Source organism: Papaver somniferum, unplaced genomic scaffold (assembly GCF_003573695.1).
Source record: "Papaver somniferum cultivar HN1 unplaced genomic scaffold, ASM357369v1 unplaced-scaffold_35, whole genome shotgun sequence".
In the NCBI taxonomy this organism is placed as follows: Eukaryota; Viridiplantae; Streptophyta; class Magnoliopsida; order Ranunculales; family Papaveraceae; genus Papaver; species Papaver somniferum.
Genome location: NW_020645971.1, coordinates 5,085,942 through 5,158,030, shown reverse-complemented (window position 1 = coordinate 5,158,030; position 72,089 = coordinate 5,085,942). Strand labels below are relative to the sequence as shown.

Sequence of the window (72,089 nt, the reverse complement as noted above, 5' to 3'; positions counted from 1 at the left end):
TTGCGGATCCAAGCGCAGGCTTCTTGTCAGCAGATTACATGGTAATTCCCGTGGATCCTGCATTACTAATAGCATCTGGTTATTCTTTCTCTGGCGATGTTCCGACGACTCTCTCTAGTGACTCCATACCAGATTTTTCTCTGGGATCACCATGATTCCATTGATTTTTCTTCTGGTTTTTGATTTTCCCTTATTTGCTTTTCCATGATTTCCACTTTTTCTGGTTTTCCCTTCTAGTTTTTTTTGCCACTTTGGTCATTCTTTAGGGTTCGTGCTTTTCTTTTTTAGGGTTTTTATTTTTCAGTCGCAATGCCCAGAATCACCAGGGAGACTTCCTGCACTGCAACCCCTTCATTACAAGAGCTCTTGGGTTCTTCTTCTCACACAAATGCACCAGCTCCATCTGATAATCTCTGCCACTGTCCTTTCAAGCATTTCCATGGTTGTCAGGATGGTATTAACGGTAGAGGTTTCGCCAAGGGTTCCTTCTTGAAGCATTTGTATGACATGCATCTTTCTCTGACGATAATAAAGCAATCTGCAGGGAATCGACTGCTAACAACTTGAACATATATTTGGCTTGGGAGAGGGTTTTGGGTTGTTTACGAATGTGGCTATGTTGCGGATGCATGTACATGGTTGGAAGAAGTCTTGTAAGGGCCGAGAAGGTGTTGTGCATGGAGATGTTGTTGCAGGTCCTTTCAACAGTGCATGGGTTTAATTTCTCCTTTATGGTTTAGATAAACCAGTTGAGGTTCATGGTGAATGCTCGGGTTTTCTTGTTGCTGCAGTTGGTGTCGATGTTTCAGTGCATGGTGCTGATATTGCTTCCGAAGATGATGCAGGTGTTGCTCTTTCTACTGACCTTCTCAACGTTGTGTTGCAAAGACAGTTCACGACTGTCACTTGCATACCCCACAAATGCAGGTTAGCCTTTTCGAGGACGCTGAAAAATTATCTTGATAGGGTTATTGTTAACCCCGGGAACCTATCAGCTTGGTTGCAGCTCGTTCTTCTTCCAATCTGCACTCTTACCTTGTTCCAACCGAGAAATTCAGCTGAGAAAAAGTCTGGTAACATGAATCGCTTGCAAGTGATAGCCATTAACCAAGCCCTGGAAGTTTGGAAGGAACCTAACGGCTGTTTCACCCTGGTGAATAAACTGCTACAACAACCTCTTCGCAATGGGTCTAAGAAGGAAGATAAGAAGCTAGGTGCTGCTATGCTGTTGGCTTGTCTAAAGAAGCTGAACTCCGTGTAACGAGGGTACGTTTCATGAGTTACAAGACAAGCACCCATCGGCGCCTCCCCCTAATGTTCTGTGGCAGATCAGAAAATCTGGACTTCAATCAAACCGGGTTTCGGCCCGCTTAGCAAACTCCGACTCTCCGATACGCCACTCAAGTAACCGGACATTCAAATTCTTCTGAGCAACTCGAATTTGAATTACCTAAACTGCATTAAAAGCAAGCACACTTAGCATTTATTCTCCAATTATGAGAGATGGCCAGTTTCCAAAAAGGAAGGTGGATAGTTGCCAATTCAAATAATTCATATGCCAGTTGCCATTTCAAATAATTCATGTGGCCAGTTGTCATTTCAAATAATTTATGTGGCCACTTGCCAGATGGCCAGTTGCCATTTCAAATAATTCATGTGGCCAATTTCCATTTCAAATAATTCATGTGGCCAGTTTCCATTTCAATTAATTCAGGTGGCCAGTTGCCATCGTTCTACGGTGTCGCCATGGCCAGTTGCCAATGGTGAAGGGTGGCCAGTTGCCATCGTTTTATGAAACGCCATTGGCCGGTTGCCAACGGTGAAGGATTGCAATCATATCTGAATAGATGGTATAAAACTGTAAAGCAGTAACCAAGATTTTTAGATGATATGAACAACCTTCTGGAGTTTTGCTGAACCGCATAGCGGCTGCCTACGTACCCTCTCCGTTACTCGAAGGGATCAAGCACGACCGTAGTTCTTCATTTTCGATTTAGATAGTGTGAATTGCCTACCACAACAACAAATATCTCTTTTTAGATGACACAAACTACTAATTTTAAGTAGCAATCAGCCCTTGCAACAGACAGTATGAACTGCTTACTGCAGCAGTAACCATCTCTAACATTAGATGTACAATGCGGATAATATGAACTGTATGGCAGTAACTATCCCTGACTTATATTGTCGAACACACGACCAAGAATGCGTGGCCGTACCTCCACTTCAAGGCTTACCCAAGCCTCCTGTCACTGAAATATTCACAATATCTTATATTCTATAAGTTATGCATTTACAGAATTAGCAATTCATTCCACTACCCATGTAGACAGTTCAATAGATATACTACTTTTCCCGCTTAATTCAAAACGAGGCATAACATTCAAGTACTAATATTTTAAATAGCTACTTAAGATCACGAATAATTTAACTTTAACTTGTTATACCAAATTCAACTACAATTTATCAAAGCTGAATATGGACTCTCCAACCAACTCTTTAATTGGATTTAATTCATTTCTGCTACCGCCACAAGGAAGCTAAAAAGAAAGATAGTTGATTAAGTATGTAGAACTATAACTTTCATAACAACTTGATTGGAAATTCGTAAAACAAATATCCTGGCTACGATTCTACACTGTTGCGACTTCCATTTCGCTACTATTATTCAATCTTCATAAGAGACTAGCTTATGTGTTATAAACTTAGCTAAGGCACACATATGGATATACATATAAACAACCTACCCTTTTAATTCTTAACACTCAATTTCTATGAGTACAGGGATCTCTCTGCAAATGGGATAACTTGTCTCTGTAAATTTAGAAGAAACAACACAAGTATTCCGACCAACAAATCACTTAAGTATTCCTAAGTACGTATGCACACAAATTACTGTAAGCAACATGTTCATTTTTGGAAAAGGGAAAAATAACTTGTCTTTGCTAATAGAACATCATTACACCAAATTCCCGGAATCGCAACAGCAATTCGTAACGGTTTATGGGCCGTTACGAATTCCCCATTACAAACGCCCGTTACAAAACTTTCGTAACAGGCGAGAGCCGTTACTAATTTTTTTTAAAATCCGTAACAGTGTTAAGCCGTTACAAAATATTTTTAGGCGTGCCAGTCACACGCTTGGTCACTCCAGGGTGGTAACACCTTCAAAATGTGCGTGTGCCATTCACATGCGTGGCATTATGTTTCCACCCACGATGAGTTATACCAGAGGATATTTCCTCCCATCCGTGTGCGATTCACATGCCTGCTATGTCTTTTCCTCCCATGCCTTCGTAATATTTTTCATTTTCTTCCAAAATTTCTATCACTCGACCTCCATCTTTTTCATTCTTCATTGTTCTTCAGTTCATGGAAAAAAAACCACCTCTCTGCAAGTTCGTCGCCTTTGTACTACCACCACCATCAGCAACACCATCAGAAACAACCAAATCCAAATCACTCCGCCGTTGTTATCTCCAAATCACTACACCGATGTGATTTTTTCAGAAGAAATAGAAGAAGAAAAAACCCTAATTTCTCATTAGATCTATATTAGTATCATCTTTACCATTAATTTTACATCAAAACCCCTAATATGTTTTCTTCATTTCATGTTTTAAAACTAGGGTTTTGATATTTTCGTGGAAAAATGTTTAAATTAGGATTTTATTCCTATTTTGGTTTCGATTTGTAGTTGTTGTTGAATGATGTTTTTGGTTTTTTCGTTAGAAAAGAAAGGTAAATCCTCCTTCAATCCATCTTCCTGTTTCATTTATTCTGATTTTTTGATGATTTTTTGAGGCTGAAATCAATCGTTTCGATTCTGATTTACAGTTTGTTGCTGAGGAGTATTCTTTGATAGAGAGCTTTCTGAAAATGGTTACTCTGGTGTTGAAGTTAGGGTTACTCCTATGAGAACTGAAATCATCATCAGAGCTACTAGAAATCAAAATGTTCTTGGTATGAAGTCAATACTCTGGCAACTCTTATCAACTTTTGTTTGTATATTTTGGTATAAATCTGAAATTAAGGATTTGGTTTGTTGGTTGGTTGGATTTTGGATCTGTGCAGGTGAGAAAGATTAGAGAATTAACATCTGGTACCTTTTCCTAGTTGCTTGTTAATAGGATTTCATTTCATGTCAATGTTCTGTATTCTGAATGTCAAATTCCTGTATTTGTAGGTGCTTTCTACTGGACTTGGTCGGATAGTGCCAAATTTGATATCAAGGAAGCACACGAATAGTGCAGCTACAGGTATTTACCTTTAACTGTTTGAGGATGGTTGGTTGTTGGTCATTTATGTTTGGATGCTTTCCTAGTTTAGTGTTTGTCCAATAAATGCACTGTTTTTATTCTTCTCTGCAAAATGGAAGTCATAACTCTTGGTCTAATGGTTGTTTATGCTGTTATATATCCAGTATTTATGCTTTTTTCGGGTTACGTCTGCTTTACATTGCTTGGAGATCAGAAAAGGAAAATCAGAAAAAGGAAATAAAAGAAGTATGTTTCTGATTCTTAAACTTCTGATTGCATTCTTGTATTTGTGGAAGTTGTACAAATTGCTTAAGTTTGCTTACAAAGAAACTCTGCAACTTTTGTTTAGATGCGTATTAATTAGGCAAAGTCTGTTAATGCTTAATTTATACTTACTCCACACATATACTGTCACTTCCACTTTTGATCCTCATATGTATGAGTTTCCTTTTATCATTATACAGGTAGAAGAGAAGTTGGACGGGGGGAAAGGAAAATCAACGTTTGCCGATTCTTATCAAGATTTCTAACTCCAATCTTCTTAGAGGTATTCACAAATGCTAATATGGTTTCACAGTTACTTTTATCCATGGATTTGTCTGACCTCTCATTCAACATCTGCTTGATAGCAAAAGAAGTTAATCAACATTATCTTACCAGTGTAATCACTTCTGATTGGTTGTCTGAGGAGGATTTACTTGCTGCGTATTTTGAGTTGTTTTTTATTGCTTGTTTGCATTTACTTGCTGCGTATTTTGAGTATTATTTCTTCCAGTTTACTTGTCGTAATAATGTTGCCTGTTGTATTTTGCAGGATTGCCTACATCGAGTTTTCTGATGCCCAAGCTTTCAATAAAGCAAGCCTGCAAAGGATATAATGAACTAGTTGCGGTTATGAATGATGCTCTATTTCATCAGAAAGGGTGGAGAACAAAGGAGCTTCAAGATTTGTAAGTTCCATGTATTCAAGTTTTGTAGGAAGTTAGTAAGTTTGTATGTGTTCCCTTAGAAATTTGGAACCTTCCATGTATTCCTTTAGAAATTCGGTACTTAACAAAAAAAAAAAAGTTTGGTACTTAGAGAAATTTCAGTTCTTTTGTTATATAAACCTGAGATGAATTGAATGAATGTTCTTTTGCTTAGATTGAAGAAATTGTTGTTGAGTGTGGTTATGAATGTATTGAAAGGTGTATGCAGGGTATTGCCGCTGTTAAACCGTTGTTAACAGTGTTTTGTGTCTGCAGGTGAAGTACTGCGTAGCTGCTTCTTTCTTGGTAGAGAAATCCTATAAGAGCAATGGCCATTGGATTGAAGATACATAGCTGTTTTCGCGTTGGATTCCATCATCTTTGTCTATCCTGCTTCAGATGCAGCAGTCTGCGGCATGAGAAGGATTTTATGTGAGTCGTGTTTGTGTTTCTGTTAGCCTGTGACATGGTAAAACTTAGATATAAGTTAGGAACTTAGAAAGTTTTTAAAGTTTCTATGAACTGAACTTTGAAACTTAGTAAATTTCTGTCTATGTATTCCCTCAGAATTTGATACTTAACAAAAAATTGATACTTAGAAAAATTTGTGTTTTTTTTATATGAATGTGTAGATATGAATTGATTAGGTATAGTATGAATTGATTGAAAAATATTGTTGATTGTGAAGGATAAACGAAAGGTGTATGCAGGTGGTTATTTTGAATTCCGGCGTATTCCGGCCGAGAATGAGCTACCGGTCAACCTTGACCTGGTCAAAATTGGTCATTGCTGACTGATTTTGACCAGGTCAAGGTTGACCGGCAGTAATTTCTTTAGTGTTGCAAAAAATTCGTAACGGCCTTAGCTTGTTACAACGTTCTGTTACTAATAAATTCGTAACGGCTCACGCATGTTACGACAGTGCCACGTAGTAACGGCTGTTCGCTGTTACAAGAGCCGTTACAAAAAAAAATCGTAACGGCTGCTGGGCCGTTACAAAAAAATTGTAGCACCCCTTTTCGTAACGCTGTTACAACACCGATTCGTAACGCTTAACAACCGTTTCGAATCGGAAAAAATGGTGTAGTGCATGTCCACCGAGCACTAAGATATTTTAAACCTCCAAGCAAATCCAACCAACAATTTAGTTAAATGAAAACTCTATTAATTAAGTCATCTTCTAGTAGTACAGATGCCAATATTATACGTTCACCTTAATGAATTAATTAATGTATTGTACACCATCAAGCAGTTGAATTTAAAAATAAAAGAAAGCAAGTAAGTTGTATCACATTCAAATCAACGTGCTACGAACAGGTGATTCAGTGCGATGAAGTTTAAGCGTCGTAACTACGTGCGTAACCACTTACATTCGGAAATTCATATAAACTTCGCCCGAGATCAGAAAATGAAAATAATATCAATATAGAAACTGGAGACATTCTTCTTTGATAATAAAAATGTCACTAAAAGTTTTGGATAGGAATGACCGCTCAAAATATTGCACATATTTCATTTCAGAACTAGAATTCTGCAGAATTTAATTTCAGACCAGCAATGTTCAAAAATTCCTTCAAGAGTCATCACTCGATGAAAATAAACGGACGATATCTCATTAGAAACTACAGAGGTCCACCTACAAATCTATAGAAGACTCACATGACTAATTCAGAGTATAAGTGCTCCTAAATCGACCGACAAAACCCTGTCAGGTGATGCCTTATGGGAATTTCTAGTTCCGACCGCGTGTACCTTCTATGTTATAACTTCCAGACCACAAGTCTAAACATATTGAAATTTAAAATGAGCATAATGGACACTTGGACAAACAATTTCTATGAATGAATTGCTGGCTAAAGTCTTCAGCCATACATTTAACATGGAGCACATTCCCATCGGCCTTTACGTCAGTTTTTCAAATGAAGATATAAAGACACTAATTATATACTAGAGCATACACAAGCCTCGAATATTTAGTTTACCACCAACTATAAGTACAGATATAAACCAACAAAAGAATATCCATGACTAAAAATATAATCATGTAGGACAGTATGAACAATAAATTCGATTATACTTATAAATGTTTCTAAAAAAAACAGTACTTACAGTGCCTATGATACACTTTGAATCTCTTCATTTGCCAACGATGCTTCCTCATTTTGTTTTACTTAAAATCCATCATTTTGAATAGATACATTAATCAAATCTGATTAGTGAATGAATAACTGTTCAAACATGTGGTAGCAAGATAAAGACAATCTTATCACATTAAGCTTAGGAAATCAATTTACCAATCAACTAAAAAGTAGTAGAACCCAAAATGTGGATTTAGCTTATTGGGTCACTTTATCAAACATGTAGATACTAGTATCAAAAAGATCAATATAAGACTTCATTTAAGCTAGAAAAATGAACTTGGATGACTGCAAAATTTAGTCTTCATAAAATTGTTTATCATACACGATTCAGTACTTTAGAAGATACCAAAATGTAACTATAAGATTCTAACCCAAGTTTATTATTATTTTACAGGGTCACCAATTACAAGGATAGCTTGAACAAAGTTCTTGCATAAAAATTTATTAAATTCATGGTCAAGTAAAAAAATCCCACATAATCAAATAGTAATTACCCATTATACCATTCAAGCATCAGTTTCATAAATGTAAAAGGGATTTACCTTAATAATTCAAGATGCCATGAAACTTGAATCCCATTGAATGTTTCACAATCATCCACTCTCCACCATCAACTTCCTCCTCAGCAGCTTCACTATTCTTCTCTTATGATTGACACCGGCAACCACCGAAATGCAATCTAATATTGATTTCCAAATTTGATTACAAAAACCACTAATTTAGCCGCTTATGCTTTTAATTTTATACATGCAAGAAAAGTTGATTAAAAAACCCTAAATTAAAATTCCAAAACTCGTGTAAAGAAGAGAAAGTTATAGAGATTTCATCCCCTTTTCTACTGTTATAACTGGTATATCCGTTCTTCGACGAGTGGTACAGATTTACAGAATTCATTTTCTATTTGCTAATGGGATTTTGAAGATACATCTCTCTTGATGATTCTCTAACTGATTTCTAATCCAAGTCAAAACCAAATTCATATCAAACTCTAACTCAAGCTTCGTCATCACTGATTTTTCTCTAAGATTTTTCCATAAGAAAGAAAAGATTTTCATTTCCAAATTTCCAAGATAAGAAAAGATCAGAACCTTCAAATTAAATTGGAGAAAAGAACGAGGTTTTTCCCCTTTTAATTTGTTAAGTGTCATTTCTCTAAACTACCCCTCTTTCACATGTTTGACATGTGTTCCATTTCATGGTTATTATCATAGCACCAGGGATCTAGATTAAAGCAGACTTTTCTATTTAAGCACTAACTATTATTATGAGGAAGCATAAAAGTGTTGAAGACACCAGTGCATTAGAGTTTTAAGCCCTTTGGGTACGTAATTTGATTAATGGGCTCAGTTAAATCCGAGAAAATGGTTTGAAGTGTGAGACCCGGTGTAAAATTAATTTCTAACCCTAGTGGGTTCAATTAAATCAGAGAAAAAGGTTTTACTATGACACCATTAACCCCTTAAAAAAAACTTTGTCCCCAAAGTTCAAAATAAAGCTTAGAATTAAAGAAGAATACTTGTAATCGTATCACAACAAAAACGCTGACGAGTCCAAAACTCACAGTCCCGAATGATCCGGAACTGCTCTGATACTAACAGTGGCAGATCAGAAAATCTGGCCTTCAATCGAACAGGGTTTCGACACGCTTAGCAAACTTTGAATCTCCGATACACCACTCAAGTAACCGGACCTTCAAATTCTTCTGAGCAACTCGAATTCGAATTACCTAAACTGCATTAAAAGCAAGCACACTTAGCATTTATTCTCCAATTATGAGAGATGACCAGTTGCCAAGTATGGCCAGTTGCCAAAATGGAAGATGGACAGTTGCCAATTCAAATAATTCATGTGGCCAGTTGCCAGATGGCCAATTGTCATTTCCAATAATTCATGTGGCCAGTTGCCAGATGGCCAGTTGCCATTTCAAATAATTCATGTGGACAATTTCCATGTCAAATAATTCATGTGGCCAGTTGCCATATGACCAGTTTCCATTTCAATTAATTCAGATGGCCAGTTGCCATCGTTTTACGGTAACGCCATTGGCCAGTTGCCAATAGTGAAGGGTGGCCAGTTGCCATCGTTTTACTGAAACGCCATTGGCTGGTTGCTAACGGTGAAGGATTGCAATCATTTCTGAATAGATGGTATAAAACTGTAAAGCAGTAACCAAGACTTCCAAATGATATGAACAACCTTATAGAGTTGTCTGAACCGCATAGCTGCTGTCTACGTACCCTCTCCGTTGCTCGAAAGGATCAAACACGACCGTGGTTCGTCATTTTCGGTTTAGATAGTATGAATTGCCTACCAAAACAACAACTATCTCTTTTCATATGATATGAACTACTAATTTTAAGTAGTAATCATCCCCTGCAACAGACAATATGAACTGCTTACTGCAGCAGTAACCATCTCTAACATTAGATGTACAATGCGGATAATATGAACTGTATGGCAGTAACTATCCCTGACTTATATTGTCGAACACACGACCAAGAATGCGTGGTCGTACCTCCACTTCAGGGCTTACCCAAGACTACAGATTATGCATTTACAGGCTTTGCAATTCATTCCACTACCCATGCAGACAGTTCAATAAATACACTACTTTTCCCGCTTAATTCAAAATAAAGCATAACATTCAAGTACTAATATTTTAAATAGCTACTTAAGATCACGAATAATTGAACTTTAACTTGTTATACCAAATTCAACTACAATTTATCGCAGCTGAATATGGACTCTCCAACCAACTCTTTAATTGGATTTAATTCATTTCTGCTACCGCCACAAGGAAGCTAACAAGAAAGATAGTTAATTAAGTCTGTAGAACTATAACTTTCATAACAACTTGATTAGAAATTCGTAAAACAAACACAGTGGCTATGATTCTACACTGTTGCGACTTCCATTTCGTTACTATTATTCAATCTTCATAAGAGACTAGCTTATGTGTTATAAACTTAGCTAAGGCACACATATGGATATACATATAAACATCTTACCCTTTTAATTATTAACGCTCAATTTCTATGAGTACAGGGATCTGTCTGCAAATGGGATAACTTGTCTCTGTAAATTCAGAACAAACAACACAAGTATTCCCACCAACAAATCACTTAAGTATTCCCAAGTACGTATGCACACAAATTACTGTAAGCAACATGTTCATTTTTGGAAAAGGGAAATAACTTATCTTTGCTAATAGAAAATATCCACCGAGCACTAGGATATTTTAAACCCCCAAGCAAATCCAACCAACAATTTAGCTAAATGAAAACTCTATTAATTAAGTCATCTTCTAGTAGTACAAATGCCAATATCATACATTCACCTTAATGGATTAATTAATGTATTGTACACCATCAAGCAATTGAATTTAAAAATAAAAGAAAGCAAGTAAGTTGTATCACATTCAAATCAACGTGTTACGAACAGGTGATTCAGTGCGAAGAAGTTTAAGTGTCGTAACTGCGTTCGTAACCACTTGCATTCGAAAATTCATGTAGACTTCGCCCCGAGATTAGAAAATGAAAATAATATCAATATAGAAACTGGAGACATTCTTCTTTGATAATAAAAATGTCACTAAAAGTTTTGGATAGGAATGACGGCTCAAAATATTGCACGTACAGTCAAACCTCGATAAACGAATGTTCGATAAATAAATAACCTCGTCAAATGAATAATTTTTTCTGGTCCCGACTTGGGCCAAGGTGATAAATGAATAACCTCGCTTAGAGCATTAATGAATAAAAGATATTGAATCCTTAACGACCCTATAAAATATAAATGAATAATCACTAAATTTCCATATAAAAAATATATATATATGAATAAAACAAAATACATAACCAGTAAATTTTAAATAAAAATATATATAGAAATAAACTAAAAAAAAATTCATATATGGTTAAATGACTTTTTTCACCCTTTTTTTCTTTTGGTAAGTCTAAAATGTATTAATGAATAGCAAAATTACAAAGCAAAATAAGTAGCAAGAAAAGAGGTCGGAAAAACCGCAAAAACTTAATTTTATGCAAACCAAACCAAAATGCATTGCATCCTTAATTTTATGCAATGCTTGCACAATTTCTGGAATATTTTCAAAAGTGACCAACCGCAAAAACTTAATTTTATGCAAACCAAACCAAAATGCATTGCATCCTTAATTTTATGCAATGCTTGCACAATTTCTGGAATATTTTCAAAAGTGACCAACGCTTGAAAGGCATCTTGAGATGAAACATTTGGTACGACGCTACTATCACTTGGTTCAGTATCATTTTCGTCATTTATTACTGACTCAATAATTTCTCCGTCTGTTGGATATTCCATAACTGCATCATTCTCGTTGGGATAGTTGAAAACATGTTCGAAGTCCATCAAATTTCTATAACGTAAATAAAAAATGACACCAGTTAATCCTTGGATATCTGCTTCTAATTGACCATTTTTTAGTTCCGGAACATCTGTATCATCTGTATCTTCGAACCAAATCTTACAATAACGGAAACAGTTTGCAATTGTCTTTTCCCTCTAGCTACATTCGTAGCTCTTCTCTTATACAATTTAATTTCTTAATTAAGAAAATAATGTCTAAATGAATAAATATTCATTTATCGATAAATAAATAACCCCGCTAAACGATATATTTTTTCTTGGTCCCGAGGTCATTCATTATCGAGTTTGACTGTATTTCATTTCGGAACTAGAATTTCGCAGAATTTCATTTCAGACCAGCAATGTTTAAAAATTCCTACAGGAGTCATCACTCGATGAAAATAAGCGGACGATATCTCATTGGAAACTACAGAGGTCCACCTACAACTCTATAGAAGACTCACGTGACTAATTTAGAGTCTAAGTGCTCCTAAATCGACCGACAAAACCCTGTCAGGTGATGCCTTATGGGAATTTCTAGTTCCGACCGCTTGTACCTTCTATGTTAACTTCCATACCACAAGTCTAAACATATTGCAATTTAAGATGAGCATAATGGACACTTGGACAAACAATTTCTATGAATGAACTGCTGGCTAAAGTCTTCACCCATACATTTAACATGGAGCACATTCCCATTGGCCTTTACATCAGTTTTTCAAATGAAGATATAAAGACACTAATTATATACTAGAGCATACACAAGCCTTGAATATTTAGTTTACCACCAACTATAAGTACAGACACAAAGCAACAAAAGGATATCCATGACTAAAAATATAATCATCATGTAGGACAGTATGAACAATAAATTCGATTACACTTATAAATGTTTCTAAAAAAACAGTACTTACAGTGCCTATGATACACTTTGAATCTCTTCATTTGCCAACGATGCTTCCTCATTTTGTTTTACTTAAAATCCATCACTTTAAATAGATATATTAATCAAATCTGATTAGTGAATGATTAACTGTTCAAACATGTGGTAGCAAGATAAAGACAATTTTATCACATTAAGCTTAGGAAATCAATTTACCAATCAACTAAAAAGCGGCAGAACCCAAAATGTGGATTTAGCTTATTGGGTCACTTTATCAAACATGTAGATACTAGTATCAAAAAAATCAATATAAGACTTCATTTAAGTTAGAAAAATGAACTTGGATGACTGCAAAATTTAGTCTTCATAAAATTGTTTATCATACACGATTCAGTACTTTAGGAGATACCCAAATGTAATTATAAGATTCTAACCCATGTTTATTATTATTTTACAGGGTCAACAATTACAAGGATAGCTTGAACAAAGTTCTTGCATAAAAATTTATTAAATTCATGGTCAAGTAAAAACATCCCACATAATCAAATAGTAGTTACCCTTTATACCATTCAAGCATCAGTTTCATAAATGTAAAAGGAATTTACCTTAAATAATTCAAGATGCCATGAAACTTGAATCCCATTGAATGTTTCACAATCATTCACTCTCCACCATCAACTTCCTTCTCAGCAGCTTCACTATTCTTCTCTTATGATTGACACCGGCAACCACCGAAATGCAATCTAATATCGATTTCCAAATTTGATTACAGAAACCACTAATTTAGCCACTTATGCTTTCAATTTATACATGCAACAAAAGTTGATTACAAAACCCCGAATTAAAATTCCAAAACTCGTGTAAAGAAGAGAAAGTTATAGAGATTTCATCCCCTTTTCTACTGTTATAACTGGTATATCCGTTCTTCGACGAGTGGTACATATTTACAGAATTCATTTTCTATTTGCTAATGGGATTTTGAAGATACACCTCTCTTGATAATTCTCTAACTGATTTCTAATCCAAGTCAAAACCAAATTCATATCAAACTCTAACTCAAGCTTCGTCATCACTGATTTTTCTCTAAGATTTTTCCATAAGAAAGAAAAGATTTTCATTTCCAAATTTCCAAGATAAGAAAAGATCAGAACCTTCAAATCAAATTGGAGAAAAGAATGAGGTTTTTCTCTTTTAATTTGATAAGTGTCATTTCTCTAAAGTATCCCTCTTTCACATGTTTGACATGTGTTCCATTGCATAGTTACTATTATAGCACCAGGGATCTAGATTAAAACAGACTTTTCTATTTAAGGACTAACTATTATTCTTGAGGCATCATACAAGTGTTGAAGACACTGGTGCATTAGAGTTTTAATCCCTTTGGGTGCATAATTTGACTAATGGGCTCAGTTAAATCCGAGAAAACGGTTTAAAGTGTGACACCCAGTATAGAATTAATTTCTAACCCTAATGGGTTCAGTTAAATCAGAGAAAAGGGTTTGTACTGTGACATGTTCTCTGTGAGGCTGTCACGGTTGATCCAATCACAGTAGACTCACGGGATGTTTTAGGATCTATTAAGAGCTTCCCTGAAGGCACATCTTGCAGCCGTGACGGTTTACGCGCGCAACGTTGGTCGATGTAATGAGTGGGGACGCAGCAACTATTGCAAATGAGTTACTCTCATCGATTACAGGGGTTGTGAATCTTTGGTTGGCTGGTAAATTCCATGTGGTTTTAGGCGAGTTTACTGTTAGTGCGCCCTTAACTCCGTTACTTAAACTTGGAGGTGGTATTAGGCTTATTTCTGTTGGCACGGTTTGGCATAGGTTGGTTTCGAAAGTGGTTGCTTTCTCTGTTGGAAATGACATGTCATCTTATTTAGGCGATTACCAATTCAGAGTTGGTGTTCCTGCTGGAGGGGAAAGTATTTTACATGTTGTAAATCGCCTACTTGAGATGCAAGGTCACTCGGACAAAATGTCAATGCTTCTCATTGACTTTTTTAAAATGGTGAGTGTATCTCAACTCATCAAGGAAGTTCGTCTTCATTGTCCAGGTATTTCTCGCTGGGTAGAATTTTGTTACTTGAGGCCTGCTAAACTCTATTATGACCATTATATTATGTCATCTGCTCTTGGAGTTCAACAAGGTGACCCTCTCGGTCCCTTGTTATTCGCTCTAACACTTCACCCCCTGGTGAAGATTATTGCTTCTCAATGCAAACTTGATTTGCATGCCTGGTACCTCGATGATGGCACAATTATTGGTGATACTTTGGAGGTAGCCAAAGCCTTAAGCATTATTGAAACAAAAGGACCTTGCAGGGTTTGCATCTCAATATAAAGAAAGCATAAGTCTTTTGGCCTTCTATTGATCCTAGAAGCACATCTGATGGTGTTTTCCCTGCTGATATTGGTAGACCTTCTAATGGTGTCAAACTTTTGGGTGGACCGGTAAGTCTGGATCTGAACTTTGTCAGTGATATGATGTTGATCAAGGTGAATAAAACTGTTCAATTAATGACTGCAATCAAGAAACTCAAAGACCCCCAAACTGAGATGCTATTACTTCACAATTTCACTGGTGTGTCTAGACTTTATTTTGCAATGCGCATTACCAATCTTGCAGCCTTGCAACCATACACTGACCTTTTTGATGATCATTTACTTAAGTACTTGAGACTACTAATCACTGGTGATGGTGCGGGGTTTGGTCCTTTACAGCAGCATTTGGATACCTTGCCTATCAAAGATGGTGGACTTGGCATTTACATCATGGCTGACACCAGCTCTTACTGCTACCTTGCTTATCAGAGTCAGACTACTTCGGTGCAGAAGGTGATTCTTGGTAACTCATTCTCAACAGATAAAGGTTCTGCTTATTAGTTTGCACTTTAGAGATTTATCCATGTATGTGGATTACCATCTACTTACTGTGTCAATGATACTGCCCCCCATTCCATGTACTCCATGGCAGTCACTTATTTTGATGTGGTTAAGATGCAAATCCCAAACCAATTTTTTATGTCTACAAGAGATTCCATCTTGTGGCATTGCAATCGTGTTAAGCATGTTGAAGACTATTATTGGTTGTACCCATCAGTGGGGTCAATCAGTGCCTTGGACCGAGACAATTCAGAGATGTGCTTTGTTATCGTTTTGGCATCCCACTTTTTGTTGAGAATGGTTTATGCCAAGTTGTAGTAAATCCATGGACATTTTTGGGGATCATGCGCTCCATTGTGCTAAGGATATATGCCCTAAGTTTCGGCATGATATTGTTCGTGATATAATCGCTGACATTTGTTACAAAGCTGGTGTGCCTGCGTGTAAGGATGATGACAAAGATTTGAAACCTGCTGATATTCTTGTGCTCAACTGGGAAAATGGACAAGATGTTTGTATGAATGTCACAAGTGTATCGCCTTTCACTGGGGAAGGAATTCGCTCATTCTTCCCGGGAAAAGCTATATCTAATGCGGTGTCACGTAAACACACTAAATACTTGCACAAGTGTGTTTCACATGGCCATGGTTTGGGAGTCTTAGCTTTCTCTACCTTAGGGGAACTTGGTGAGGATACTTTGTGTTTTTTCAAGCGTCTGAAAAATTGTTTAGCTAGTAACGACGCTAGTAGTGGTTTTGGTAGCTTTATTTTTCATAGATTAGGCATTGTTATCTCAAAAGGGTGTTGGTGCCCAGCTTGTTGCTAGGTTTCCAACAAAAAGCTTTGTTTGAAATTTTAGATAGTTATCCAAGTGTTTTTTTTTCAAGAATTATTCCGTTTGGTCTGATTGGTCTGGTCTATTTATTTTATTTTTAGTAACTCAATCACTCTACTTCATCCCAGCGGTGGTAACAATTCGATGCGTGTGCCCCACCAAATCACTTAGAGAAACATATAAGTTTTCAAGAAAATAAAAATAAAAACAGAAAGTGATATGCTGACAACTCCGAGATACGGTGAAACTACCATGTTATTTTTAACACTTGAGCTTTGTGTTTTTATGAATATACTCTATTATTGGGGTTCCTCAACTCCTACAACCAAGATGCTTCCATCCACTTAGATTGGTTAGTGTTGTACTTAATTGGCACAAATCTCTAAGCTTTGGAGTTTATTTAATGCAACTAAAAAGTTTCTCCCATACCCCCAAACTTAAATCTAACATTGTCCTCAATGTTCTAAAGATGAAATTAAAAGCATGAACAAGGAGAAACTGTTACCTCTTGAAGCAAAAGAGTTAAGGAAAGATATTACCGTGTTGCATGAGCATGGGTTACCTCCCAAGAAGTGCTAAGTTTGAAGTCCTCAACCAGACATAAGAAAGAATTAATCACCTCGAATCATATAGTAATAGACGAAACAACTATGGGTCGTCTGCATCAAAAAGTGCTATCACAAACAAAAGGAACCTGCAACAAACCAAGAAAATGAATAAACATAGCATACCCTTGTCTAATTTCCTGTTTAGGACAACTACATCTAGTTATGGTTCAGGTTCAGGTTATATAAAGGGGTCTAAATAAAATATTTTCATGTGGGTTGCACTTCATCATAAGTAAGATCCGAAAGATCGGGTTCTAAGATATGGAAAAATTTAAAAGCACATAATAATAACCTGAATAATTGAGGATCCCCTAAGTCGATCATATTTGACTCACACAGTTGACCACAATGAAAGTGGTGGTCATTCTTAAGCAAATGTGTCGTCTCTATTCTCCTAAAGTACTTAGGCTTAGGCTTAAAACTCAATAACTGACACATTTGAAACTCATACGTTCCCATATTTGGTTGAAAGGTTTTTGGCGGGAAAATAAAGTCAATCTGGGTATCATAGCCTGAGTAAACCACATCAACAGAGGATGGGTTTCTAACAACTGAACTTCTTTATGGACATCATTAGGTTCGGGAGAGCTATCATGAAGGTAATCTTGTAAAATGGTAGAGGCACATATATCAATTCCCAAGTGAGGGATCTTTGTAAGAACTAAAGGTAAGGGACGGGGAGAATGATAATCACCCCAAAACTTAGAATTTTGGGTGTCTCTAGATAGACTAGCTACAATTTCCCTAATTTCTAGATCATTAGAATCCTGAAAATAGTTAATTGTTTCTTCTAGGTTATAATTAGGTGATTCATCCTCACACATATTTAAGAGCTCTACGAGTTCATCTTCTTCGTCTAAGACTATTGTTTATAAATCCTTGGACTCTAAAACAGTATTCTCAGAATAAACTCGTTCCTCTAAACCATCATCGTCTTCGTAAAAAAGAAATACTACATCGTTTGAAGAAATGTTATCTCTAGTCAATCCTCGTCCTTTTGAATAGGTGAATAATCATTAAAATTATTTGGATTTGAACTAGAAATAACATTATCATTATAAATCTTAATTGGAGTAACAACTTCCTGATCACTATGCCTACATATTTCAAATTCCTCATCAGCACTATCCTCATCATAATCATCATTGTACTAACATGAAAATGGTTGAACCTCATCTAAAGTAGTGTTATGATAAGTGCTTAAAATACATCTTTCGAATATCGATTTCTATACTGTTCTTTATTATTTTCTCTTGTATTTTTGTATATTACGCTTCTTTTGTATTTTATAGGTACTTTGGAGTCATGTGATGAGGAAAAAAAGAAAATGGAGATCAATTTGCTATTTGGGAACCTTAGATATCGTTAGGGGAAGACTGCCAGGGCCGCGCTTACCCAAGTCATGGGTGCCTAAATCCATATCAGCTTATAAACTGACCTAGGTGAGGCTATGATTTCTTCTCGTCTGGTGCACAAGGGTTACAAAAGCAGCTCAGTTCACGACGTTTGTTACTCCTTGCTGCGACCAAGCTCTAGCTTCCGGTTGCCATGATTCGACACAAAAGGCTTAAGGTCATCAGTTGAGAAAGAACAAGGAAGAAATGGGTCGAAGCATATTTGAGAAGCTGAGAACTACACGGAACTTTGTGACTGGAGAATACAGGCCAGAAAGATGTTATCCGCCACTGATTTGGTGGTAAATGATGAAGGATAATATATGTTTTAGAATCTCAGACAGATAAGGAATGATGGGTCTGTTCTAGAATTGAAATTCTTGCAGGGAAGGAGGATTATACGAGTCTGGTTTGGTTTCGAACTCATTTGCTGCCAAGAAAAGACAGGGAAGAGAAGACAAGCTACTGCCATCGATTGTAAGTGATGAATGATAGAAAATTGAGTTGGCTTTGCGTGCTTGAATGAATGTGGGTTGTGTTTGAGTGCAAATTTGCAGGGAAGGAGATTGAAAGGTCCTAGAAATGAAGATAGAGTTTATCTATGAATCAACAACAAACTGCACACAAGGTGCTTGTGTAAAGGCCTGAACGAGAATTTTCTTCACAACTGAAATTCCAGCTGCAACCAGCTTACTTTCTCCAAGTGTTTCATGGGTTCTGGTGGGTATTTGATAAGAAATAAGAGAAGTTTTTCAAGTTGAAGCACAGAAGGAACTTGAGTGTATCGCGAATTCAAGAGAGCCGACGAAATGGAGATGAAATTGAGAAGTTGTTGCTGTTGCTTGTTGTTGATTGTAATGGCTAATGGCGATGATTTATGAAGTTCAGAACGACATATTAACAAGGAAAAGTTGGGTTCTCTTTGAATTTGAGTGGACAGCGAATACATGGAGTTTGTGCTCGAGATTACTAGGGTAATGGGTGCAGTCTGGCAGCAAGTAAGCAGTGAACACACCAACTGCTCTTCCTTGGTCTTGTGCTGCTGTAGCCTTGGTTCGATAGCTGGGCATGAGGACTATTTCGCAAAGGCTAGGAGATGTTTTTGACACAGACAAGAAAAGGGGATTTGCGTACAATTTTGTAAAGAGTTTCAAACCGAGAATACAGAGCAAGGAAGAGTACTCTCTGCCGTTTGACGTTGTGACTGAATGGTGGCAGATTATGATGTTTAGAGTCCTGATTGTATGGGGAATTATGGGCCGGTATCAGATTTGAATTTGCAGGATTGTCTAGCAAGTAATTGAGAGCTATAAAAAGAAAACTTAAGGCTACATAACGATCATCTCATACCCGCTGCTCGCGACTGTTTCTGTTGGGGTTTTGTTCCGCACACAAAACTATATGGCTGAAATTGGACTTTAGGTAACAGTTTTGCAGCAGAAAACAGTGATCTAATGCTGTTAAAACCGTGGCTAAAGGGCAGTTTCGGGTTTGGAATGTCTACAAGGTTTGTTTGGATTAGGAAATTTGTATGACGGTTTGGAGGAGTGTTTTCCAAGTTTAGGGTTTCCTAATTAAGGTGGAAGACTATTCTTATAAGTTCTCTAAGACTTGGGGAGCAAAGATTTGTCTACTATATAAGAGGGTTTATATTGTGAGTAGAAATCATTCTCTTGGTTAATTCTCTTGTAGAATCCTCTCTCAATAACGAGAGTGATTGAGTCACAACCGTTGTGTCCTACGATGGTTGGTGATGGGGCAAAATTTATGTGAGAAGACAGACTTGTAGAAAGAGCGGGTATGGGGAAAATCTATGGTTTCTAGGGTTCATATGGGAGAAGCTAGAATTCATGATGTTCTTCATGTCCTTGTCTAAAGTCTAAGCAACCATGGCGGTGGAGGTTTATGGAAGAAGAAGAACAAAGGAAGAGGTAAACTCTTCGTAATATGTCTTGTTGTTTCTAATGTTTAGCGCTAGTGGGTCACATAACTAGTTGACTATATGAAGTGTGTAGATGTAATAACTTGTTATGATAATGAAGATTCTCGGGGTGGTTTTGGCCGTGGATGTAGCCTACAAAGGTGAACCACGTAATCTTTATGTCGTGTGTGATTGTCTATTATCGTATTGATTATATATTCGTGCTAGTATTATCCGATCATGCTAATCTAAAGATTTAAGTGGAGGATTCAATTTAGTTATCTAAAGTAGGATGTTTCATGGACTTGACTTCTATGGAAACATGCCGGTTCGAGATGAACGTAACCTCGGTTTCCCGGCAGTTTCATCACCACAGAGAGGAGCTCTGCTCCTATCCAAAATCCTCCATCCAATTCATCTCATGCATCACCACTGCATACATATTATCCCAGCACATCCATCTGCATACATCACCCTCATACACCTTCACAGTCCATCTCCATTAGCACCTGCCCCCATCAATAACATTCACATCACCTGCATCTCCCACTTGCATCCCGCCAGCATCATCTTTTACATCTCCATTACCACCTGCATATATCCACCAGCATCCATCCGCACAGCAACAATCCTACTCAAGCTATACCACCAGTTCATCTTACCCCCAGCACCACCATACAGTCCACAACAACACACGGCGGGAGGAGTTACCTGTTTCCATCCAGCATACAGGAAGCAGGGAGCACAAATAATACAACCCCAAAACAACAGCAGTTCGCATACGCCACCACCACTCCATTATCAATAGGCCATATCTTCGCCAACACCATCAGTCCATATTCACCTCCACCTGCAGCTGTTTGGTTTTGTATTCATGTTTTTTATTTGCTTCTTTGTTTTCCATGAACTCCAATAGCTAAGCATCTTGATTAAGGACGATTTCAACGTCCGGGCATGAACTCAAATTGATATTTAAAAAGCCTGTTTTCTTGCAATTGTCTTATTATTGTTCGTTCTCTACGGTACCAATAATGTTTATGAGTTATTTCTTAATCGTTTAAGTTGCAAGTTGAATGGTTTCTTGATGATTCTATTGCTAGTTTTGGTTTTCTTCTACCCGTAATTGTCTAGAGAATACAAACACAAGTAGCGATATATGGGTATTGATGATGGGACTTTGTTAAGTACCCATATGTAGAATTGACACTATTAGGTGATTCAATTTTTTGAATTCATCAGTAGGAGCAACCTATCTGATAGAACTTAGAGCACTTGTTTAAATCATACCTAGTAAGCACACCTCTAGGTAACTTGATAAGTAGAATCCGGTAGTCGAGCGCTTCTGTGTCCGGTGAACTTAGGAGATAATAACGGAATAGTTAAGCGTACTAATTATTCTAGGGTTTTTAGTAACAAGGTACCTTGCAGAAACATAGATATATTGATAAGATTCACGTTTCATGACCGAGAAAGACACCTTGATCATTCTCATCCTCATATTTGCATTATTCTTATTCAGAAATTGAATTGACAACTTTGACTCAACTCTCCCTTAGGAACGAACCTGCTTGTCCGTATACTACTAGTTAGTTTAAAGAGAACTAAGGAATTTATTTTTTACGAGTTTGACACCTCGTCAAAATTGGCGTCGCTGCCGGGGAGCAGCCGGTAGTTTGAGTTGTTATTTAATTTTCTGTTTTTGAATTTAGTTTTCGGTATAAACTTTTATTAATTTGTTTCTTTTTGAATATTATTTTCAGGTACAAACAATCAATCTTTTGGTGTGTGCACAATTGGGAACAAGAGGTTAGTCTCTAAACGAGTTGTATGCATAATTTTTCAAGATGTATCCTTTTGGGAAAAATACATATGGTTCACAAGACCACACATATTATGGTAATAATTATGATTTTCAATCTCACTCTCATAATAACTTCCAACCATACTTGGGATACAATCAAAACCAATCTTTTGGCCATGATGGTTATTCTACAAGACCTTGTGATTATTCTCGTACATCGCAACAACCTTATAGTGGTTATGTAAGTGGACAATCACAAGTATGGGGGGATAGTTATACTTTTCATACGTTTCAATCTAGTTTCATGCAAATGTTTGAAGAATTCACGGATTTGCGACGTACATGGAACCAGATTAACTGAACTCCCAACGTGCCGAGTTTCGTACCAAGTGAAACATATGATAGTGTAAAAAATCTAAAAAATTTGGGATTTCCTGCTCGTTTAGGCAAGTCCAACTTTCCACCTTTAGTTTCTAGCAAAACCTGCACACCAAAAACAAAATACCCAAAGTAAAATCTAATAAAAGAAACAAAATAAAATAAAAAAATAAACCTAAAAAAAGTAAAATCTAAAACCTAACCTAAAAACAAGTAAGCGTCAGTGGCACCAAAAATTGATGTATTTGTAGAAGTGGTTAGAAGGTTGTCGTTCACTTAGACTTGTGAAGATTATGGTTTAAACGAAAACACTAAAAACAAAGATAATATAAATAAACTTGTCACAATATCGAGAGGTACTGAGACTCAGGATTCCACCATTAATCAAATTCAATTGGTTCATATTATGATTCATAACAATTATAACTCTTTTGTTGACTCTTTTCTTTGCCAAAAGTAGATTTTGTAAAACATCAATTGTAAATCACAAGCGTGGCGCATCAAAAGCTCTAAGTCTAAGCATACGCCATCAGACGAAATCACGACTAATTAATAAAAATCATAAATCAATTGAAAACAATGCAAATAGTTAAAAGAATCAATCGTAGGTACCAATCAAATGTGAAACACGGCTTCCTCCGTTATCCCAGTGTTGGGTTTAGCTCATCATGCTCAAAACGCTCTCAAAATTTAGAAACATGACTCAAAAGGTGTTTTTATTGAAGAATAATAATAATACAGCGGATTTGCAACTGATATAGGTGTTGCAGATCCACTGTTACAAGAGATAGTTGCTGGAGGAACTAAATGTATTCGCAATCTTTTGCAAGTAATATATTAGAAACAGTTCAACGACTATTTATTTGATCCGCGACTGACTTTGTCGGGCTATTTTTCTTCGTGTTCTCCTTCTTCCTGTTGGTGTAGGATTAACCTGCAACTGCAGCTCCAAATCTACTATATCTTGAGCCCCCCGCCCCCGCCCCCCCAACTCTCGATAACCTCCGACCGACCCCCAAACTCTCGATAACCACCCTGTGACTCTGACCATTGTATTTATACACCACCGGGTCTCTAATATCTCGAGAAATCTCTCATTCTTTTCTTTGCTGCCAAGACACAAAATTTCCTTTTTTTGTGTGTGTGTGTGTTTACGGATAGTGTGAGCTGTAAAATCTCCCAAGGATAACAACAAATCTTCAGAAGTTATTCTCCTCAATTCCTTTCATGCAACTTCCTTTCCCTATTTTAACGAAAGACCGATGAATTTTTTTCAACGCTTTTAAGACCATTACCAACTCTGTTTTGATCGAACAGATTGATACCAAGCCAAACACGAGACATAATTCACAAAATCTTCCCAAAAACATCATCACGGAATCTTCCAACAAACTCCGAGTATTTTTCTCCCTGAATTGTCGAAAACTCCTATTTCCTCTCAATCCTACCACACGTAACAATCGTGTTGTGTTGGAGCAACTAATGCCAAATCCAACTGCTGAGAAAATCTAACAAACATCGACCAAGAAATTGCCCAAAAATTCGCAGGTGAAAGAAGAATTGTATTCCCTGATTTTCGTGATATACACGGAAACTTCTTTATTGTTGAAAACCAAATCTATTACCATTCCTGTCTTAGTCTTGGCACACCGTACCCAATCAAACTTCTGATAAAATCCAGCAAAACCATCGACCAACTCTGCCCCATAAAATCGCAGGTGAAGGAACATTTTCCCGCCCTAAAATCTAGTTTCAACGGTATGAGATGAAGTTCCCCTATTTGTTCCTGGAGTGCCTTTAGCTCTGGGTGTAAATAGCAACGAAATGCCCCTTATCAACTGGAGTCCCCCTTATCCAAAATGGGGGTCCTTTTAGAAATTTCCTTCGGGTGCCTTTATCAACTTCAAGCCGATTTTTCCGTAAAAGCTCATTTCTCCAAATCACCTACAAAGAAGTAAAACACCAAAGTAAGTACAAAAATGGGTACTAACAATATAATAAATCGAAATTAAAATAGACACATAAATACGTCTATCACACAACATACTCAACACACCAACTTCAACAGCACAACTCAACTGAAAAAGCGTGGGTACAACAACCACACCCAATAATTCATTCGACAATCTGTATAGACTAACTCCAATATAATTCCGAGAGCACCAGCTTATAAAGCGAGCTCAATCAAGGAATATATCAAAGAGTTATATCTCAATTTCTCAATACAATCTGCAATCGAACAGATAGAAATCTGTGAGCCCGATTGATATGAGAAATAACTTGGACGATACCAAAGACCAATGCCCAAGTGCAATCAATTACTATCCAACAATCAAGCTCGGATTTACCAATTGATTGAACTACACACAACCTGTGATATTACAATTATATTAACAAATATAATGCGGAAAATTAATAACATAGACACCAGAAGTTTTGTTAACGAGGAAACCGCAAATGCAGAAAAACCTCGGGACCTAGTCCAGATTTGAACACCACACTGTATTAAGCCGCTACAGATACTAGCCTACTACAAGTTAACTTCAGACTGGAATGTAGTTGAGACCTAACCAAGTCTCACTCCGATTAAGATACAATCGCGTTCCTTACGCCTCTTGAACCACGCAGGATTCTTCGCACTTGATTCCCTTAGCTGATCTCACCCACAACTAAGAGTTGCTATGACCCAAAGTCGAAGACTTATAAACAAATCTGTCTCCCACAAATAAGTCTACTCTGATAGATAAATCTGTCTCTGAAAAGACGAGGGTACCCAAATACACCACAATCTTTTTATTTGATCACAACCTATTCAATCTCTACAGTGTATAAACCTATTGGAGCAACAATCACTCAAGGAATATTTCAACACAGTGTCCACTTGAAATAGGATTAGTCCGGACTGGCATAACAATGTGAGAATATCAAAGTCAAGTGGAGAAATCCAATATACTTTGTGTGATCGTCTATGGATATGAAATCGAGACAATACTACCACAAAGTGTTCACTTGATAATTGGTTCGGTATATGATAGGTGTAGATTACACCCTCATTTAATATCTATTGGTTATGCTTTCTTTGCTATTTTTCTTGTAAATTATGCATTTTACGCGTGTTTTTGAGTTATTAGGTACTCTGGAGTCGCACGGAGTAAAAGAAGAAGAAATTACCCAATTTGAACAAAAAGGGCAAAATCGTCATCTCATAGACGAATACTATTAGGAGTCAAGCCACATGTTAAGGGGCAACCCTCTTTTGGATGAATGATTAAGGGAAGACAATTGTGGTTAAGGGGTTGTCATTCGGGGTATCCCTTATCATTTATCAGAGGGTGTAATTATTATTGGGTGTAAGTATCCGTTCAACCCTAAATTGAGAAATATCTCTTCTCAGTTCTCAATCATTTGCACCTGACCCTGAAATTGAGAAGAAAGAAAACTAAACAACGGTTGCTGTTGTGAAACCTAGCTGAGGCAGGTCGAAAATGAGAAAAATCAAGAGATTAAGAAGGAGAGATCGAGAGTTGTTGTTGGTGGCGCTGTCACAGAACTGATGAAGGTGGTATCGTGAATTAGATGGGTTTTTAGTTTGAATCTGGGATAGAGATGCAGTGCTGTGTTCTTGAACTTTACATGAAGTTATCGATGTTGTTGAGTCAAATTGAGCAGAAATTGAAGATAGGTCTGAGAAAATGAAGCAACAAAACAAGGACCCCAGAGGTCAATATGCAACAATTCTAATGGTTTCTGAGCTATAGAAGTAGATAATTGAAAAGGAAATTTTTGTGACCTATATAATTTGCATTCATTACAGAAGAAAGGCTTATTGGAAATATTTGAAAGCTGCAAAATACTACAAATTTTCTGAACTGTTTGGAAAGAGGGGTGACCAAATCTCTTGTGAAGAAGAGTTGTGTCACTTATTGTAGATGTGTAGGCATGATGAGTTGAGTTGAAATTGATCGGATATAAACCATTTCTATGTAGCCCTTGAAAAAGGATCTTCTCAGATTTCTGATCCTTCACAGAGAAGCCATGAGAATCAAGAGTTAGAGAGCAATTATTGTCAGAAACGAATTTATGAGCAGAAAGAATATTTTGAGATGCTTGAGGGACAAGAAGAACATTATTAAGAAGAAAAGAATGATCATTATATCTATCCCTTGGTTTATTCAAAAATTCTTCTATCCCTTGGTTTTCAAGGAGCATATGGATGGCAATTTATAGGCATTATACGTATATAAGGTTCATTCACACTTTTAGGGAGGCGAATTTTGCAGCGAATAAAATGGCTAAGCGTGGTTGTCTACTTGCTAATGAAGTGGGAGTACATTATGATGGAAGACCACCTTTTTTAAATTCAGTTGAATATCCAAATGTTTCTTATTATCGTTTCAAGTAGTTTACAAGTTTTTGGGGTTGCTGTGACCTCTTTTTTTGTAAATTACACTTTGTAAATTTTGTTATCTATTAATACAAATTTTTGACTTATCAAAAAAAAGAGGTGCCTCTGTCATAGTTGTTTCTTGAAAAAATAGCTGGATTTGGATATCTTCCACCATAACCACCACTTGCATTTGAATGTCTTCCTCTGTAATTACCCCTGCTAGAAGAACCTTTGTATGTATTTCTGTAGTTATTTGCCACAAAAGCCTTTGCCTCTAAGTCTTGCTTATGAGCTTTGAGTCTTTCACTAACCATGGTTTCTTCACTGAGAAGATTGTTATGCAAGTCTATACTTGTAATTGGAGGATTTCTATGTCTCATAGAAGTTGCAAATGGTATGTATTCAGAATTAAGAGCTTTTAAAGTTATTACTACTAGCTCCCTATCAGAAACAATTTCACCTGCTGCAGCCAATTGATCAGACAAAAGCTTTATTTCATTGATAAGTGCTGGAATCGATTTATCACCTTAAGTTATGGAAAGCAGTTTAGTACGTATTTGAATTGAATGTGTTGATGAAGCTCGAGAGAATCTGTCTTCAATATCGAGCCAAAGCTGATGAGATGTAGTGCATCTTGAGAAATACAGAATCACAGATTCATAAATAGTAGAATTGATCCACATGATAATAGTAGAATCTTCTTCTATCCAATCTGAGTATGCCTGATTTTCAACTCCATTTGCTTCATTTCTTGGTGATGTATACTGAGGTGGACATGGATATGTATTATTTAGAAATTTCTGTAGATTATACCTTTGAATTACAGGATTCATCAAATTCTTCCATGTATAATAGTTGTCTTCTTTGAGTTTTAGTGTAACAAATTAGTAATCTGACTAAGTTGAACACGAGAAAATGCAGTGGCTGTGGGATTTTCCATTTGAGAAAGAAGAAAATTCTTGAAATTAAAAGTAGATCTGAGATTGAAAAACAAAATCTGATGTGAATATCACAGATTTGTGATGAGGAAGACAGTAGAGTATCAAGAAAAAACAATGTAATATCAATCGAGAGATTGAGAAGAAGTCAAACGAGAAAATCGAATGAAAACAATCTGTAAAAAGAAATCTTGAAACAAGAATCGAAAAACGAACAATCTCTGATTGAGAAAATCACCAGTTTAGTAGCAGAGATGAAGCTTGAATATCAAAACAAGTAAAGGAGGATTCAGGAAGAGAAGCTTCAGGTTGCATGATCAATGGTGGTTTCAAAAAAGAACCCTAACCTATCTGATGCCATAAAGACATGGTGAAAATGATAATAACATCAAGACATTGATTAATCATAGAAAAGGATAAAGTTACAGACAAAAGCTGTAAGACAACTTTATATAGAAATCGTTAACTATGACAGCTATGACAGCTAATACACTTGCACATGTGTGACTCATATGTGTGACATAACAGAAACACTCTTATCCTTCACTGCATAATCTCTTATCCTTCACCACTTCTGCATATTGGAATTCTGTCACATTTTGTCACTTGACTGTCTTTAACGTTGTTGCTGTTAATACTTCCGAGAAATTGAGATCGAGAAATAGAAGAATCGAGAGAAGAAAAAGAGGATTGTCTCTGTTGTTGAGTTGAAGATATGGAGTAGCTTGAAGATTAAATCCGTGTAATTTATGAAACTGAAATAGACATAGATCGAGAATTACAGCCGTAATGGAAATTCAAATGGTTGCTGTGAAGAGACAGAGTGTTGAGATCGAACTGAATAATGGGTTTAATCTGTGTAAGACGATATTGATTCTAAGAGATGCAATAGATTAAATTAGGGTATGCTGAAGGTGAAGAAATTGAATTACAGAGTGGGTTTGAGCTCGATTTGAAAACCAGAGAAAAGAATTAGTGATGTCGTTGTGTAACGATGGGCTTGAGTTTGAAGAACAAAGATGAGTTGGTGGTTCTTTCTGGGTTCTAATGAGAAGAATGAAACAGATGCTGCAGCTGTGACATATTCAGATGAGTTGAGCTGCTACTGTAATGGATTGTATATGATATTGATGAATGAGTTGCTGGAATAGATGTATGATAGGAAATGTGCAGAAATAGAGCTAAGAACGGCCTGAAATCGGCCTGAGAATTGTCGTAAAAACAGAGGAAACTCTGTCCATTTTTCTGTCGACTCGGTGCCGGTGATGACCGTTTCAGACGAGTCCGATGACCGATCCATCCATGTGACTCAGTTGAGTAAGACGATTCAGACCAGTCAGATGTCTAACTGACTTGGCTGACTCCCCTCCTTTGACCCATTGACTAACAGAAGACAGTCAGTCTGACAATTAACTTTAACAAAATCTTGATAGAATATTCTGTCGAGGGTGACAGAGCACAGGTGGCCGGCGGTGACGTTTCAGGCCGGATTCCGGTGATCCCGGTAAATTTTTCGGGCAACAAAAATGATGATATTTGTGAAAAATTATCTAGACTCATGGGTTTGAAGAATTGGGTTTGGATTTGGAAGAGAATGTGGAAGAATTTTACAAAGACAAGGATATGGAATCTGGAATTGCTATGGGAAAGAGAGTCTATTCCTAAGAGGATTAGAAGCAAATTGAAGCCTATAAATAGAGAATTTCTCTACTTTTCTCTACATTTTTTTACACTTTTGCACACCTCTAGACACACAACACTTCTCTTTTCTTTATTCTTTGTGTGAACTCCTTAGCATGAGTAGCTAATTTTCTTATTGATTGAGGATGAATTCCTAGTTCTTAACATGTTTTGAGTTTTGTTTTAAATCTACTTCGAAGTTTTCACATGATTATCGTTTGTTTTTACTAATAGGAATGTTTATACATTCATGGTTGTTTGATAGATTATTTAGAGTGCACGCTGGATTGATTTGTTAACTCAACCTAAAGCTAGTAGAAGTTAGGGAATACGTGATCGTTTCTTGACTCTTTACACAAGTAGAAAACACGAGACCTTATGGAGGGATTCCGTGGAGAAATTATGTGTGAAACCAACGCTAGAAAGTGGACCGAGCGAACCGAGTTTAGTACGTTTGGGGAATTACATCTTGTAAGCGAACCTCAAGGTGGTTCTTTTGAATAGAATCTGATAACTAAGCGAACATGTTACTCAGCGAAACGAGGAATTTTGGGGTTAGCTAAGCGAACCTGCTATCCCACGGTTGGTGATAATTTGTGACTAATAAAAAGTGGAAAAGAACATAACTTGACTCATTGTTTTGCGACGAATAAGGATTCTTCGATCTTGTCTCTTTTATTGATTTCAACTTTATCTTTTTAATTACTTTGTTTACTTTCTTTTTCTTTATAAAATCTACAACCAAAATCCCCCTTTGTGACATTATAAGACAACTAAAACCTCTTGCTCTTAGTGGGAACGAACTTAACTACCACCATATTACTTGTTAATTGAGTGGAAAAATATTCACTAATTTGTTGTGGTTACGACACGCATCAGTATAATCGAAATCTTACAGAATAAATATCAAGTGCCTAGTTGACGTACAAGTGTATTTACTTTAATTATAATACAAACACAATTATAATGCGGGATAAAGTAAAGCACACACCAGAATTTTGTTAACGAGGAAAACTACAATCTTGTAGAAAAACCTCGGGACCTAGTCCAGATTTGAATACTCAATGAATTAAGACGCTGCAAAAAGGTAAACTTGCAACTTCGTGTAGACAATACTAAGTAAACTAAAATCCTAGTTACTCAGTTTCAGCAGTATTCTTGTTTTGATAATATTTAGCAGAACCGAAGTTCTCAATAGATATTTGATACTAGATATCCTAGCAGAACATGCGTTCTCTTTAGGACTAAATCTAGTATATCTTTTTAATGGTTCACAATAACTTCTTCTACCAATCTTTCAACTGGAAAGGCAAGATTCGTTTGGATCGTATTCCAAACAGTAAAAATAAAAACTGTTTGGTAACCAAACTCACTTTATAATCATAATACCGAAATATATGATAAAAGCACAGTTACAGATCTTCTATTTTAAGACTCGTTACTAGATCCAAGTTCCTCGGTTACAAGATCAAACAAGACAATAATTATCGAAATAATCAATCTTGATTACAAGGTTTATGATAAAATCACAAACAACTTGTTGATCTAAAAAGGTTTATGTGTATCGAAAATAAACAACCTTTTAATCCCGGAAAATCAAGTCACAGAAAGTTACACCAAGATGAAAACACAAGAATGAAAGTCTTCAAATCTTCAAAGTCTTTAATCTTCGATTTAATCTTCAAAGTAACAACCTGCAACAACAAACTTGATTCCTTATTGATTTGTCATACTGAATGGAGTCTATTAACAATGGAAAATCAATGAATCTATCTTACGGACCTAGAAAAACTTACATCTGTAGAAACGATAAATTTTGATCTAGTTTGAGTGACCCTTATATCAGAAGAGAATGTTCTCAAGAATAAACAAACTAGGTGCAATCAAAGATTCAACCACCGTTAGTCAATCAAATCAATAATCGAAAACTAAAATAACAATGCAATCATCTAGTTTCCCACCAACGGTACTCGTAGAGCTTCTTGATCCCACAAAAGTCTTTAAACGAGCGGTCGTAAGAGATTTCGCCTAATTAGGGTATTTTCCTCTCCGAATAGACGGCTCCACCAGTAACAACACAACAAGCTAATTTTGCTGGCTCTTAGGATATTTTGCTAGAAATGCAAACTTAGGTGTTTATAGATCAATGAAGTTTGAATATTAAGTAATTACCAAAAACTGAGAATTCTCAAAGATATGTAATAAATACATATTTTTCGATTTTGTTATTTTTACAATTAATATTCAATTAATATCACTGAAATCCCTCTTGTATTGATAACCAAATATTAGCTACATACAAAATACTTTACTAATATAAATCAAGAGATATGTTTATTAATATCAAATGTGTTAAAAACACATTAATATTTAATTCTGAATTTTCATAATAAACGTGTTAAAGACACATTTCCGAAAATTTCCATATTAATACGAAATATTATCATATTAATTCCGAATGTGTTAAAAACGCATTTATGAAATTATCACAATAATATATTTTCGAATATTAATATATTAAAAGCATATTTCCAAATATCAAAAGATATTAGGAATATTCCGGTTTGAGTATCAAGGAATATCTTCGAAAAATTAATATATAAGATTTATGCACATGTTCAAGTAACTCATGGTATTGCTTGTGATCGGTCACACCAGTTACCAGGATCGGTTACACCAATTACAAGGATCGATTACACAACTCTTTTGTGATTGGTCACACCAATTACTAGGATCGGTCACACAAATTACAAAAATCGATCATACCATCTCAGGTGATTACTTAGGATCGGTTACACTAATTAATCAAAACTAGTCATACCAAATCATGAGTCAAGCATTGTGAATAGTTATACCAAGACACATAACAAGTTATGATCGGTTCTACTAACTCACACATATTGGTAATCCAAAGATATGCAATGAATAACAATTCCAATAAGCCTAGCGATTTCCCTTTCGATTCATAAAACAAGTTCATGAATGTACTTCCTTTAAAAAAATGTAAACATTGTTTCCTAGGATGAAATCTTCACCGTTACCCATTCACATAATCATTACATCATTCATAAGATTATGTCGATGTCATATCTACGAAGTTCAAAAGATAAGCGTTATACTTCGTAATTCAATGAATTCCTTGACACTTTGATCATAATAATATGTCCTCGCATGTTATGTTTTCAATCTAAAATTTGAAAGAAACAAGATAGAAATGAAACAACTCAAGTCGTAGTTACTAACCTCAAGCTGAAGGAAAATGTTCTTGTTGTCTTCAATCCATCTTCAGATCTTTGTGAGTAACTGGAGCACAATAGTTCTATCGTTTCTAGTCTAACCTATCAAAGTTGAATCTAGTTTACTTATTAAGTGACTCGAGTTTTAGAACTAAATATGACAACCAAACTTGATGTTAGAGCATTGCTCGGTCGAACTCGCATGTGTTGCTATCTCAAGCATGTTTATCAAGTTTAGTTGTCAAAACTATGTGTCTTGATTTCTAGATTACTTATAGCTAAGTCTCGTTTTAGGACAATTTAGTGTACTTGAGCTCCAGACTCCACGGCGATCATCTTACGAAGACGAAAAACTACTCAAGGAACCAGTGGAACTTCGTCCGACTAAAAGGTATGTGGAGACTTGAACTTATCTATCCCTCAAAATTCTATCTACTCTTGAGACAATGTCGTATAAGTATGATATTTTTCATACATACACATTTGCTATTTCGAGCCGAGTTTACTCGCCTATATTTTTTCGAAATATGTGTTGGTAAGCTTTCTCTTTAACCACTTTTCATCTTTACCCGTGACGAAAGTCATGATGATGTTTCAATCTTGAAAATAGCTTTGATGACGATAGTTGTGAATAACGACTGCTATAACATTATAGAAGAATGTTTCAATGATAGAAATGTAGAGTTGAGATTACGTAACCAACTATGGATATAAGCATATATAGTATGTTCGCACATTAGTGTATAAATCCATGTGCCGGAAACCAAGTGTGTGCATATGGTATTGGTGAAGGAGACAGGTTGGGTACGCGTACCGGCGGAATTTTTCGAACCGAAAATTTCTGCTGAGTTTGTAAGTTTGCAAACTGTTAAATCAGTCACCTTAGGTACGCATACCCGTACACAGTATTGATCTTCCCTGATCCATATTTTATGTATATACTGTGTGGCTCCATAAGTATTCTTATGTGAGCATTTCCAACTAAACTAATCATGAATTCGTTTGTGGTTAACTTGGTTGAGTGTTCCGATTAAATTAACCATGGGTTCTCTGGTGATTAATTTAATTGAGAATTTTGGATACAAAATCATTTCCTTTGTGAATTTTGGTGTCCAAAGAAATCCTTCTTTTCTTGTGAAAGTAAGGTCGCTCTTGTTGTTTTTTCGGGAATGACATCAAATGGGGGAGAGTTCTTTTGAACTTGCGCTTAATTTCCATATCTTTGTGGGGGTGCAGCTGTGGAATATTTTAGGGGTTATCTTGTATCTTTATAAACTCCTTGATGAATGCATTTAGCTTCGGCTTTATGATTGCATCTAAACAAGTTGATATGTACTTTTCTTTGGTCTTGAAGCATCTCCGTGGAAATTTCATTAGGATCCGTTTTCGTACCTTTGCCAATTTTATTGACAAAAAGGGGAGAATTAATATGTAGTTCACACTACAAATACATATGGTTTACGTGTTTTACGGATCATTATGTAAGGGGGAGTGGTTTTCATGTTGAGATGAAAGTATTGACTAAGGGGGAGTGATACATATCACCATAGTATTGTTGTCGAAGTTGTGATATAAGAACTTTGATACTGTGTAATAATACTATGACACTATATAACAATGATCAAGAGCTTTTGTTTTCTCATTGTTATGGCTACGGATCTTTAACAACTATGATGTTGAATTGAACATCTATGGAATCATGGGAGTACTTGGAAAAGACGAAGTTTTCGAGTAATGTTGAAGCACCAAGGAGATCAAGCATGTGGACGAGAAGCTACAAAGTTTTATTTATTTTGTAATCCACATGTATTGATAGTTTTGCCATTAAAATTGACAAAGGGGGAGATTGTTAGAGCATTGCTCAGTCGAAATCGCATGCTTGCTATCTCAAGCGTTTTTGTCAAGTTTAGTTGACAAAACTTCATGTCTTGATTTCTAGACTACTTATAGCTAAGTCTCGGTTTATGACACTTTAGTGTAGTTGAGCTCCAGACTCCATGGCGATCATCTGACGAAGATGAAGAACTACTCAAGGAACCAGTGGAACTTCATCCGACTAAAAGGTATCTGGAGACTTGAACTTATCTATCACTCAAAAGTCTATCTACTCTATCTCCTACTCTTGAGTCAAAATCGTATAAGTATGATAGTTTTCATACATACACATTTGTTATTTCGAGCCGAGTTTACTCGCCAATCTTTTTCTCGAAATATGTGTTGATAAGCTTTCGTTTTAACCACTTTTCATCTTTACCCGTGACGAAAGTCACGATGACGTTTCAATATTGAAAATAGCTTTGATGACGATAGTTGTGAATAACGACTGTTATAAAATTATAGAAGAATATTTGAATGATTGAAATGTAGAGTTGAGATTACGTAATCAACTATGGATATAAGCATATATAACGTGTTCACACATTAGTGTATAAATCCATGTGCCGGAAACCAAGTGTGTGCATATGTGTTCATACGGTATTGGTGAAGGAGACAGGCTGGGTACGCGTACCAGCGGAAGTTTTCGAACTGAAATTTTATGCTAAGTTTGTGAGTTTGCAAACTGTTAAACCAGACACCTTAGGTACGCATACCCGTACGTATTCCCACGGAAGTTTTCGATCGAAAATTTCTGCTGAGTTTGTAAACTCAAATCCGGCAGCTATGATACATGTACCTGTACGCGTACCCAAGCTGGTTATACTTCTCAAATCAGAAGTTCATGAACTTAAACAATAAATCAATAAGGAACGCAATCTTTGCAAACCGTGGTTATATTTTTCATGAATTGATTCAAGTGAAGCAAACCGATTTTTTTCAGTTATGTCTACTCATAAAGACCTAAGCAATTGAACAACTCTTCAACTAGTTCTTATGAGTCATTTGAACCAGTTATGTGAAAAAGATGAATACGGTTAATATGAAAGTACTCATATGACTAACCATTGGTTAACTATTTTTGAACCAACTAAGTGTACATGTTTAGGTACGGTTACTCAAACCTAAATGAAATACATTTCATTTGTGTGTGACAAGCTAAGTTTCGATCTAACAGTTGAAAGATATTAGCTTGGTTAAATCAGGTTTTTCATCTAACGGTAAATATTGAATGCTTTGTTATCAAGGTAACTTGGATTGCAAACCCTGTGTAGGATCAGAATCTCGCAATGATAATGTTTCAGCGAAATTATCAATGACACAACACTTAAGCGTCGCAGAACAATTCCAGAAATGATAAAATAAATGACATCATCTAAGATCACGAGAAAGATATGATAGTCCTGCGAAAATTTGAGAGTTTGCGAAATTAATATTTGTAAGGTTGCGAGAATGTCGCAGACCATATCCGAAAATAAAGGACAAATTAGCTGTCATCCACTATGTATTTCCTTATAAATAGTCGTTCGAGTTGTAAAGAGAGGGGAGAGATCTTTTTTGAGTAAGAAACAAGTAAATAGGAGAGAGAAATTCTAGAGCAGAGATCATTCTTGATTTCTTTATCTTTTCTTGTAAGAACATCCAAAGATTAATCAATAAAATTAAGAGTATAAACCTAAAATGACTTGATTAATAATGAAATCATATGAGGGGTGTAGTTTAGGATTTCCTGCAACTACATAATGGCGCTAGAAACAGGGACATTGAAGATCGAAAGTTGAAGATTGTTGTTGAGAATATTCAAATCAAGAAAATGATTAAATAAATCAGTGAATCAGTTGGAAGAAAGATAAATAAAATTAATGAAGATGACAAAAGATTGGAGTGTAATATGATAACAAAAATGATGGTTAATGAATTCCATGAAAACATCAAAGGAAGAATACATAAACGAAATTTTGAAGGAAGGAAAGTTATGGCTGTTGAAAAGACATCACCCTTGAAATATTGGGAAAAGCAAAAAATTACATTCATGGCGGCAGAAATACCAAAAGAAAATTTGAACCACACATCTCCGATGGTTATCACAGTGCCTATTACGCGAAAAGAGAAGGAGACAACGACAAAATCCATAGGAGAATGGATATTGAACAGAACTTTAATCGATACAGGAAGTTCAGTGGATATAATATTTTATCACGCATTCCGGGGAATGGGATTTAAAGATGAAGAAATGTCTAGTTCAACATATTTTGTTCACGGCTTTGGAAAATCCACAAAAAAAACTAAAGGAGAGATAGTGGTACGAATTCCACTTGGAGAAATCGAAACACAGGTAACGTTGTGCGTGGTGGATATGGAATCGCCATATAATATGTTATTAGGAAGACCATGGATACATGCGATAAAAGCTGTGATATCAACGTTGCATCAATGTATTAAATTCCCCACACCAAATGGAATATGTGAAATCAGAGGAGATGTTGACAATGCAAAATTATGTCATCAAATTGAAGTAGAGCATTATGAAGGACAAGCAAAAAAGAAACAATTTCGCAGAAAGTTGGCAAAGGAAGCAAAGAAAGATGAAGAATTTAGAGTATATATGATAAGGGCAAAAGAAGGCAAAGGAATACCCAGCGAAATTTCGGAAGAAGGAGAAGGACCTATGAAAACAATAAAAGAACCAACACCAATGAGAGAACCTAAACCCAGTTACACTGCCGCAGAACCAACAAAAGAAATAAACGTGGGGACTATGGAGGAACCTCTAATATTGAGAATTGGAACCAAAATGGATATGGAAGAAGAAGAAAGAATTGTTAACTTGTTGCGAGAATATAAAGATGTTTTCGCAGGAAGCATGGATGAGATACCGGGAATAGATCCATCAATTGCATGCCACAAGTTGGAGATTAACAAAAATGTGAGACCATTTAAATAGAGAATAAGAAAAATTGCAACAACTTACCATTCCCAAATAGAAGAAGAACTACAGAAAATGCTTGAGGCGGGAATCATAAGAGAAGCTAACTACCCAGAATGGATAGCGAATATAGTCATTGTCCCAAAGAAAAACAAAGGAATCAGGATTTGCATAGATTTCACTGACTTAAACAAAGCTTGCCCCAAAGATAGTTTTCCATTACCAGATATTCCTCAAATGGTGGAATCCGCAGCGGGAAATGATAGGGTATCATTTTTAGATGGGTACAAAGGGTATAACCAAATCCCTCTTGCTGAAGAAGATCAAGAACATACTGCTTACTTTTCCCCTAGAGGTTTATATTGTTACACGAAAATGCCATTTGGTTTGCGAAACGCGAGAGCGACATACCAAAGAATGGTAGAGAAGGTGTTCGCAAAATGGATACACAAAACATTAGAAGTATACGTAGATGACATGTTAGTAAAAATGCAAGGTTATTACTGGCCATATATGCATGAAGATGCAATACAAATATCAAGACTTTGCGAAGATTTTCAGCGACATGGAAAGAAAATACATGCACCTGGAGCATCATTGTCATCTTCAATCAGTGTGTGGCCTTTTGGAAAGTGGGGCTTAGATATTGTGGGGCCATTTTTACCAGGATCTGGACAAAGAAGATACTTAATAGTCGCAAAAGATTATCTCACAAAATGGACAGAAGTCAAGGCAGTACAGCATATTCGTGACAAAGATATCTTTACATTCATATTCGAAAATATCATTTGCAGATTCGGAATTCCTGCACAGTTGGTATCTGATAATGGGAAATAATTTGAAGGACAGAATATAGAAATGCTACTTAATGCATTCAAGATAAAATGTGGAAAGTCTACTCCTTTGTATCCACAAGCTAATGAGCAAGTAGATACAACAAACAAAACAATTGCAGATATATTAAAGAAGAAATTGGAAGGATATCACAGAGCATGGTGCGAACAAGTACATAATGCATTATGGGATTATAATACAACTAGAAGAGAAGCTACTGGAATGTCACCTTTTTGTTTAACATACGGAGTTGAAGCGGTGTTACCAACAGAAGTCGTTATTCCGACAACAAAAAGAGAAGCTTGGGAGAAAAATCTTAGTGCAGGTTTGATTTTAAATAAACTTGATGAATTAGAAGAAAGAAGAGAAAAAACTTTACAACATATGGAAAATTATCAGCGAAGATTAGCCCGAGAATATAATAAACGTGTCAAAATACGCGAATTTCAACCATGAGATTTAGTTCTGCGAGAAACACCAATATATCAGCGAGAAAATGGTGGAAAATTAGCGAAAAAATGGGATGGACCTTACATCATTAAGGAGATAGTTGGAACAGGAGCTTATAGATTAATGGATCCAGAAGGAAGAGATGTTGGTCATAGATTAGACAGACCATGGAACAGGTTGTACTTAAAAAGATATTATCCGTAAGAAGCTTTGAGAAGTTATGGATTCTGAAAGAATAATTGCAAGATTATATATCAAAACAAGATCATGATGTGCGAAATTTTCGCAGAGATAATCACAGAACAATGACATAAAAGAAAGGGGCGAACCTTTATGGCGTACACCCTAGTTCGCGAATAAAATTTCGCAAGAGGCAAATGTAAGACCTAAAGTACGTCATATTAGGGGGTACCTGTTGCATGGCTCAGGGAAAGGCTACACCGCCACCGGAACCTGAGTCATGGAGATTTGGGGTCAATAAAGCCCATCCGGGAGAGGCACCTTGGATTCTCAGCTTAAGCATATGACTTGGTTGGGCGACTAAGGTAATAAGGACTCTCCCAAGGAGTGCAGATCTGATCAAGGCGCCGAGGTACACGGTTGAGTCAAGAGTGCCAGGGACGTTTGAAGCGTACCTTGCCATTCTTGACAAGTCTTGGCTTATACTGCACTCGGCCTGAAGAAAACCCCACTTAGGGTGCAGTCTCGTAACCATAAGCCCTATAGGTAAAAGGGATAAGAGCTGCGAAAACAACTGGTTGTTGTTAAGACTGGATGGGAGGAGCTAACCTTGTATGGTAGAAGTACGCCTCCTTGAAGGGGCAACCAGGGGGAGATAAGGGCGGCACCTCCATTAGGGAGCTGATAAGTGTCTTAAGACGCAAATGTCATGAGGCTTTTATTCGCAAGGATATTAAGGCTTGTCATATTTGTGCAACAATCCTGAAGAGGCAATAATACAAAAGAAAAGGATAAGACGAGATCAATGGGTTTTCGCATGAAAGTGCGAAGACGTCCTGCGATTTCGTCGCAAGACGCAATGTCATGGGGCTTTATTTTCGCAAGAATATTTAGGCCTATATTGTCGCAACATTCTTGAAGAGGCTATAATACAAAAGAAAAAGTTAAGGCAAAATCAATGGGTTTTTGCATGAAAGTGCAAGGACGTCCTGCGATTTTGTTGCAATGACAAGAGGTGGCATAATAAGACCTTTAATTAGGAAGGAAAAATAAGACCATATGATAAAACAAAATATTTATAAGTATTTGTCACAGATTATTTTTTGCAAGAAATATAATGAGAGGCAAGTATGGGAATCAATACACAAGAAGCATTATCTTTCTCATCAACAAAATATTAAAAGGAAAAATTGACTCCAAAGTTGGTTGAAAAGTGTAACTCGCAAAAGTGATAAAAATAAGACAGTTCAAAGAGACAAAGCTAGATAAGAAGCTCAAGCTTCAATATTAATTTCAGCAGCAGGAGATAACAGAAATTCTTCGCCAATATTCTCGCAAGACTCTCCTTCATTTCGGTTTTGATCTTCGCCTTGACTAGTATCTTGATTATCGCCAGCAATTACTTCTTCAGGAGAAATTTCTTTCTCATTTTGATTAACACCAGTAGATGCTTCTTTAGAAGGAATCTATTCTTCATCTTCCAAGAAATTATCCTCTGCACCTCTTTCATAATCATAATCACTATCAGCAGGACGAGGAACTTCATCATCATCTACTTCTAAAGGATCAATTGATGTAGGAGAAAGATATTTGGACAATAAAATGTCATTTACAAGGACTTCAGCCCGAAGATGAACTTGGCGAAGGAGTGCTCTCTGATGATTCATATCTTGAATATCCTTAAAATAAGCAAGATAATCAAGTCTTCTTTCTGCTCGGTCGCGAGAGCCAGTAAGGGTAGAGACGAGCAATGCATTTTCTTTGCGAATTTTGGCATATTTAGCCTCCAAAACAGAAATGGAAGAATGAAGATTCTTCTCAGACTCTGCGAAAGATAGAATACAAAATTTCATTAAGATAAAGAATTCAGAAAGATATGACAAAGAAAAGATAATTAAGGCAGTCAAACTATTATGACTACCTTCCTTTTGCGAAATAAGGTGTTGAATCAAGGACAAACAACTATTCTCCCAAAGGTCCATTGCGTCATCAAACTTATCTCCAACTAAACCTTTAAGTCAAGACTGCAGATTTTTCTTTTTAGAAATAAGAAAGGCATTTTTCTTCGCAAGAGAAGAATAAGATTCTTCTAATTTGGAATATTGTTCTTTAAGCTGATTCGCCTTTACACTTAAAGCTATTCTACCTTGAATGAGTGTATCTCTTTCAGCGATAGATGACTCTGTTACTTCTTTAAGTTCATTTCTCAAAGAGCGAAGAGATTGCTCTTGGTCATCACATACTTTTTGAAGAATACTAAGTTATTGCGAAGATATCGCCATCTTCTTAAATAAGTTCTCTTCTCTTGGGATAAGGTTTTATTCTCATCCGATAAAGTTTCCATCCCTAAACTAGCTTTAGTTAAAGAATAAGAAAGACGAGATACTTCATTACTTAATAAATCTTGTCTTTGAACTAATTGGGTATTTTCATTGGTAAGATTATTTATATGATCAAGAGAATATGAATAGAGGTTATCTAATTGGTTATATTGATCCATCAAGATTTCTTTATCAACACGGGCTTCTTCAACAACAGATTCAAATTGATATCTCTCCATTATTCGTTTCTGGTTTAAAGCTTAACATGCGAAAGAGGGATTTCAAGGATAATTAAATATGGGAGGGATAAAACCATTAAAAAGGAAAATTAAAGACACAGATAAGAAAATCATACCTCTCAGTTCATCATTCTTCTTGCGAAGATTCTCACGATCCAGCAAGACATTCTGAAGCTTCTGATTTTCGAGACGAAGAACATTACATTCTTTTTCCAAAGCTGTCTGCGAAGCAGCTCTGTCAGAACCCAAATGCTTGCTCAGAATTTCGCAAACATTAGACTTGATAGGATCAATAGAAGACTTCTTAACATCATCCAGAACTTCAGATAAAACTTTGAAGGTAGTATCTATCCCTTCCACGGTTTCTTTCGAAAGAGGGAGAGACTTAGGTAGAGAACTGGTAGAGAGAGAAGGTTGAGAAACATTCTCAATGGGAAGAGAAAAGGTTTCATTCACAGCAGGATCAACAAGGGGAGTTTCACTCATTGAAAGGTCAGCCGAAGAAATGAAGTCTGAGGCAGCTTTTTCGCGAATTGGAGATAAAGGTTTATCTTGCGAAGATGTCGCAGGAGATTTAGAAGAGATGAGTAAGTGGAAGGGAACAGAAGTTGGAACAGTTTTAAGGTGGCGAGATTTCTTGAGAGGTTTATTAACATCTTTATCACCCTGCGACTTACAATCCAGATAAGAAACAGATGCAACAATATTGTTATTAGAAAATGATAGTGTTTCTTACTACCTTCTCATTCACAGACTTTCTTTTATGCGCAACAACCTTATACTGCGATTTGGAAATGTTAGGGTTCTGAACTGTAAATCTAGTATTGGAGGCGCTTTTGCTGAAATAACAAGAGTATGGGAATCACATAAACAACATCAAATAAGGCAATAAACAAGATCAATTTCAGCAAAACTCATAAAGAAGAAAAAAAAAACTAACCTTGATGAATCCATGGAAGACAATAGCAAGGACATTGTTTCGAAGAAAGTTACGAACTATGAAGATCTGTAGAACAAATAGTATGAAGATGAAGAAGAACTTAAAAAGATTGAAGAAGAAAGAAGAGAAGTTGCAGTAATGGAATTTGCAGAAGAACGATGAAGTTGCAGAGAAAATAAAAAGAAAGAAAAAGAGAGTGAGAAGGAATATATATAGGGGGAATTTCTCCTCGAGAAAATAAACACGATTAATATGGAAAGATATAAGCGGTTAAAAAGCAACGGTTACAAAAGACGTGTCGAGAAATAAATGGAAGAAAGAATACGTGTAATAAATGCAGAATATGAAAAGATGAACATCTGCGGCATTTCTCACATCATTCTCTACTTTGCAGAGAAGATATGAGAAGAGGCAAGATGTAGGATCAGAATATCGCAATGATAATGTTTCAGCGAAATTATCAATGACACAACACTTAAGCGTCGCAGAACAATTCCAGAAATGATAAAATAAATGACGTCAGCTAAGATCACGAGAAAGATATGATAGTCCTGCGAAAATTTGAGAGTTTGCGAAATTAACATTTGTAAGGTTGCGAGAATGTCGCAGACCATATCCGAAAATAAGGGACAAATTAGTTGTCATCCACTATGTATTTCCTTATAAATAGTCGTTCGAGTTGTAAAGAGAGGGGAGAGATCTTTTTTGAGTAAGAAACAAGTAAATAAGAGAGAGAAAGTCTAGAGCAGAGATCATTCTTGATTTCTTTATCTTTTCTTCTAAGAACATCCAAATATTAATCAATAAAATTAAGAGTATAAACCTAAAATGAGTTGATTAATAATGAAATCATATGAGGGGTGTAGTTTAGGATTTCCTGCAACTACACCATGATTTGAAAACTACATAAAGGAGACATCTAGAAACTGGAAAAACTAATCCCCACACCTCATGTGTGATACTAGTTGGTTTTGCTAGAGTCAGTTCTCCTTTAACCTTAGGTTTCTTCTCGAGACACTGTAGGTTAACGACTGAAATACTTCATTGGGATTGTGAAGCCAGACGAAGCTACTTCTCTTGTAGTTGAGCGATCTGATCTTGCCATTTTCTATCGTACGAGTTCAATTGAATAATTGACTTGAGATTATATCTCCGATAGGGCAAGATAAAAATAAATCACAAACATGTTCGTCTCATCGTTTGTGATTCCGCAATATCTAGTTTCGCTACCATACGATTTATATTATTATGAGGTGATTGATAATTCTAGGCTGTTCTTCGGGAATATAAGTCCGGGTTATCAATTGGTTTCCGTTCACCTGATTTTATCAAAATATGAAACAAAATTCTCAGGTTTATATGTGGGAGACAGATTTATCTATCATCGTAGACTTTTCGGTGTGATACAGATTTGTTTATTAAAGTCTTCGACTTTGGGTCGTAGTAACTCTTGGTTGTGGGTGAGATCAGCTAATGGAATCAAGTGCGTAGTATCCTGCTGGGACCAGAGACGTAAGGAGCGCAACTGTACCTTGAATCAGTGTGATATTGATTAGGGTACAACTACAGTACAGACCGAAGTTAGTTTTTAGTAGGCTAGTGTCTTAGCGGCTTAATACAGTGTGGTGTTCAATCTGGACTAGGTCCCGGGGGTTTTCTGCATTTGCGGTTTCCTTGTTAACAAAATTTCTGGTGTCTGTGTTATTTCTATTCCGCATTATATTTTGTTATATAATTGAAATATCACAGGTTGTGCGTTAAGATCAATCAATTAGAATATCCAAACTTTGGTTGTTGATTTAAATTGATTGACACTTGGATATTGGTCTTTGGTACCATCCAAGTTTATCTCTCTAGTATTTGATAAAGACTCGCAGATTTCCATTTGCTTGAGTATAGATTAAATCGAGAGATTGAGATATTAACTCTTTGATATACTTTTATCTAGATTGAGTCTGACTTTCTAGTTGATTCTCTAGAAAGTATATTGGAGTTAGTCCATACAGATTGCTAATCGAAATATTGGGTGAGGTTGTTAGACCCCTGCTTTTTCACTTGACATACCAACGCTTGGTGGGTTCAACCGAGCAGTGCTCTAACAGTCTCCCACAGAAGTACCTATGAAGTTTTTTTTCCGTCTTTTGATAAATAAAGGTGAACATGAACCAATTGATAATCCGGTCTTATACCCACGAAGAGCAGCCTAGAAATATCAATCACCTAACAATAACTTAACTATATGGTAGTAGAAGAAGTTATTGTGGAATCACAAAGAATGAGACGAAGAGCTTTGTGATTACTTTTTATATCTTACCTATCGGAGATAAATCTTGAGTTAATCTTAGAGAAGATAGTACTCAATACGATAAAACAACTGAGATCAGATCACGCAACTTCAGAGAAAATAGTTGGGTTTGTCTTCACGAATCCTAAATGAAGTCTTCAAGTTGTTAACCTATAATGGCTTTTTAAAAACCTAGGTCAAAGGAAAATAGACTCTAGTCGCAACTAGGACACAGGAAAGTGCCGGAATTAGGTTTTCCAATTGCTAGAGTTCTCCCTTATATAGTTTTTCAAATCAGGGTTTGCTTTGCATACTGGTATGCATACTGTGTTGTATCCATCCAAAGGTTTTTGTTCTAAACTCCCATTTCTATCATTGAAACGTCCTTAGAAGATGACAATAACTGTCTCACACAAACTATTGGCTTAGAAATAATTTTCAAGTGATTGAATAATCGATACGAAACTTTCCGAGTTGACATCAAATGATTGTTTCACACATATCATGTAAGATGTTTCAAGGGGATTTTCACATGATCATCTTTTGACTTGTTTTTTAGTTTCCAACAAATAAATTATCATAGAAACATGACTCAAAAGGTGTTTTTATTGAAGAACAATAATAATACAGCGAATTTGCAACTGATATAGGTGTTGCAGATCCACTGTTACAAGAGATAGTTTGTGGAGGAACTAAATGTATTCACAATAGGTCTTTTGCAAGTAATGTATTAGAAACAGTTTCAACGACTATTTATTTGATCCGCGACTGACTTCGTCGGGTAATTTTTCTTCGTGTTCTCCTTCTTCCTGATGGTGTAGAATTAACCTACAACTGCAGCTCCAAATCTACTCTATCTTGACCCCCACCCCAACTTTCGATAACCTACGTCCGACCCCCTTGATAACCTCCCCTGTGACTCTGACCATTGTATTTATACACCACCGGGTCTCTAATATCTCGAGGAATCTCTCATTCTTTTCTTTGCTGCCAAGACACGTAATTTCCTTTTTTGTTCTTTTTTTTGTGTTTACGGATAGTGTGAGCTGTAAAATCTCCTAAGGATAGCAACAAATCTTCAGAAATTATTCTCCTCAATTCCTTTCATGCAACTTCCTTTCCCTATTTTAATGAAAGACCGATGAACTTTTTTTTTACGCTTTTAAGATCATTATCAAACCTATTTTGATCGAACAGATTGATACCAAGCCAAACACGAGACATAATTCACAAAATCTTCCCAAAAACATCATCACAGAATCTTCCAATAAACTCCGAGTATTTTTCTCCCTGAATTGTCGAAAACTCCTATTTCCTCTCAATCCTACCACACGTAACAATCGTGTTGTGTTGGAACAACTAATGCCAAATCCAAATGCTGAGAAAATCTAACAAACATCGACCAAGAAATTGCCCAAAAATTCGCAGGTGAAAGAAGAATTGTATTCCCTGATTTTCGTGATATACACGGAAACTTCTTTATTGTTGAAAACCAAATCTATTACCGTTCCTGTCTTAGTCTTGGCACACCGTACCCAATCAAACTTCTGAGAAAATCCAGCAAAACCATCGACCAACTCTGTCCCATAAAATCGCAGGTGAAGGAATATTTTCCTGCCCTAAAATCTAGTTTCAACAGTAAGAGATGAAGTTCCCCTATTTTTTCCTGGAGTGCCTTTAGCACTGGGGTGTAAATAGCAGCGAAAATCAATCTCTATTTGATCACAACCTATTCAATCTCTACCATGTATAAACCTATTGGAGCAATAATCACTCAAGGAATATTTCAACACAGTGTCCACTTGAAATAGGGTTAGTCCGTACTGGCCTAACAATGTGAGAATACCAAAGTCAAGTGGAGAAATCCAATACACTTTGTGTGATCGTCTATGGATATGAAATAGAGACAATACTACCACAAAGTGTTCACTTGATAATTGGTTCGGTATAATCGAAACCTTACAGAATAAATATAAAGTGCCTAGTTAACGTACAAGTGTATTTACTTTAATTATAATATAAACACAATTATAATGAGGAAATAAAGTAAAGAACACACCAGAATTTTGTTAACGAGGAAAACTACAATCTTGTAGAAAAACCCCGGGACCTAGTCCAGATTTGAATACTCAATGAATTAAGACGCTACAAAAAGGTAAACTTGCAACTTCGTGTAGACAATACTAAGTAAACTAAAATCCTAGTTACTCAGCTTCAGAAGTATTCTTGTTTTGATAATATCTAGCAGAATCGAAGTTCTCAATAGATATTTGATACTAGATATCCTAGCAGAACAAGCGTTCTCTTTAGGACTAAATCTAGTATATCTTATTAATGGTTCACAATAACTTCTTCTACCAATCTTTCAACTGAAAAGACAAGATTCGTTTGGATTGTATTCCAAACAGTAAAGAACAAAAATTGTTTGGTAACCAAACTCATTTTATAATCACAATACCGAAATATATGATAAAAGCACAATTACAGATTGTTAGAGCACTGCTCGGTCGAACTCGCATGCGTTGCTATCTCAAGCATGTTTGTCAATGTTAGTGATCAAAACTATAAGTCTTGATTTCTAGTCTACTATAGCTAAGTCTCGGACTTGAATGGAAAATGTAGTTGAGCTCAAGAATTCCATGGAAATCATCATATAAGATGAAGAACTACTCAAGGAACTGGTGGAACTTCAACGACTAAAAGGTATGTGGAGACTTGAACTTATCTATCACTAAAAAGTCTATCTACTCTATCTCCTATCTTGAGACAAAAGTCGTTTTGCTATATAGACTTTGATTATACACATTTGCTATTTCGAGCCGAGTTTATCTCACTTATCTATTTCTCTAAATACGTGTTGGTAATATTTCGCTTTGGCCAAGTTCATCTTTACCTAGTGACGAAAGTCATGTTATGTTTCAATCACTTTGAAAATGGCTTTGACGAAAAATGGTTTGTGAATAACATCTATATAACGTCCTCTAAGAATGTTTCAATGATTGAAATGAGAGTTTAGATTATATAACCAATGTTGGATATAAGCATTGTGTGGTAACACATATATGTATAAGTCCTTATTCCTTGAACCAAAGTATGCGTACTTTGTTGATCAGGAAAACCGTAACAAGGGTTATGAACTCAATCCGCGAACCCAGTCCGCGAACTGGCGGAGGTTCTCATCCCAAGAAAATCTGCTAGAGTTTGTGGACTCCTTCCGGGAACTTAAGTCCGCGAACCTAGTCCGCGTACTTGAGTTGGTTATGTCTAAAGACGATTATTTGTGAACTTATATTTATATTGACTGAGGAATACAATTTGCAAACCGTGGCTATAAAGTTCATGAACCGATTCGAGTGAATCAAATCGTTTTTGCTTCGATTGTGTCTTTTATACTTATATAAGATTTATACAATTGAACAACTCTCTAACTAGTTTAGTTGAGTCATTTGAACTAGTTATGGTGAAGAAGAATATGGTTGATATTAAGGTGCTCATATGGCTAACCATTTGGTTAACTATTGTTGAACCAACAAATGTACATGTTTGGGTACGATTACACAAACCTAAAATTGTGCATTTCATTTGTGTGTAACAAGCTAAGTTTTCGATCCAACGGTTGAAAGATATTAGCTTGAATCTAATCAGGTTTTCATCTAACGATAAATTTTGAATGCATTGTTACTAAGCTAACATTGATTGCAAACCCTGATTTGAAAGACTATATAAAGGAGAATTCTAGCAACTGGGAAACCTAATCCCCACACCACATGTGTGATACTAGTTGGATAATCTAGAGTCGATTCTCCTTTAACCTTAGGTTTCTTCTCGAGACCCTGTAGGTTAACGACTTGAAGACTTCATTGGGATTGTGAAGCCAGACCGATACTACTTTCTTGTAGTTGTGTGATCTGATCTTGCTGATTCTATCGTGTTGAGTACAATTGTAACGATTGACTTGAGACTAATATCTCCGATAGGCAAGATATAAAAGTAGTCACAAACATCATCGTCTCATCGTTTGTGATTCCGCAATGTCTTCTTTCGCCGTGTCGATTAAGATTATTGTGAGGTGACTGATAATACTAGGTTGTTCTTCGGGAATATAAGCCCGGGTTATGAATTGGTTCATGTTCACCTTGACTTATCAAAAGATGGAACAAAAACTTATAGGTATTTCTGTGGGAGAAATATTTATCTATTACTATAGACTTTTCTGTGTGATACAGATTTGTTTATTAAAGTCTTCGACTTTGGGTCGTAGCAACTCTTAGTTGTGGATGAGATCAGCTAAGGGAATCAAGTGCGTAATATCCTGTTGGGATCAGAGACGTAAGGAGCGCAACTGTACCTTGGATCAGTGTGAGATTGGTTGGGGTTCAACTACAGTCCAAACTGAAGTTAGTTTGTAGTAGGCTAGTGTCTGTAGCTGCTTAATACAGTGTGTGTTCAATCTGGACTAGGTCCCGGGGTTTTTCTGCAGTTGCGGTTTCCTCGTTAACAAAATTCTAGCGTCTGTGTTGTTTCTTTTCCGCATTATATTTTGTTATATAATTGAAATATCACAGGTTGTGCGTTAAGATCAATCAATTAGAATATCCAACCTTTGGTTGTTTATTTACATTGATTGACACTTGAACATTGGTCTTTGGTACCGTTCAAGTTATTTCACATAATATTCAGGCTTACGGGTTTCTATCTGTTCGATTTGCTGATTACATTGTGAAATAGAGATATTAGAACTCTTTGATATACTTTGTTAAGATTGAGTCTAGTTGATTCTCTTGAAAGTATATTGGAGTTAGTCCATACAGATTTCTAACCAAAATATTGGGTGTGGTTGTTGTACCCCCGCTTTTTCAATTGGTATCACAGCAGAAAAACACGTTCAAGACCTTACAAGTCTGTGTTTGTAGCGATCTAACTCTATAGACAGAGGTGTTATCTCTATTAACGTACCACCAGTCTTCGATGGATCTAATTACTTATGGTGGAAAATTTCCATGCGAGCTTTTCTTCAAGCACGTGATTTTCAATAATGGGTATCTGTAGTTAATGGATATGATGCTCCCGTTGTGGTAGTAGGAAATGTAAACGTTCCTAAGAACATTGGTGAATACAATCCTGCCGAGATACTTGCTGCAAAGCAAAATTCCAACGGTTTGAATGCCATCATACATGCCATTACCCCAAATCTTCAGCACCATGTGTCAAATTGCACTAGGTCTAAAGATGCGTGGGATATCTTAGAAACCGTATTCGAAGGTAATACCAGTGAAAAGGAAGATAGGCTTCAAAACCTTAATTCTGATTGGGAAAACCTTCGTATGGCAGATGAAGATTCATTTGATGAGTTTAATCACAAAGTGTCTGAAATTGTTAATGCAACTTTTGCATTGGGTAAGACTATTCCTGAAAAGGACGTTGTGATGACAATTCTCATATCGTTGCCATCTAGATACAACTCTAAGAAGCATGCCATCGTTGAGGGAAATAACCTTGATAATCTCTCCAGAAATATGCTGGCTGGGAAGCTTAAGATCTTTGATCACGAGTATTCATCCAAATCTAAGGATGTTGCGTTCAAAGCAATAAAAGACACAAAATTACTTGATAAAAGTAAAAAAGTGTATATCTCTGAAGACGATCACTTTAAGACTGATTCATCAGATGAAGATATTGATAAATCGGTCTCGATGATCACAAGACAGTTTAGGGATCTTCTGTTGAAGAGAATTAAATGGTTCTCCAGAGATAAGCTTAAAGCATCAGTCAAACCTCATAATCGCATTCCTCCTAAAAACAGGGACACAGATGAAACTGATGACGAGGATATTCCTCAGTGCTTTAAGTGTAAAGGTTTTGGTCATTTTGCAAATGAGTGTCCAAATCGGAAGAAATACACTGGGAACAAAGGTCTTGCTGCAACTCTTGATGAATTGTCTGACAGTTATGATTCTAATGAAGACGAGAAATCAAGTGTTGCACTTCTTGGTGAAAATATTGATTTTGATAATTGTAGCAATACATACATCAATCTTGATATTCTTTCAGAAGAAAACTCAACCAATCTGGAAGAAAAAATTGACCCCTTCTTTGGAAACTCTGTATGTAATGTTTCAGGTTCCACTATGTGTCTAGCTGCTTGCACATCTCAGATGCCTGAATATTATCCAAGATTGACGTGCTCATATTGTTCTCTAAAGAGTCATGAACTATCAAATTGTTACAAGTACAAACAAATTGAGGCATGTCAACAAACTTCAACCAAGAGCAAATCGATTAGCAAATAAGCTTAAACTTGCTCAAAAGACCTCTGAGGTATGTAAGATTTTATCTTCGTCTAAGAAGTTAGTTTCCAAGGACAAAATAAGACCATTAGAAAAGAAAGTATGGTCAAATCGTTTTGATAGACAGAGGTCTGTGGATTCCTCTCAAGAGGAACATGGTGGATAAATTGTTGTTCACCGCAACGCAACTTGATTGTCTTGTTTTGTAGATCTCGTCTCATGTGCCTGATCAAAAGAGACAAGATTATGTACCTCTCAGGCTTTAGGAAAAGGTTGTTTTCTTCTTTTCTTAGTTTTGTTTCTTTTTCCATGTCTATCAATAAAGGAGGGTTATTCTCGACAATTCTACTCTCTTTAGGGTTCAGAATTGTGCGTGCACGAACCTGTTAAAGGTTAACCCTACATTCTTTTTTCCTTCCTTGAAATCTCTTTTATCTTAAGACCACTTGTTGAGATTGTGATCTCCTCTCACAAACCCATAGTTTATGGATACTCCAAGTATCATGTCTTTGATGGAAAATATTTTAATATGATTGGCAAGCCATCAATCATGAAGGAAAAAGAGAAATCTCCGTTAGCTCCGACATTGAAAAGAAAAAGAAGGAATATGATGAAGCCTAGAGTTGTTCCTTCAAATTCTCAGAAGTTTTCTGATGTTCTTGAAGTGTTGAAGGAGACGCAAAAAGAGATTCAACAAATAAAAGCTTATGTGTTTAAGACTACTGAGATTCAGAAGGCCCTGGTTCGACATCAGTCAAGAAGGTTTATTGATATTAACTCCTATCTTCATGAACCTTATGTGCCAATGGTTGTTGACGATAAGGAGTTCGGGGACGATAAAGAATTTTTCAAAGGTCTTAATGTCTAGTAAATCTTTGACTTTCTTGTTTTGTTTAGAAGAATAACTAGAGTTTGGAATAGCCACTATTGTGATTACACATAGCTATGTCCAACGTTTTCATCTTCATGTTTTTAAGCTTATTTGTTTAAATTCTAAAAAAATTTGGAAGATGATTTTTGCAGTATTAATCTTTGGGGAAGGATCCGTTTACATGGTTATAACGATATAATCCGTTGACAAGGTTATCATTTTTTCTATCAAACCCAATCGGCAATGAAACTAAAGCTAATATTTTGGAGACATGTTCCTCGTATAAAACTCTACATTCCCACCAAAAATGAGAGAATTCCGAGATGTATAAGACCACCATCCACAAATTTTAATTTCAGTCGTTAATTTTCAACGGTTGATATTCAAAGTGGTATATGGTGGTCTTATACATCTCGGAATTCTCTCATTTTTGGTGGGAGTGTAGAGACTTATAAGAAGAACATGTCATCAAAAAACTAGCCTCAAATTCATTGCCCGTTGGGTTTGGTAGAGAAAATGGCGCTAAAATGTCAAGATTATGTAACCATGTCAACGGATCCTTCCCCTTAATCTTTATGGTTTTATATATTGCAATTTGTTATGGGATATGTGTGTTTGCGTCCGTGAACTATGATTGTCCCATACCTTGTCAAAAGTTAAGTCTTTCGTCTGTCGATATGCATGTATTGATAAAAGAATGAATGAACTTTTGACAATACAAAATTTAAGCCTATTATGTCATTTTGATGGAAGATAGGTTAAAATCTTTTGTTTACAAGGATTATGTCTATTGTATGTCATTGTGCAAATAGTGATGGCAAATAGAATGAATCCTTGTGTATTCCGCAGTATTGATCTTCCCTGATCCATATTTCTATGTATATACAGTGATTACCGAAATAATCAATCTTGATTACAAGGTTTATGATAAAATCACAAACAACTTGTTGATCTAACAAGGTTTATGTTTATCGAAAATAAACAACCTTTTAATCCCAGAAAATCAAGTGACAGAAAGTTACACCAAGATGAAAACACAAGAATAAAAGTCTTCAAATCTTCAAAGTCTTCAATCTTCGATTTAATCTTCAAAGTAACAACCTGCAACAAAAAACTTGATTCCTTATTGATTTGTCGCACTGAAAGGAGTCTGTTAACAACGGCAAGTCAATGAATCTATCTTATGGATCTAGAAAAACTTAGATCTGTAGAAACGTTAAATTTTGATCTAGTTTGAGTGACCCTTATATCAGAAGAGAATGTTCTCAAGAATAAACAAACTAGGTGCAATCAAAGATTCAACCACCGTTAGTCAATCAAATCAATAATCGAAAACTAAAATAACAATGCAATCATCTAGTTTCCCACCAAAGGTACTCGTAGAGATTTTTGATCCCACATAAATCTTTAAACGAGCGGTCGTAAGAGATTTCGCCTAATTAAGGTACTTTCCTCTCCGAATAGACGGCTCCACCAGTAACAACACAACAAGCTAGTTTTGCTGGCTCTTAGGATATTTTGTTAGAAATGCAAACTTAGGTATTTATAGATCAAGGAAGCTTGAATATTAAGTAATTACCAAAAACCGAAAATTCTCAAAGATATTTAATAAATACATATTTTCGGTTTTGTTATTTTTACAATTAATATTCAATTAATATCATCGAAATCTCTCTGGTATTGATAACCAAATATTAGCTAGCATATAAAATACTTTACTAATATAAATCAAGAGATATGCTTATTAATATCAAATGTGTTAAAAACACATTAATATCTAATACTGAATTTTCATAATAAACGTGTTAAAAACACATTTCCGAAAATTTCCATATTAATACGAAATATTATCATATTAATTCCGAATGTGTTAAAAACACATTTATGAAATTATTACAATAATATATTTTCGAATATTAATATATTAAAAGCATATTTCCAAATATCAAAAGATATTAGGAATATTCCGGTTTGAGTATCAAGGAATATCTTCGAACAATTAATAAATAAGTTTTATGCACATGTTCAAGTAACTCATGGTATTGCTTATAATTGGTCACACCAGTTACCAGGATCGGTTACACCAATTACAAGGATCGATTACACAACTCTTTTGTGATTGGTCACACCAATTACTAGGATCGGTCACACAAATTACAAAAATCGATCATACCATCTCAGGTGATTACTTAGGATCGGTTACACTAATTAATCAAAACTAGTCATACCAAATCATAAGTCAGGCATTGTGAATAGTTATACCAAGACACATAACAAGTTATGATCGGTTCTACTAACTCACACATATTGGTAATCAAAAGATATGCAATGAATAACAATACCAATAACCCTAGCGATTTCCCTTTCGATTCATAAAACAAGTTCATGAATGTACTTCCTTTAAAAAAAGGTAAACATTGTTTTCTAGGATGAAATCTTCACCGTTACCCATTCACATAATCTTTTTTTTTGTTAAGTCCAAGGTTTATTATAACAAAAAAACGTAATTACAAGAATTACAAGATGGGAGGCTCAAGGTCTCCCCACCCCCATAAACCAAAGGGGCAGGAAAACTCTAAAAGCTCATAAAATAAGCTCATAAACACAAATAAAAAACATAATGTGAAAAACTAGGAACATTAAAATTGTTTGCGCCCCTTGTTTCCAACTCTAAAATTCCTCTTCTTGGAATGAAGACCAGCAATTATTTGTGTCAAATCAAGGTCTCCATAAGGATGCTTGTATTCATCTTCATAAATATCATCATATTCATCCTCATCTGAAGCATAATTACCACAAGGAATAAGCTTAATAGGAGATTGAGCTTTTCTCTTAGGTGCCATTCTATCCATTAGCTCATTTTTCTCCTTGAAATAGTCTTGTCTAAAGGATGGATTCCTAATAAAAAATTTACGCACTTCAACATTCTCAATGTTACTTGCCTCCTCTAATTCCTCCATAGATAAAATATTATTAATATCAAACCCGGTTGTTGTTTCCTTGTTATGATCATTATCGTAACCTAGAGATTCCTTATTGGCCTTATTAATATCATATTAATTCCGAATGTGTTAAAAACACATTTATGAAATTATTACAATAATATATTTTCGAATATTAATATATTAAAAGCATATTTCCAAATATCAAAAGATATTAGGAATATTCCGGTTTGAGTATCAAGGAATATCTTCGAACAATTAATAAATAAGTTTTATGCACATGTTCAAGTAACTCATGGTATTGCTTATAATTGGTCACACCAGTTACCAGGATCGGTTACACCAATTACAAGGATCGATTACACAACTCTTTTGTGATTGGTCACACCAATTACTAGGATCGGTCACACAAATTACAAAAATCGATCATACCATCTCAGGTGATTACTTAGGATCGGTTACACTAATTAATCAAAACTAGTCATACCAAATCATAAGTCAGGCATTGTGAATAGTTATACCAAGACACATAACAAGTTATGATCGGTTCTACTAACTCACACATATTGGTAATCAAAAGATATGCAATGAATAACAATACCAATAACCCTAGCGATTTCCCTTTCGATTCATAAAACAAGTTCATGAATGTACTTCCTTTAAAAAAAGGTAAACATTGTTTTCTAGGATGAAATCTTCACCGTTACCCATTCACATAATCTTTTTTTTTGTTAAGTCCAAGGTTTATTATAACAAAAAAACGTAATTACAAGAATTACAAGATGGGAGGCTCAAGGTCTCCCCACCCCCATAAACCAAAGGGGCAGGAAAACTCTAAAAGCTCATAAAATAAGCTCATAAACACAAATAAAAAACATAATGTGAAAAACTAGGAACATTAAATTTGTTTGCGCCCCTTGTTTCCAACTCTAAAATTCCTCTTCTTGGAATGAAGACCAGCAATTATTTGTGTCAAATCAAGGTCTCCATAAGGATGCTTGTATTCATCTTCATAAATATCATCATATTCATCCTCATCTGAAGCATAATTACCACAAGGAATAAGCTTAATAGGAGATTGAGCTTTTCTCTTAGGTGCCATTCTATCCATTAGCTCATTTTTCTCCTTGAAATAGTCTTGTCTAAAGGATGGATTCCTAATAAAAATTTTACGCACTTCAACATTCTCAATGTTACTTGCCTCCTCTAATTCCTCCATAGATAAAATATTATTAATATCAAACCCGGTTGTTGTTTCCTTGTTATGATCATTATCGTAACCTAGAGATTCCTTATTGGCCTTATTGAACTCCAAGCTAGCATCAGATTGCAAAGACCGCAAGGCCAACAGTTTTGCAGCTTTCTTGGCCACTTTTCTAGCTTGTTTCCTTGCTATAATATCTGCATCAACTTCACCCCATTCTTTCGAACCCATACTAATGTCTGAGTCACTAGAATCATCTTGTTCCTCCTCCACCAAAACCTCACTAGAATCATTAGCAAGGCCCAATTCAGAAGCTAGAGCACCATACTTGTTATTCACCACTAATTCAGATTGAAAAAGTGCATCCACATAAGGAGTTTCAAAAGATTTAAATTTAAAAGGTGTACCCTTAGTAGGGGAGTTCTTACCTTTAACTGTTTTCCAATCCTCTTTAGATGACTCTTGTTTAGAATTAGCCTCAGAATTAGTCACGGCTTGATTTTCAGCTTGCTTGGCATGCTTATTCTTATTCACGGACTCTGGCTTGGAATAAGTTTCCAAAACCGAGTTGGGTACAGACCCTGGATTTGTATTCAAACCTGGAGAGATATTCAAGGCCTGAGTATGACAATTCACGGACATAATCTCAGAGTTTTCCTTGTACACGAACTGTTGTTGAGTTTCCAAAACCAAGTTTTGCTTGGATACGGACTCATAGTTCTTATTGGGCACGAAAGTTTGCTTCTGCATAACCAGTCCAGATTCCACGTTAGTCCTTGAATGAGTTTGCTTGCTAGTAATCTCCGAATTACTTTGCACACTATCTGACGGAACAACTTCATGAACTGCATGAACATAATTTTTACGTGCTGCAATATCCTTTTTTGTTGCAATTGCATTTTTACATCTTATTAGTTTGAGCTGAGCTTCACGATACTCAACAAAAGAGCTATTAAGCTCGTCCTCCAATTGTTTATCCTCAGCTAATTCTTTCTCTTGATGTGAAGAAAATCCAACACCTTGGTCAGTTTGTGTTGTACTAGCACCAACAGACTGAATACCTTCCTTTGCTACAATATTATTGACGTTCTCTGCATAGTTTTCATGGGAAACAATAACTTCAGAATGAATGCCCTTGTCTGCATTGGAACCATTACCATTCACGTTATTTTTTCCACGCACTTCTCTCCAAGCATACTTTTTATTTGGATTGTTAACCTCTTTATCATCTTTCTGAGGTTTTTGAGACACATTAGAAGATTTAGAACCTCCCAAAAGCTTGCGAGCAGCAAGACAATTTTCGAACTTATGACCTATAAACTTATAATGTGTGCAAAACTTGATATTCTCCAAATCCTGAACTTCAACATATTGCCAAAACTCATTGCTATTAGCTTTCAAACGAATTCTTTTAGGAATTGGTTTAGCAAAATCAATATCAATAAGCACATTAGCATAGTTTCCAACATCATGATCCAAAGTTTTCTGATCAATAGCAATTGGCTTCCCAAGAATTTTTGCAATAGATAATAGAATCCTTTTTGTCCATAATTCTATGTACAAGCCAGGGAAACTAACCCAAACAGAAGCGCAAGATGTATTTTGCCTCTCCGGATCAAAATTAGGGTAAAAGTTAAAAACCCTAAGAGTTTGTTGTTGAACCGTCCATGAATCTCCATGCCAAACTCGTTCTTTGTCTTCCTTAGATATCAACTTGATGATGAAAAAACCTTTTGTCACAGGAACAAGTTTGCACCTTCCAGTACCAATTCCCCATTGTTCTTCCAAATTTTTTGCACCTCATTAAGTTTCAAGCCTTTAAAATTCAGTCTCCCAATAAGACTGAATTGAAAAATCTTTCGCCCTTCTTGTGTAAGTTCTAAAGGTAAATCCAAGGTTGGTTCCTTTTCATACAAAGATGCATCAGGTAGAGATAATAAATCAGAATCATTTAGCATATAGGGTTTTTTTACCCTTAACCAAATCAGCAAAAGACACGGTTTTATTCTCATTAGGATTTTTAGAAGAATCAGAAGTTTCCCCCATCTTGAATCACCTAAAAGATGATCCAAGATGAAGGAATGGACGTCTACCCATTCACATAATCATTACAGCATTCATAAGATTATGTCGATGTCATATCTACGAAGTTCAAAAGATAAGCGTTATACCTCGTAATTCAATAAATTCCTTGACACTTTGATCATAAAAATATGTCCTCGCATGTTATGTTTTCAATCTAAAAAATTTGAAAGAAAAAAGATAGAAATGGAACAAGTCAAGTCGTAGTTACTAACCTCAAGCTAAAGGATAATGTTATTGTTGTCTTCAATCTATCTTCAGAACTTTGTGAGTAACTAGAGCACAATAGTTCTATCGTTTCTAGTCTAACCTATCGAAGTTGAATCTAGTTTACTTATTAAGCGACTCGAGTTTTGGAACTAAATATGACAACCAAACTTGATGTTAGAGCATTGCTTGGCCGAACTCGCATGCTTTGCTATCTCAAGCATGTTTGTCAAGTTTAGTTGTCAAAACTATATGTCTTGATTTCTAGACTACTTATAGCTAAGTCTCGGTTTATGACAGTTTAGTGTAGTTGAGCTCCAGACTCCATGGCGATCATCTTACGAAGACGAAGAACTACCCAAGGAACCAGTGGAACTTCATCCGACTAAAAGGTATGTGGAGACTTGAACTTATCTATCACTCAAAAGTCTATCTACTCTATCTCCTACTCTTGAAACAAAGTCGTATAAGTATGATAGTATTCATACATACACGTTTGCTATTTCGAGCCGAGTTTACTCGCCTATCTTTTTCTCGAAATATGTGTTGGTAAGCTTTCGCTTTAACCACTTTTCATCTTTACCCGTGACGAAAGTCATGATGACGTTTCAATCTTGAAATAACTTTGATGACGATAGTTGTGAATAACGACTGTTACATTGTAGAAGAATGTTTCAATGACTGAAATGTAGAGTTGAGATTACGTAACCAACTATGGATATAAACATATATAGTGTGTTCGCACATTAGTGTATAAATCCATGTGCCGGAAACCAAGTGTGTGCATATGTGTGGATAAGGTATTGGTGAAAGAGACAGGTTGGGTACGCGTACCAGCGGAAGTTTTCGAACCGAAAATTTCTGCTGAGTTTGTAAGTTTGAAAACTGTTAAACTAGTCACCTTGGGTACGCGTACCCGTACGCGTACCCACAGAAGTTTTTGACCAAAAATTTCTGCTGAGTTTGTAAACTCAAATCCGCTAGCTATGGTACACGTACCCGTACGGTTATCCAAGCTGGTTATATTTCTCAAATCGGAAGTTCATGAACTTAAACAATAAATCAATAAGGAATGCAATCTTTGCAAACCGTGGCTATATTGTTCATGAATTGATTCAAGTGCATCAAACCGATTTTGTTTCAATTGTGTCTATTCATAAAGTCCTAAGCAATTGAACAACTCTTCAACTAGTTCTTATGAGTCATTTGAACTAGTTATGTGAAGAAGATGAATACAATTAATATGAAAGTACTCATATGGCTAACCATTGGTTAACTATTTGTGAACCAACTAAGTGTACACGTTTAGGTACGGTTACTCAAACCTAAATGAAATACATTTCATTTGTGTGTGACAAGCTAAGTTTCGATCTAACGGTTGAAATATATTAGCTTGGTTAAATCGGGTTTTTCATCTAACGGTGAATATTGAATGCTTTGTTACCAAGGTTTTTGTTCTAAACTCCCATTTCTATCATTGAAACATCCTTAGAAGACGACAATAACTGTCTCACACAAACTATTAGCTTAGAAGTAATTTTCAAGTGATTGAATGATTGATACAAAACTTTCCGAGTCGACATCAAATGATTGTTTCACACAAATCATGTAAGATGTTTCAAGGCGATTTTCACATGATCATCTTTTGACTTGTTATTTAGTTTCCAAGAAGTAAATTGTTTCCAACTAAACTTGTCAATAATATGATGAACATAGCTAAAGCAAAAAGCTTCCAACACATATTTTGAGAAATAAATAACCGAGTTAAATTTAGCTCGAAATACCAAGCGAGTATATTATAAAGTCTATACATATACGACTTAATCTCATTAGGAGATAGAATAGAATAGATTTCTGAGTGATAGATAAGTTTTAGTCTCCACATACCTTTTATTGATGAAGTTCCTCCAATATCTCCTCAATAGATCTTCGTCTTCAATCGATGAATGACGTGAAGTCTAAAGCTCAATTACACATTCTATCCTAATCCGAGACATAGCTATAAGTAGACTAGAATTTAAGACTTATAGTTTTGATCAACTAAACTTTACAAACAAGCTTGAGATAGCAACTCTTGCGAGTTCGACCAAGCAATGCTCTAACAATCTCCCCCTTTGTGAATTTTAGTGAAAAACTATCAATACCTATAGATTACAAAATAAATAATCTTTGTAGATTCTCATCCATCATGCTTGATTTCCTTGGTTCTTCAACATTCCTTGAATTCTTCGCCACTCCAAGTACTTCAGTGATTATGAGCGTATTCAACTCAGCATCATTGTTGTTGAAGATCCGTAGCCATAAAAATAAGAAAATATATGAAAAATATATGTTCTCAATCATTGTTATACAATGTCGTAGTATTATTACATAACATCAAAGTCCAATTGTATCACAACTTTGAAATAATACTATGGTGATATGTATCACTCCCCCTTTTGTTAATACTTTCATATCATAATGAAAACCACTCCCCCTTACATAATTATCCGTAAACCATATGTTTGTAGTGTGAACTACCAAATGATTCTCCCCCCCTTTTGTCAATATAAATTGGCAAAGATACGAAAATTGCGGGATCATAATGAAATTCTCAAAGAGATAATTCATGATTAAAAGAAAACATATCAACTTTGTTTCGATGATTTCACATAGTCGAAACTTAGTGTATTCATCAAGGAGTTTATGAAGATACAAGATAACTCCTACAATATTCCACAGCCGCACTCCCCACAAAGATTTGGCAATTAAGCACAAGTTCAATTAAGAACTCTCCCCCATAAAATGTCATTCCCGAAAGAACAACAAAAGTGACCTTACTTTTAACAAGAAAAGAAAATTTTCTTTGGACATTAATAAATTACATGAAACATGAATTTGTATCCAGAAAACTCGAATAAATTAATGATAAGAAGACCTTATAGATTAATTTAGTCGGAAATGCTCAACATAAGAAAACTTACGGAGCCATACAGTACTTTCACATAGAAGTGGATCGGGGAAAGATCAATATTGTGGAATATTTAAAAGTTCATTCTATCTTTTATCAATATTTGCATAGAGACATAATAGACTTAACTTTTGACACATATGAGATAATCATAGTTCACGGACGTAAACACACATATCCCATACAATATTTTTGCAATATATAAAACCAATAAAGATTAATATTGCAAAATCATCTTCCAAATAACTTAGAATTTAAATAAATAAATCTAAAACATTGCAAGATGAAAATCGTTGGAAATAGCAATGTGTGATCACAATATTTGCTATTCCAAACCCTAGTTATCTTTCTCAAACACAAGAATAAATTCTCATAAGAAGTTTCTTAGACATAAAAAGAATCGACTCCTAAAAATAATACTTAAAGACTTAGACATAATCAGCAACCAGAGATCGAACAACAACAAGATCATTAGTTGCTTTCTGCAGTTCAGTCTTCAGGAAATCAAGATTCTTCGTTGCAATCTTAAGTTGATCACGAAGAAGATTCCCTACCAAATCGTATGATATCTGAACTGGTCTATTGTCTTCAAGATCGCATGCATAGAAACTGGTTATGACAAGAGGATCCTTATGAAACTCAATAACCTTTTCATCTTCGATTTTGTCTTACTTTTTGCATCAATCCATCGTGCAGTTCATGATATCACAAGAAGTTTTCTTGAGGTTACGGAACATATATATATCAAAAGAAAGAGAACTTTTGATATATATATATATGTGTGTGTTTCATAGGGAAACCCTAGGGACACATATCAATCTATATGTTTGGTCATGAACCAGGTGCACAAATAGTTTGTGTGTCATGAAAAAAATCAGAACCAAGGAACCAATGAAGCCTATATTGAAAACATTGTTTGAAAGATTATCAAACACAAGTTTTTAACTTTTGACAGAATATCTTAGCTTAAAATCTAGGCATAAGAATTTTTGTTGATAAAACAACAAATCAACTGTCTTAAGGAAAAGACCAAAAAGAAGCTTCTTAGAGCAAGCAACAAGGAGTATTACTTCAAGAGATATTGATCATTTACATTACCAAGTGTAATAATTAACCGGATCAAGGATCAACAGTAAAATGATCATCAATTTTTTAAAAGAAAACAAATACAACAAAGACCACTTTGTCAAAAAGAAGGTATCTTCTTGAAAATCATGTGCATGCTCACCCAGTCTCAAAAAGGATGCACAACTGTAAGCAGTCACGTTGTAATATTGAAAAGACGAGGGTACCCAAATATACCTCAATGTAAAACTTTTGCACCTATAAGTCCTTTCTATAAAAGTGATTTTCTATGGACTGAGTCAAGACAATACAACGAATCGGTTCACACTTCGTGTGATCGTCTACGGATACAAGATCGAGACAATACAACAAAGAAGTATGATTACTTGATAATAGGTTTTGACTTAACCAAACACTATAGGATTGCTATCAAGTAATTAGGAATTAGCGTTTGTGTATTTTACTTCTAATTATAATAAAAACAATTATAATTGCGGAAACAGATAAGTAAAAGACACGACAAGATTTTGTTAACGAGGAAATCGCAAATGTAGAAAAACCCCGGGACCTTGTCCAGAATTGAATACTCTCATAATTAAGCCGCTATACAAAATCAAACCAACTTCGTATAGTTTAGACCAAGCAACTAAACCTATAATTCACCTAGTTCCCTCAGTATCACTACGTCTCCAACTTGTAATAAGTCACGCACTTGGAACAATTCCTTTGGATCGTATTCCAAACAGTAAAGGAACAACAAATCTGTTTGGAAACAACTCTTTTTAAAGAACATGACATGAGTTTGACAAAAGTCTCTTCCGTTTATCCCAGTAAACTCCTTTGTCGGGTCCGAGATCTATCTAAAAATACAACTACCAAAGTAGTTGGGTTTAGATTTTGCAATCAATACTCTTAGTTACAAAGACAATATATTGATGCCGATCTATCCAACTAATCAATCAAGGTTATCACAAATATAAACCGATTATAGTTGAATCCCTCCAGCCGATCAAATTTTGTGCACATCAAAGATTATGAACCCAAATATCTTTTTTGTCTTCAAATCTGCTTAGATCTTCAATAAACACCTGCACACAAACAACTTGAATCTCTGGTGATCAATCACACACAGAAGGAGTCTATTAACGATGGATTATCACGAGACGTCTTTAGATCTACAGACTGTCTAACGATCCCCGTCGATACTTCGATCTAGTTTGAGTGAATCTTATATCAGAATAGAAGATTCTCAAGCATAAACAAACTAGGTGCAATCAAAGTTCAACAACCGTTAGTCAATCAAATCAATCGAAAACTAATAATAAACTGCAATTATCTAGTTTCCCACCAATGGTACTCGTAGAGATTCTCAATCCCAAAGAAGTCTTTAAAACGAGCGGCCGTAAGAGATTTCGCCTAATTAGGGTACTTTCCTCTCTGAATAGACGGCTCCACCAGTAACAACACAACTAGGTAGATTTCTCGCACTGAGGATTAGTTTGCTCAAAATACAAACTTCAGTATTTATAGACCAAGGAAGTTTGGACACCAAGGAATTTCCAAAATCGAATATTCTCAAATATATGCATAAGCCAAAATCGGTTTTCATAATTCCTGGAAATGCACTATCTAAATATTGACCGAAATCCCAGTAGAAAATCTCTAATTAGTAAATGTACATTACCAATTTTGATTTTCTAAAGATATGCATTTAATTGCTGAAAATTAAAAGCATATAAAAACTAAAAAACCTTAATTAAAAGATTCTCAATTTATTTCGATCCGGAATTCTCCTTTAGTTATTAAGGAATATCTTTGAACAATAAAAGATAAGAATTACTGCACATGTTCAAAGTATGTCGACATCTTTACTTTGTAAATCCTTTTTCATATTTACAATCTTGGAACCGACTTGCCACACTTCCAAACAAGTTTATAATTGGTTCATCTGACTTCCAAGAACTGATTGATTATCCTATCAAATCACCATTAATGGGTTTCACGGTTCCACCAAAACACAAAGCTTCGGTTCTACCTCCATGTGGGTACTAGGAACAGTCACACTAGCTTTCCAAAAATTGATTGGCAAGGTACTAGGATCGGTTACCACATTATTATGGTATTTACTTGTGATCGGTTGCACAAGTCATAGGATTGGTTACTAATTACTAAGACTTGTTGTACCTCTTACAAGGATCGATTCCACATACTTGTGATCGGTTGCACCTCTTACTAGGATCGGTTACCTAATGTTTAGAGTTGGTCATACCAATTACAAAATATAGATCATACCATCTCAGGTGATTACTTAAGATTGGTTTCACTAATAAAAGTCATACTAATACAAAAGTCAGGCATTGTGAATAGTTTTACCAAGATACGTAAACAAGTTATGAGCGGTTATACTAAACACATATATTGTTAATCCAAAGATTTGCAATGGATAACAATACCAATAAGCTTAGCGATTTTCCCTTTCTATTCACAAAACAAGTTTATGAATTGTACTTCCTTTAAACGATTGTAATATATTGTTTCCTAGGACGAAATCTTCTCTCATACCCATACATAATCACAATATCATTCATACGATATGTTGATGTCTTATATACGAAGTTCAAAAGAAAGACGTTATACTTCGTATTGTAAGTCCTTATTACTATGTATAACTAGAGTATAATCATTCACAGCTTCGCGGTTATGTTTTCAATATGCACGACTTGAAATATACGTTAGGAATAAAACAGTTCAAGTCAAATATTACTAACCTCAAGAGGAAGGATGATGTCGTCGTTGTAACTCTTTACTTCTTCACATTCTTCAAGTCTTCACGTAATACTTGTAAGTCTCATATCCTAGTAACTTTCTATCCAACCTATACGAAGTTGACTCTAGTATATAATCAATTGACTCTTTAAATGAGTTTTGGTTTATTAAATTGACTTTTTAAATGAGTTTTGGTTTACTAAAATATGACAACCAAACTTGACATACCAACGCTTGGTGGTTTAAACCGAGCAACGCTCTAACAATCTTCCTCTTTATCAATTTTAGTGACAAAACTCTTACATCATACGGATAAACAAATTACAAGAATTCATTACACATACGCTTGATTCCAAGTTTCAACAACACAATAACCTGTATACATTCAATCCATAAATGTCGTTGTTGACATTATAATAACAAAGCTAATACTCCCCTTAAAGGTAAGATAGGTAGATTTTCAATCCGCACGTCTTTGTTATTCCCTTTGTAGTTAATATAACCATAAGTATCAATATGATATGGTACCCGTCTATCCTTTACTCTTTCGTTAGATATAACGTTTAAGCACCATTGTCCTTTCCTTAGTGATACCATATCACTTGTTTACTCCATATATTTCTCCCCCTTTTTGTCACAAAATGACAAAGGTACGAGCAAATAAAGGACAAACCGAAAGGATCTTACAAATCTTAAAAGACTTGCAACCTATAAGAGTTAAGCACGAGGGTCCCACACACCATTTTAGATAACCAATATCAAAACCGAAACAGCAAAGTAATTTTGTTTTGATATGTTACCAAGGAAACAATTGCCCGAAGCAATTTTCCCTAATAGTTTAGCAAATCATAAATTGACTAAGTACATTAGTTCTTTTGCTAAACCGATTGCACAAATACAATCGGTTGTTCGATAAGACCAAAATAAAGATCAGAATTAACTTTATTTTTCTCATCACGTTCTAATTACTCAAATAATAACTTAGACCTTTCACTTTTAAACAACACAAGTACCAGGTTAGTTAACTAGCATTTCTTGTTAAGGCATTCGATTAGACTTGAATAACCGAAACCTCCACTTTGATAAGTCTAACTAAGATCAGAATTAACTTAGTTTCTCTTATCCGTAATCGAATTGGACTAAACAATTGATCCAGAAAACCTTTTTGTTAAGCCATAAAAAATTCATACAAACCACATAAATCAACTTGCATAATTATTTATCTCAACCGGAAGCAATTGAAACAAACATAGACATTATAGTACCGCAATTGCACCGAAATTTTGTAAGCCTAAACAACTGATACCAAACCATAAAGAAAGATAAAAATAGTTTTTCTTAACCGGAAACAATTGAATAACACACATACATCCATACACAAATAATGGAATAAACAACTGACAAATTCGTTACCTCAGATTCCACATCCTCTTCACCCCCTGAAAGATATATCATTAAGCGCAAGTTGACATAGAACTCTCCCCCGTTGTGTTGTCATCCTCCCTCTAAAACAAAAGAACAACAACAAAGACCAACCTTTACCAGAGAAAGGTTGAAAATCGCTTTTAACTAATGTGATGCAAAAGTTGAAACTCCGAAACACATATGCTTTTATGCTAAACCAAAAAACGATTCAACATATTGTGACTTTTTCACATATTAGTTTCAATCGGAACCCCTTATCATCCTTTGATAAAGCCTACCAACATGGTCTAGAACTCAATCCCGCTAAATTAAAAAGTCACCCAAACCATAAGGGTTCACACAATATGAGATCGAATATTAAGGTTATGAAAACTGAAATCAAACATCCCATAAATACATAGCAATAATATAAAGCATTCAAGCACAGGCTATGTAATAGAAAACTATCACAAGAAAAATTATAAAATAATAATTTCATTCATAAAAGTTTTATTCAAAATAGACCTTATACAATTATTTGAAAGAAATCAAAAATTGATGTCTATTTTTCTTGGATTAAGTATTACATCAAATAACTTAATCTCTAGTGGTGCTCTTATTGTTTACTGAAGATTCATCAGTACTCAAATTTTTGAAGCATGTCTTGTAAGACTTGTCCGCAACCACTTTCTGTTTTTCGAGTTCTTCAATTTGAAGTTTCAAGTCTGCAAGTTCACTTTTCGTCTCTTTTATTTCATCTTTTAGTCCTTCGCGATCTTGAACCAAAGTAAAAAGATTTCCTATGAGTTCTTCAAACCCATGCATAACTTCACACATACCATCTGTGGGAAACCACTTGGTAAGATCTGAATTATTGAAAGCAAAAAGACATGACTCTTCTTGAGATCTATCAGAGTTACGATAAGATACGATTCTGGAGACAATCTTCCTGATTCTTCGTTTGGAGACGAATCCTTGACAGTTTCTCACCTTTCGTGCTTCCCTTTTATTACTCCTTGTAACACTGCGAGTTATAGGAGACATGCTTAACAAAAAGTTTTACCAAGGGAAGACAATATACCTAAGAGAAGATTTTTCTTATTTTGATAAGAATATATTTAGTTCATAAAAACAAGGTTTCCGAAACTACACAAAATATTTTTTGAACTTCTCTTTTTATCGAAAGGGATATATTCTTTAAATATCTCTTATTACTGAAAACAAAAGTTGCCATGAACATGTGCCCTTGATTTTTATGTGCTTTTCCCATCCAAGGTTATGAGCACGAATAAGATGGGTTTGCACAATCTCCATACAACTAGGTTGTATCGGAGTAAGCCTTAGCTTACATCGAGTATCAGAAACATAGTTCATGTTTCTCTTTCGCAATTTCTGCCCAAAATATTTTCTCCCAAGAAGATGATCCTTCCTTGATCTAAAAACATGATCATTAGGAGACACTGTACTGACGTGAGAATTTTCAGAGATGGATAAATCTCTCTTAATTGTATTAATGAGATTTTCATATGATTTTCTCATTCTAAGTATTTCCTTATGATGCACATCAACGTTATTATCTGAAACAATTATCGGAAATTCCTGATGGTTTCCTTTGGCAGAGATTCTCTCTTTCCCTTTCTTCTGGAATCGTTCTTCATCAAAACAAGAATTGTTTCGGTATGGGTGAGGAGGAACCTTTTTCCATAAGCGATTATCAACTCTTACTTCTGTTTTTTTTGGGTTGACCTTGTCGGATTGTGGTATATTCTGTCTTTCTACTGAGGAATGATCTTTCAGTTTTTTAAGACAATAAACTTCTTTCAATATTTTTACCACCATATTTTGAAGAAGTATAAGTTTCCTATCAAGTGAATGAAAGTTGTATTTCTTGAGATCACGTACACGGAATCGGTTCAAAGTTTCCTTTGGAAAAGATTTCGTCTAATCATCAGTAGATGTAGAAGCTGGTTTTTCATCCTCTTCTGACTTGATGTAATTAGGTGAACTACCATCATCTTGATCTGTTTCAGTTGTGACTAAACCAGTTTTATCACAGTCTGTAAAAGTCGAGCAAGGACTTTTAGTTTCCTCATTATCAAAAGAAATTAAAACAACATCATTAGTCAGAGTCATAGGATGGGTTTCTTGATCAAGTGTAAAGATTTACCAATGGCTTCTAGTTTGACAGTGAGATTCATATTCTCTTTGGATAAAGCATTTAGTTGAATGTCTTTTTCTCTGATCTCATTCTTAAGCAGATTAGATTTGGTCTTCAATATCGACATCTTTGTAGACAGAGATTTTATAGGCTAGGAGTTTTACCAACTCTTTATCAGTATCTTCTTTTCCATCAGAGATAGACACGGATGTTTTCGCTACTCCTGGATCATGAGTCAACGAAGTAGTAACATCTTCAACATTTGAGTATTCATACTCTTGCATAACGTTAACTTAATCAGACATAGATTTAATTTCTTATAGGTTGGATCGCACCAGACGCAGATTGTTAGATCTTTTCGTGTTTGCCTACTCTGATACCAATTGAAAAGACGAGGGTACCCAAATATACCTCAATCTAAAAAATTTCCACCTATAAATCCTTTCTCCGAAAGTGATTGTCTATGGACTGAGTCGAGACAATACAACGAATCGGTTCACACTTCGTGTGATCGTCTACGGATACAAGATCGAGACAATACAACAACGAAGTATGATTACTTGATAATAGGTTCGGGCTTAACCAAACACTATAGGATTTCTATCAAGTAATTATGAATTAACGTTTGTGTATTTTACTTATAATTATAATAAAAACAATTATAATTACGGAAATAGAAAACTAAAAGACACAGCAAGATTTTGTTAACGAGGAAACCGTAAATGCAGAATAACCCCGGGACCTTGTCCAGAATTGAATACTCTCAGAATTAAGCCGCTATACAAAATCAAACCAACTTCGTATAGTTGATACCAAGCAACTAAACCTATAGTTCACCTAGTTCCCTTAGTATCCTTGCGCCTCCAACTTGTAATAAGTCACGCACTTGGAACAATTCCTTTGGTTCGTATTCCAAACAGTAAAGGAACAACAAATATTTTCGGCAACAGCTCTTTTCAAACAACGTGATATGAGTTTGACAAAAGGCTCTTCCGTTTATCCCAATAAACTCCTTTGTCGGGTCCGAGATCTACCTAAAAATACAACTCCCAAAGTAGTTGGGTTTAGATTTTGCAATCAATACTCTTAATCACAAACACAATATATTGATGTCGATCTATACAACTAATCAATCAAGGTTATCACAAAGATAAACCAATTATAGTTGAATCTCTCCAGCCGATCAAGTTTTTTGCACATCAAAGATTATGAACCCGGATATCTTCTTTGTCTTCAAATCTTCTTAGATCTTTAATAAACACCTTCACACAAACAACTTGAATCTCTTGTGATCAATCACACACAGAGCGGAGTTTGTTAACGGTGGATTATCACAAGACGTTTTTAGATCTACAAACAGTCTAAAGAACCCCGTCGGTACTTCGATCTAGTTTGAGTGAATCTTATATCAGAAGAAAAGATTCTCAAGCATAAACAAACTAGGTGCAATCAAAGTTCAACAACCGTTAGTCAATCAAATCAATCGAAAACTAATAATAAACTGCAATTATCTAGTTTCCCACCAAGGGTACTCGTAGAGATTCTCAATCCCAAAGAAGTTTATAAAACGAGCGGTCGTAAGAGATTTCGCCTAATTAGGGTACTTTCCTCTCCGAATAAACGGCTCCACCCGTAACAACACAACTAGGTAGTTTTGCTGGCTCTGAGGATTAGTTTACTCGAAATTCAAACTTCAATATTTATAGACCAAGGAATTTCCAAAACCGAATATTCTCAAAGATATGCAATAAAGCCAAAATCGGCTTTCATAATTCCTGGAAATGCACTGTCCAAATATTGACCGAAATCTCAGTAGAAAATCTCCAATTAGTAAATGCACATTACCAATTTTTATTTTCTAAAGATATGCATTTAATTTCTGGAAATTAAAAGCATATAAAAAATAAAAACCTTAATTAAAAGATTCTCAATTTATTTCGATCCGGGATTCTCCTTTAGTTATTAAGGAATATCTTTGAACAATAAAAGATAAGAATTACTGCACATGTTCAAAGTATGTCGACATCTTTACTTTGTAAATCCTTTTTCATATTTACAATCTTGGAACCGACTTGCTACACTTCCAAACAAGTTTATAATTGGTTCATCTGACTTCCAAGAACTATGTGATTGATTATCCTATCAAATCACCATTAATGGGTTTCATGGTTCTACCAAAAAACAAATATTCGGTTCTACCTCCATGTGGGTACTAGGATCGGTCACACTAGCTTTCCAAAAATTGGTTGACTAGGTACTAGGATCGGTTACCACATTATTATGGTATTTACTTGTGATCGGTTGCACAAGTCATATGATCAGTTACCAATTACTAAGACTTGTTGTACCTCTTACAAGGATCGATTCCACATACTTTTGATCGGTTGTACCTCTTACTAGGATCGGTTACCAAATGTCTAGAGTTGGTCATACCAATTACAAAATATCGATCATACCATCTCAGGTGATTACTTAAGATCGATTTCACTAATAAAAGTCATACCAATAAAAAAGTCAGGCATTGTGAAAAGTTTTACCAAGATACATAAAAAAGTTATGAGCGGTTATACTGAACACACATATTGGTAATCCAAAGATTGGCAATGAATAACAATACCAATAAGCCTAGCGATTTCCCTTTCGATTCACAAAACAAGTTTATGAATTGTACTTCCTTTAGATGAATGTAAAACATTGTTTCCTAGGAAGAAATCTTCACCCATACCCATACGTAATCACAATAGCATTCGTGCGATTATGTCGATGTCTTATATACGAAGTTCAAAAGAAATACGTTATACTTCGTATTGTAATTCCTTAATACTATGTCTAACTAGAGTATAATCATTCACAGCTTCACAGTTATGTTTTCAATATGCACGACTTGAAAGATACGTTAGGAATGAAACAGTTCAGGTCAAATATTACTAACCTCAAGAGGAAGGATGATGTCGTCGTTGTAGCTCTTTACTTCTTCACATTCTTCAAGTCTTCACGTAATACTTGTAAGTCTCATATCCTAGTAACTTTCTAGCCAACCTATACGAAGTTGACTCTAGTATATAATCAAGCAACTCTTTAAATGAGTTTTGGTTCACTAAAATATGACAACCAAACTTGACATACCAACGCTTGGTGGGTTCAACCGAGCAATTGTCTAACAAATATGATGAGCATTTTACTCATCAAGAGTGTTGAAACTCTCTCATCTTCTTTTATGAAAAACATCAGAGAAATCAATAGAGGTAGTCTCAAGGGAATCAATAAAAGGAGGACAAGAGATACCTGATGTTGCTACCTTCCTTGCCTTTTTAATGTTGCGCCTGAGTCTATTTATACTGATCTTGAGTTCCGAAACACGATTATTGATATAAATGTATTCAGGAACGGTTGACACTTTT

General features: G+C 35.6%; 1 protein-coding gene across 1 annotated transcript; it reads right to left on the bottom strand.

Annotated features, from left to right (window-relative positions):
* Positions 1 to 26,953: 26,953 nt before the first annotated feature.
* Positions 26,954 to 58,102, bottom strand: LOC113342256. The gene is made up of 3 exons (XM_026586853.1): positions 58,030 to 58,102; positions 56,341 to 57,837; positions 26,954 to 27,375 (listed from the first exon to the last, which is right to left on the bottom strand). Exons 1-3 carry the CDS (start codon positions 58,100 to 58,102, stop codon positions 26,954 to 26,956), a joined length of 1,992 nt encoding a protein of 663 aa, XP_026442638.1.
* Positions 58,103 to 72,089: the final 13,987 nt, after the last annotated feature.

Coding starts and splice junctions, on each gene's coding strand:
- LOC113342256 (XM_026586853.1), bottom strand. CDS start 58,102: ATGGGGGAAACTTCTGATTCTTCTAAAAATCCTAATGAGAATAAAACC. Junction 57,838..58,029: donor TTTTGCTGATTTGGTTAAGG/GTAAAAAAACCC, acceptor AAAATTTGGAAG/AACAATGGGGAATTGGTACT. Junction 27,376..56,340: donor GGGCCTTGCTAATGATTCTA/GTGAGGTTTTGG, acceptor CCATAACTTAAG/GTGATAAATCGATTCCAGCA.